Below are 71601 nucleotides of genomic sequence, written 5' to 3'. Positions count from 1 at the left end.
GAAAACTACCGGTTTAATTTTCAACCTGCAAGAGTGGAGCATGAGCCAAGGAAGAACGCTGCAGATCTAAATCACAGGGAAGATGATGACTCTCCGTCTTTCATTAACATTGTGAGATGGAACATTTGGGTGAATAAATGCAATACATGTTTATCGTGGATCTTGTGTGCCACATCTGATGCCCCGGTAAACGTATTGTGTCACTTCCTCTTTCTACTGCTCTGTGCTCTGCCGTTCACGCGTTCATCTCCGAGCTCATACATCTTATCTCACCAACACTACATCTCTTCGTGTAGTGGCTAATTTTGACGCTTGTTCGACGCAAGCAGCTGTGTTGCAAACTTTCTTGCTACTTTAACGTGCTACATCAAGTCCGCTACTTTAGCTGTTAGCGATGGACTCTCTCCCTCGGCTTCTCTTCGTCCGTTCTGCTAAGTGTGTCCCATGCTCAGTTTTTCCCCTTCCTCCTCTGGTGATAATGGTAGCTAGTTAGTTGGTAGAATCTAAATGAATCAAAATCTAAATTGACCATAGGACAACCATTCACGCTCAATGTGATGAACTGGTTCTCGGTGCAGGGGGTAAACTAGGCTCCAGAACAGGACAGAGAGCCTATGCAGGCTAGAGTGGGCATGGATAATGGATGGATAGATGGATGTAAGAGTAACACACTTGTGTTGTCATCTCTTATGTCATCAGTTCCCTCATCACGAATTGAGTTTCTAGTTTTATAACCACATTCTTCATAACAGATGTGGATGATTAACGACACTCACTCATGAAGAAAAAAAGAAAAGACCAGAGAATAATTGAGATAAATGTGCATACTAGAAAACAGGGTTTCTTTCATTTTTGCTTATTAGAAAATGTGGGTTCCCGCAATGCTTGAGAAAGGATAACAATGGACGAGGATTGTGACATGACTGTTTCATGTTTCCCAATTGCTCCTAATACTGACTCATACAAAGAACATCTTCATTAGTCATCATTTACTCTGACCTGCTGGATTACTGGTAATAGGGTAGCATATGGACTGATGTTAACAGAGAGACAGATAACTGTTACAACATATGGGAAACTCCAAAGTGCTATATACTGCAACAGGGTAAAGTGTGTGTAATTGTTTGAGTAGTATATAGATTTTCTTTACCTTATTTGTCCTCAGAGTGGTATGTGGGAAAATGCAGTGTCATACTGCAACAACATGTAATAGTGGACACATAACATACTATCCTGCAGATATTTATAGTCACATCAATTATACAAAATATATTGATTTATGTTATTTTCAGGTGGCATCATAACATCTACGGGCAGTGGATGAAAAATAACTTCTGCGTTTAGCGAGCTTTATGTTGAATTAATGAACAAAAAAATGCAACACCTCCTCTTCCGCAAAGCAGCGTTGTTTATAACACGACTTCAGCCGAAAGCCCTCTATTATTGTTTCTTTTAAATAAAGACCAGTTTCGTCAGATCAAATTACCCTCGTGGGCACATTTGCAGTGCAGTTTGTTCAGTGGATGATTTCCAAAGTCCAGTGTCTGTCAAATTATCCTACAAAGAAACATCCTTATCTGCTACATGGCATAAAGAATACAAGATAAAGACAGAGACAGTGTGTGCCTGCTATATACAGTCTCTGGAGAGGCAGGTACTTTCCCCAGTCATAATGTCAATACAGTCGGCTGATTTAAACCACTGACTCACTTTCACTCCTCCCTCCTCGTGCTCCATCTCTTTTTACCTTAATGAATCACCCATTGAAATCAGAGGCATGAGCAGCTTGGACTCATCATATTTCTGTGGAAGCCATATTACCTTTACAAAGTGACTCCACAGCTGTTGCTAAGTAACTGCTGAACCTGTGCCCAAGTATCACTTATTAGAGGCACAAGATGGTCAGACTGTATTTGTCAAGGTGAAACTAGGCCTGAGACAGAGGAATAAAGGAAATTAAAAACCAGGAGAACTAATCTTGGTAGATAACGGCTCTAAGATGAACAACCTACAGTGCAAAAAAAATATATATATAAGAAAAGCACATCTTTAAAAGAGTATTATTTTCTATCATCAGCATCAATTTCCTTTCAACATAATGGAAACCTCAGCAGCCTCTAAGCGTCTTCCTGTATTTTGACCTCACCTGCTTGTCATCATGAGCCAAATGACGATGACTTGGCAGTTTACAGCCATTAATGGTGACTCAAACTCCTAAAAAGTTCCTCTAAGTTTCCCTCCTGTTGGTGTACTTGTAGTGTTCCTGGAAAGGAATTGAGAGGGATGCAAAATATACCCGTGCAGTTTTGTCACAAAAGTCATGTACTTATAATAGTTCAGCTATGAGACTAGAAATTATAAGTTCTTTTGAAGAGCAGCACCGAAACAGAGCTGCATCTGCCTTTAATATTGTATATTATTGCATAGTACAAATTATAAAATGAACTATTCTGAACTTTCAACAAGCAGGTAAAAAGGTAACTTTTGAATTGTCATTACTACAGAGTCTAGTACACTGAGTACACTAATGATCTGAGGTGCTTGTGTTTCACCACACTATTTAAATTTTATGTTACTCCAGACTCTACTATTTAGAGGGATATTGCAGCACGTAATGTATATAGGTATAATGTACTTTTTTTTTCCAATATATTAATTTGGCAGTTAAAATGATAGGTTATAAAACATGAGAACATGAGTTGTATTGCTACACTGTAGAGTGTAAGTAGTTAATCTTACAAGCAAACTGATTGCCTTAAAAAAAAAAAAGTATGCTAATGCTAATTTGCTATAGTACACTTACACTTTTGATTACACTCAGAATTACTATTTCAAACAACTAAAGCTTTCGAGTGAAATACACTGTGTACTTTGACATAAGTAGAAGTATGAACATTTATTTCGACATCAATAACTTGAAAATTCTGCTAGTGACTAAATACAAATTTTAGTCAGTTTAATCCATCCGTGGGGCAATTAAAAAAAAAAAAAGAAGTGGCCAAGTTTGTCTAAAAGCAAAAAAGTGGAAATCGTACTGACTTTCTATTTATATTTTCAACTGATAGTCACTTAAAGCAGTTCAGTGTAAAAGCAGACGCTACATGGTTGCTGAAAGCCTGTTGATGATCCGTCGATACAGCTTAGTCAGACTGCAGTTATAGGAATATAAGGCTATATTTTGTATTACCTGCACACTTAGACAGCATATGACAGCAGTTGTCTTTATTTACTTGCCAATCTCTAGCAAACAAGAAGACTTTTGGCTTTTAGAATATAAAGTTGTTTCTCTCTAGTTTCATGCCAGAGGCAGAATTTTTCTTTCTGTTTTAAGTCATCACAACAAAACAAATGATTTCAAAAAAGTGTTTGATTTTGCTTAATGTTATAACAAGAATTTCATATTAATTGGGTTTCCTTACAACAGAAAATGTAATTAAGCATAGCAAATATATGCTCGTAAAGCCCTGGACGTCTGGGCTTTCGAGGAACAATCGCAGTGTCATTACTAAATGTTTAAATACCAAAATGCACTTAATTTATGATAGTTTTTAATAAAATAAGAGATTTTTGTTTAAGATTTCAAACACCAGAGCTAAACAGTTTTCAACTTTGTCTTACATTCTCGTGTTTTTTCTTTGTTTTGTTTTTGCTTTTATTTTCACATGGATCAGTCACAGCTTTAAAAACCCTTACCTGTCATTTCTCGTATTACAGATTTTCCCACAGTCAATTCATACATATACAGTCTCTTATAAAGGTTACTGACTCAGCAATTGTGATCATGTTCTAACATGTTACGAGGCTGAACCGTAAGTACATTGGCATGTCACTCCAGAAAAACCCCAGTGGAAAACTTGGCATTGAGCACTCACTCACTTAGTCACCAAGGGGAAAAAAAACAAAAAACGTACACAACAAGCCACCATCGGCAGGAATGTTCTTCAGAGCCTGTGTTTGTGTGAGCATGTGTGTTTGTGAGAGCCCCTCCCTGTTCGAATGACTCTCCGTACAGCTGAGGCGCAGCAGAAGCCAGTGACTGCAAACACAGAAACATACATGTCACTGCAGCCACCTTTCTTCCCGTATATTTCTGCCAACGTAAAGTACTTTCCTGCTGATGAGAAAAAGTGAGTAAGGCCACTTTTCCACACCCTGTGGACAGGCTCATAAGTATCTAATGCTGTCAGATTTATATTTAGGCAAGTTATTTATATCTAGCTGTGGTTATTATTAGCTGAACATGAGAGGCCTGTTTGGCTTTGGTCAGTCCGCCAGTGTGTCCATCTGTCTGCGTAAGAGGCCCGTGAGTGGTGATGGTGGAACTTGGCGGTGGGTGTAACTCTCATTGAAACCTTCTCACATTTATTAAGAATTTAATCAAACATCCAAGCGTAATTTAAAAAAAATGAAATACAAAAATATAATACAGTCATCAAAAATCAAAATAAATATATTTTCACCAACAAATACAACAGTGACATTACTCATAAAATCATGAAAAACAAACTACAATCAGAATACTTGAGCCTTTATGTCAGAAAACAGTATGTTCTATTTGAACTAATAAGATTCATATTGTCATGCACAGGGAGTAAAAAAAAAGTACGTGAGAGCGAGAAGAAGTTTCATATAGCAGTGAAAATATGTGGTTGTCGCACACCACAGTGTTTTTTGAAGCAGAAGCAGGAACTTTGTTTTAATTGTACTCCATTTCTATTCTGTCACATTTTGGTTTTATGAGCTTTAGTTATGAGTTCTTGAAGTTAATAGATATACAGAGCCACCCAAAACACCTACAAAATGAATGTGCTTCCTAGTGCATCATTAATTTTAGTTTGGCCATAACTTATTCTACCTGTAGTGGGAACATTTTACTTTACGATATTTTCTGTTGTGATTTTTCATTCCTGTTACTTTTAATGAAGTACTTCAATCCTTTTTTTAAAAGCCATTGCACACCAAACCATTCATTCTTTGGAAATAACTGTCAAATAACCTCATCATTGGCTCTACAGACAGGCTTGATCACATTTATAGGATTCTTACATTTTGATAAGACAAAGAGGAATATTTTTGTAATCCTTGTGTAATTGATGTTTTGGCTTCCGTTTCTGCCGTCCTTCTCCTTTTTACCATCACGCGTTACTCTTCTACACTTGCACAATATTTATTAGAACGTATGTGCTGTCATTGCCAGGACTGAATATGACTCATGTGAGTGGGTGACGCATGTAGCAGCAGATCAAAAAGATTTATGCAAACTACCAAGTAGCAGGTATGATGAAACGGAAATCGACAGATATGCTAATATACATTTGATAATGTGTATTATTTTCTGGTAATTTATGAAACTTCTACTGGGTCTTAGCGTTAAGTCATCTTGTTATCATTCTGAGTTCTCTGATATACGTATAGATAAGTCAATTCACACAATGCATTTTTTTCAACTAAATTGACAGCTGTGCTCAGCTAATAAAGCTATCAAAATTATGTGTAATTATTTAATGCTGCTATGTATATTTATAGGGTGCAAGAAGAGAATTTATGATGCTTTTAAAGATTTGAAATTCAGATGACACGGTGTAAAAACAGCCCATGCAATGTGTGATGTAACACACACACACACACACACACACATACTGTTAACATAACATGTTTTTTTTAGGGAGACAGCTGTCACACTCCTCTGAATTCCTTTGAGAAGGAAAAACGAAGAAAAAAAATAACCGCTGCAATGTTCACCATGGAAACCAATGGTTAAAGAAAACAAAACAAAAAAACAAGGCAGCCAGTTTTGTTTGTGAAGTTTATGTGACATTGAAGATGGATAGTGACAGCCTTGTTTCCGTTGTGAGCCGTAAAGTGAAATGTAGGACATGGGTGTAAATCTTCCATAAAGAACAGCTTCCGAAACTGTGTGACAGTATTTGACGAGAAGCAGTTTTTAGTAAACGTAAGTAAAAATGTAAGTGTTAATGAAAAAGAGTTGAGTAAAATAAATGTAAAGAAACATATACAATATGCATTAATGTAATAAGTCACAACAACAAGCCCACAGAAATAAAAAACAGAGTGAAGATTAAAAATGTGTTGTCCGAAATTCAAAATGCAGTTGAAAGTTCAGGCTTCAGCTTAAATCCATTTCGTTTATTTGTCATTGGTGTGTACTTTTACTCATTTCCTTAATGTTTGTAGCCCACAGGTTGGTGCCTTCTACTAATCGATACTTCTGTTGGCTGAGCTTTGGTAACAAAAGAAGAAGGGAAATGTATGTGTTCTGGTAAACAACACTGTACAGTAACTTATTCTCCCCACTCTGTGGGTGAAAACTTTCAGGAACTATACGGTATATGATCCGGGACATGATTTATATCACTTCCTGCAAACAGAGCATTAGTCATAGGAATGTATATACTGTAAATATATGGTTATGTGGCTGTGTATGTGTTTACTACAGAAAAGCTCTGCTCTTCTTGTTGACTAACAGTTAAAGTGATTTATTACTCTGCAGAAAATAATTCATAGGAATGAACATGTATAGAGTATTGTTAAATATAAGGGAAAAAGAAGTGTTGACTAGTTTAGGCCTATCCATGTATGGAGCCATGTAAATAAGCCACTTTGCTTTCCTATGTCCACGAAACTGAAAGATTTCACGCAGCTGGCTAAAAATACACAGTTTTCTTTCTTCTCTCTCCTTTTTTTTCTCTCTCGTTGTTGTTGTTTTACAACCCGCCCATTTCTGAGCTCACCATGAAACTTGAGGCAGAGGGCGGGTCATCCGGGAACATCTAGTGGAAACTCCTCCCAAAACCTGGGAGGGACTTTGAAGAAGGCAATAAAAACTCAAGCAGCAGAACACAGAGGCATCTCTGAAGTCTGGACACAGGTATTGAACAGTCTACAGTGGATCAGAGCTCAATCTTCCTCTTGTGGCCAAAAGGATACAGCATGTCCGAAATGCTTGACGACATCCTCACAAAGGTTTGTCAAGATCTATGCATTTTTTTTTATTTTATTTTGGAAAATTACAAAGGCTTCATGAAGTTGGAGTGGGTCAGCTCTCTGACTCCTCTCTCAAAGTGGCTTGAGTTTGTTTAGCTTGTTGATTCCTGCTCATTTTATTCCTCTGAGTCAAAGTTTAAGGATTAACTAAATTTAAACTGACGTTTCTTCACTTTAAAGAGGTAATCAGTTAATGCTGAGTTGTTTGTTTCTTGAAATCCAATCTTACAGTATCAGAAAATTCATGTAAAATAAAAGCATAAAAAAAACTGATGTTGCAAAACAATTTAAAAAAAAAATACTTTGGTACTGTGTGACTGCAAGTTCTGGCAAATTTAAGTCTATAATATACTTTTTTATAATTATCTTTCTTTGTTTTGACATTTCTTTGCGAGCAGTTATTCTCTGAACTTGTCATTTCTCTCTTGAAGAAATAAAAGACCTTAAATTTGAACCAATGCTTCAAATACGTTACCTATTTCATATAAAAGACTGTATCTTGAAATGCGTTTGTTGTGGAAATTCTGATTTGGAAAATAATCTGGAAATGATATTCAACATACATTGCTTTAAAAGAAGTCATATGGATTCTAACTATTTCAATCATCTGTTGCAGAACCTTCTGAACCTGGCCCTGAACGATGCCTTGCGCCCAACACAGCCTCAAGTCAAAGTCCCAGGGCAGAGTCGACTCAGCCGATCCACCTCCTTCTTCTCTCCCCCCTCCCCTCCTACTCCTTCAAGCCTCAGCTTGAGCACCGAGCATGTTAACAATGACGACAATGGAAGGTCTTTCTGGCCATCCAACATCTGGAGCCAGGCCCCTGTCTCCAAACAAAAACAGAGCCCCTTCCGGCCCGACCGCTCCATGAGCCTGACCGAGTCCAGCAGCAGCCTGCTCTCCTCCTTTGGACAGCTGAGGAACCTTGAGGCGTTTCCTTCAGGCCCTGTCACTACCGTGGCTCCCCCACCAGGCTTTGCTGCCTCATCTGCCCTCCCACCTCAGGTCCAACCACTGCTGTCCTCTAACCGTTACAAGACTGAGCTGTGTCGTGGCTTCCAGGAGACTGGCAGCTGCAAGTATGGCAGTAAGTGTCAGTTTGCCCATGGTGAGGCAGAGCTGCGTGGACTGTTCCGCCATCCCAAGTATAAGACAGAGCCCTGCAGAACCTTTTACAACTTTGGCTACTGCCCCTACGGCTCCCGCTGCCACTTCATCCATGAGGAGAAGATCAGCGACGGCCCCTTACCATCTCCCAAATTCCAGCGACAGCTAGCTCCCGGAGCAACCAGCGGTCACAATCCACGTCACCAGCTCCGCCAGAGTGTCAGCTTCGCTGGGTTCCTGGGCTCTTCTCGCAGCTCATCTCCTCCATCATTCCCTTCACCCTTCAATGAACCTAACCTGGGGTTCAGCCGTGCTCCTTCTGTTTCCCCTCCTCCTGCTGATCTCCTCTCCCCAGTGTTCAGCGATTCCGCGCAGCGGGAGGCAGCAGCATTCCAGTTTGGAAACCATCAGACCCGTGCCAGCGCTGGAGACATCCATAACATTCCTCTGATCCTGGAGCCAAAGGCCTCACGCTGTGTGTGTGGCCATGGAAATAACTTTAACAGCAACAACAGCAGAGTCTTCACCAGCATGGAGGATGAGCAGCACCAGGACAGCAATATGCTGTTTCCTGGTGCTGGAGGCCACGGAGGATTCACGAAGCCTACTGGACTCCAGCGTTTCTCCTCCGAGGACTCCCTGGAGGACAGCTACAGCAGCAGCAGCGGAGGCTCCAGTGGAACCGAGTCTCCAACGTTTGATGGATCGGCCACCAAGAGGCTCACTGTGTTTGAACGTCTGTCCCTGTCCGACTAAATGGATCCAAAGGGAAAGATGAGACACTTAATTAACTTAGTCTGTCTATCTGGACTTTCTTCAGAACCAGAACTGTTCAGAACAATTCAACAAGTTGACACAATAACACTTCAAGTTCTTAATTTATGTTTGTAAAAATGAAACTCATCTTCAACAAACTACACATAATTGAGATGATTTTAGTACCCAAATGTTATCAGACTCTATTTTTATACTTGCAAATATTGTGTAGCCTATTAGACCTTTGTATGTGGTCTTCCAATAAGAGTTAACTCCTCTGCAGGTCTGAACTCTACCAGCAAATATTCAGGTTTATACTTGCCACAGATCTGTGGTGATCAAAATGGCTTATCGATAGTGATAATCATTAACACCTCTGCCTTAAAAGACTTTCCCTGCCTCATAGGCTAATTACTATATGTGCCACAAACAGTATGTTTGATTCAGTAGCCTTAATCAGTGAGACCGGACATGTGTCTGTGATATGCACTTTACAGCAAATTCAAATGGGAGAAACTGTCAAATCTCCCAGTAGCATTCAACCAAAGCTTCATACGTCACTCTGCTCTGTGTGTGTATGTGTGTGTCTGTATAAATGCATGTGAGAGTGTATGTGTGTAACCATGTCATTTTTCTCAAGCAAGCATGCAAATTTACGAAAGATCAAAGTGTGCTAATAGAAAAAGGTATGTCAGTGAGTTTAGATCTGGACATCTGTATCCTGACACACTGGATGAGATTTGATTTTTTTTCGTTTTATTTGCTAGTTTGTAAACTGCACACCATCTGTTATTTTCCCCTGTTTGTTCGACAGCCTGGTTCAGGGAACACCGCAGTATTCCTTTTGGTTATTGGTTGCCTTATGTTGTTTAACTTAAACTAATATATTTATTATGATATTTATTTGTGTTTAAAGGAAATAAAAAATGTATTTTGTACTTTATTTATGGAAAAATATTTCAAGGTCTGTGAAATACCAATGTGATAAACAACGGTAAAAAAAAAAAGAGAATCTTATATTTTTAATTGCCTGAAATGGACAAAAAAATTTCTGAATAAAGAAATGATTGTAAGCCTTTGTTTTTGACTTATTATTAAGTGACAATTTTATATTTACACATCTTCCTGATTACATATCTATAATAATATAAAGATAATACATGAATTCTACTTTGAATCCTCACATGTAAATTTCAGAAACATATATCCTTTAGATGCAGACATTTTTCAAAGCAGGTCTTTTGACTTCTCACAGTAGTTTAATGATGGCTCGGTTCCATTAACCAGCAGGACCTCCTCTAAGTGAAATGCAGCCATCATCAATAGTACACGTATTACAGTCAAAATGTCTTAAGAGAAAACGATTAGTTGGAGGTACATTTTCCAAAAAAGGGGAAAGAAATCTGCCTCTTAAGGGATGTGTTTATTTTGGAGTCAAAATTCAACAGCATTTTTTGACTCAAAGATCATTACCACATTATTTGAACTAACCTGATTTCACCTGAAGTTTGTGATTCAGCTCAAGACTAGTCAGGACATCATCGCAGCTTCATGCTGGCAGTCACATGGTCCAGAGATGGAAACATTTTTACACTTTAGATGTGAGACTTTAAATGCAGTTGTATAACTATTTTATTGTATTACAAGTGCCTTATAAGGAATAACCTATATAAAACTTTGATCATCTGTACTCTGTTTCTCTCCCAGCTTTGTTTTGCGGCATACAGTGTCTTTGTTGTGTATACACTGTTGTATTTAGATCACCTCGTGTACGCACACCATCACACAACTTTTTATTTCCAGGTAGAAACTACAATAATTTGAGATCTTTTTGCAGCGATACTCCAAACTGGTTAACAAAATACTTATGGGCTTTCTAAAAAATTACCTGCTTCAGGTCTGGCAGGTTGGAAAGAGCAGGCATTTGTGCTGAAAGGTCACAAGCTCCAAGACTGAGAAGTCTAAAACATTATATGGAAATTCCTGCAACTTATTCACTGATCATTTCAAACGAATATAGTAGTTGAGCAAGATTGACTACCGTCTGAAGGCAGACCAACAACTAAAGGCCTGAATTACAGAATTTCAGAAATTAAGCTCTTACTTTGAGCATTACAATCAGTGCAGAACCTCAAAAGATTGGGCTTAATGTAAGAGATACCAAAACAAGCTGTTTCTGGACAAATAAGCACCTGGAAATCAGGTAGCAAGAGGAAAGATTTCAGCTGTTTTATCAGAAACTGGGTCCTTGCCGAGCGCCATTGGTGATCCAACTCATTTGCCAGAACTAGACTAAGACAACGGAGAAGAACCAGAAAAACCCCAAAGTGTATTTTAAGCTGAAGTTGTATAAAGACTTAAGTAACTCAGTGACCAAAGAGCAACCACAAAAGGCAATTCATTTCATTTGTAATAGTTTAAGAAATACTTTTAAAATACTTAAAACAACAGGTCTTCTGTCAGTGCATCCAGAAAGTATTCACAGTGCTTCACTTTTTCCACATTTTGTTATGATACAGCCTTATTCCAAAAAAGATTAAATTATTTCAGCCTTCCAGAAGGACAACCATCTCTGCAGCACTCCACCAAGCAGGCCTGTATGGTAGAGTGGCCAGACGGAAGACCACTCCTCAGTAAAAGGCTCATGATAGCCCACCTGGAGTTTACCAAAAGGCACCTGAAGGACTCTCAGACCATGAGAAACAAAATTCTCTGGTCTGATGAAACAAAGATTTAACTCTTTGGCCTGAATGCCAAGCGTCATGTCTAGGGAGGAAACTAGGCACCGCTCATCACCTGGCCAATACCATCCCTACAGTGAAGCATGGTGGTGGCAGCATCATGCTGTAGGGATGTTTTTCAGCAGCAGGAACTGGGAGACTGTCAGGATCGAGGGAAAGATGAATGCAGCAATGTACAGAGACATACTTGATGAAAACCTGCTCCAGAGCACTCTGGACCTCAGACCGGGGCGAAAGTTCATCTTCCAACAGGACAACGACCCGAAGCACACAGCCAAGATAACAAAGGAATGGCTTCAGGACAACTCTGTGAATGTCCTTGAGTGGCCCAGCCAGAGCCCAGACTTGAACCCAATTGAACATCTCTGGAGAGATCTGAAAATGGCTGTGCACTGATGCTCCCCATCCAACCTGATGGAGCTTGACAGGTCCTGCAAAGAAGAATGGGAGAAATTGCCCAAAAAGAGGTGTGCCGAGCTTATAGCATCATACTCAAAAAGACTTGAGGCTGTAATTGCTGCCAAAGGTGCTTCAACAAATTATTGCACAAAGGCTGTGAATACTTATGTAAAAAAAATTTTAAAAAAGTTAAACAAACTTTTTTCACTTTGTCATAATGGGGTATTGTGTGTAGAATGCTGAGGGAAAAAAATGAATTTAATCAATTTTGGGATAAGGCTGTAACAACAAAATGTGGAAAAAGTGAAGCGCTGTGAATACTTTCTGGATGCGTTGTATATTAAAACATGTAGGGTCATGGGGTTGAGATAATAGAACTGGAAGTGCTTGGCTGTTGTGTTCAGAGCCTAAATTAACTCTTGGGATTGTGTAAGACATATTTACAAGTTAAGCAGACGTTTATGAAAATACCCTGTTGAAATTTCCACTTTATATTCCCAGCGCGATTTTGTGTTGCACAAGCTGTCACCGCAGCCACTGCAGCCACCACCCTCATTCTACCAGAGCAGTGGATGTGCTGAGTAGCGAGGCAGCTATCTGGAAAAATAAATTATATAAAAAAAAAAAAAGACCCGGTTAGAGTAATGGCTCAGAGTGTCTGCAAAACTCCCACAAACGAAAGGCACTTAAAAATCTCGGAAACAATGTTGCATTAGTCTGAAAAAGCTTGCAACATTGTACAACAGTCACTAATCTTTGCTGGGGATGGTCCCAGTTCTGTTGTTTACTCTTTTCCTGACTAAAATTTTAAGTAGATGATTATTTGCAACAAAAAACTTCACATAACTCTGCCATGCCTGAGTGGTGCAGCTTGTGGAGATGATGCTTGAAGTCCGTCTGTGGGAGATCTTTGGAATCCGATTTCATGTGGTGCCGAATTTCTTTTTAGGAACTTAAGAGCCTTATAAGAAATCGGCAATAAAAGTAAAGTGACTCCTTTCTGGGGACTTGTGTTTCTCTCTCTTAGTTATTCTGCAAGATTGTAAATGTACTTGGTAGATCTGATCTTACACCTCATCTGTTTAGTTCAGTTCGAATAAATTATCGTAGTGTTGCCCACAGATTCTGGTTCATTTAGGCTGTTTCAACATTGTCACTGCTCTCGGTCCTCCACACAAAGTCTGCTGTGGTTTGTTTGTGGTCAGAATACGTGCCTATCCCAACCACAGCATTTTGTGATCATGGGTATGTAGCACTTGAGTGACTTGAAAAGCTATAAACATGGTAAACAAATACTTAGCTTTAAATTTAAGTCAATTTCAAAAATAAGAATAAAGTATCTGTGTAGCTTTTCAATGTGTTCTATGTTTGAACGACTCTAAATCTGGTCAAACAAGCTAAATTGAAAATATATGAGCAATACACTTGTTGAGGACTGTATTTTAGACTCCCAGTAAACCTCAGCTATAGCTTCTTCTGTGCATTGTGTCTTTACACATTGTTCTCCTTTGGACCAACAGCAGGATATGTTGCTATGGTGATGGACAATGACCACGGAGTGTAAACAGCAAAGCCAAAAAGAAGAGATCAGTGTGTGTTCAAAGTGTTCACAAACATTAACTTCCCTGCTTGTTCTATAGGACCAGACTGGTTAAAGTTCACCACAGCTCTTACAAGGCCAAATACTGTTGAACAATACAAAAGAAGAAGGCCAGAAGAGTTAGATTTATTATCAGCCTAACTGTAGGAGAAAGTATATACATAGAAAAAGGATTTCTTGTACAGAATTTTTAACATGGAATTGAGCTAAATTTAAAACAACCCTTTTTTGCTGTTGCTTACTTTAAATTTAATTCTTAGCATCAAAATTTGATTTTCCTGGGAGTAGTTTCAGTATTTATTTAATTATTTTTTTGTGTTCTTGTTTCATGTTTCCTTTTAAGCCTCTGATACAACCATTGAACCAGATCATTTTAAACTTACAACTCACATTAACACCAGCTTCTGTGTTACTGTTAATGATCAACCTCAAAGCTGCTGCTGTCAAAACTCGATTTACCCATGTCACCTGATCCTGAGCCCTGTGCACATAACACACGTACGCACTCACACACACACACACACACACACACACACACACACACACACACACACACACACACACACACACACACACACACACACACACGCACGCACGCACGCACACACACACACACACACACCTTCAGTTCAAACCTGGGTGGAGATCTATTAAAGCAGTTACATATTATGTAGTGTGAAGGTGAGAAAGGATATTAAGAGATACGCTTATCCAAAGACAGTGAAGCAACAGTTTCAAAAGGACATTTGTGTACGGCATAAATGCTAGCAGACTGTGATAGAAAGGTAAACGGCAGATCAACTCAGCTCTAAAGGCATACACGACTTGGGGTCTTATTAGATCTTTTTAAAACTTGAACTAATTTGGTGAAACCTAAATTGAAAATGAAACTTCAGAGACTCTGGTTGGAAAGTCTTTTTAAGTTGTAGACAGTTTAAATTAGTTCTTATCACCTGCTAGAAAAAATAGTTTCTGTCTGTAGCCTGCTTTTAAACTTGGCTGCTGGTCAGGCCAGTTCAGTTGGAACTTTTCATTCTGATGCAATCAGCAACCCATAATGGGCAGATCGTCCAGAAACAACACGCAGACACATTCCTCCCTGCAAACTGCTCTTGTGCGCTGCGTTGTGTTGTGTGTGTGCTTCCGTGTGTATGTTCAGGCACAGTCAGATTTCAGGCTTGATTTTTTTTTTCAGCTCCTAAAAACCACTCCTTCTCTGTCTGTCATAACGTGAGGATTAAGCATTACGATTGAGTAATCGTTCAACCCCCAACCTTCGTCAACCATTCAGAGTATGACGGAGTACGTTATGTAACTCTTCTTTGCTAAGTAGGTCATTAAACACTACCTTTTTTTCTAGGAAAAGATAAAAACCCAAGGGGTTAACACACCTTTAAAATACTTTGAAAATGGCCATTTGAAATAAGAGGGGCTGTTTAGGGGAATACTGGGACATAGCTCAGAGTTTCCTACAATTTAGCCTTGAAAAAGAGAGGTAAACTAACTTTACAACACCACTGGCAGAGATGTCAATCATGATCAGACAGCAGTAAAGGTGTGGCAGGACAAAGGATCTATAAAGATAAGTGATAAGTCTGAAGGTCACATTTTATTATTCTACTTCTGTTGCTGGCTGAGGAGGTAGTCCTGGTCCCTTTATTGTTGTATTGTTGTATTACTGCCCTCTACTGCTCAAGATATTACGCTCACTATGGTGGTGTTGGTTAATGTCCATAACCTTGAAGAGTGAAGTTTTGTTGAGTCATCGCTAGGATTCATGTTCTCATGCAATCAGATTCTAATTTAGATTCTAATTCTAATTGAATTGCTCTGATTCAGAAAGATAAGTTTTGTATTTGGGTTATTTACAGCACTCAAATATTTCAAGAAGAAATTTCCTCTTTTAACAGACTGATAAAGATACTTGTTTAACTTTTATTTATCATTACAAACTAGTTTTTACTATGAAGTTGCACTTGTGCTCAATTTGCTATATTACAAAAGTCTTATTTTGATGTAAATGCTAATTGTAAATTTCTCCCTCAAATATCAGTGTCACTTTTCCAAAGAATTTTACCAAAAACACACACACAAGCTATTAACAGAATCTATTTATCTTATCATGTTTTATTAATGTTTAGATTTTGGCACAAAAAACACTTGGTAAGGGGAGGGATCATGAATTTGGGTTAAAATGATGACTTAAAAATGCGTTACTACCTTCTTAAAATTATGCAACCTTTGTTGTTATGGCAACAGTCAACTAAGTTTTAGAAAAACTGTCCCGACCCGTGGTTGTAAAATCAAAAGTGATCAGGAGTCTCCAGCACTCAGGTCTACTGTTGTTTTAAATGGTCCACCCAACTCGCCTCTTCCTAACAAGGAAAAACTCACATTATTTAGACGTTATCTGAACTCTACGGCACATATTAGTGTGTCTATTTACCACAATGGAGAGTCCTAATTGACTTTTCTGTCTCCATAGTACCAGCAAGTAATTTTACACATTACTTGCGACCACAATGTAATGTGGTGTTAAGAGGTCGAGGTCATTTCATGTAAGGTCGTAATGTAATGACGAGACACTTGAGAAACGAGATGTTCCTTATTTATACAACCACTAGAAGTCCCTTAACTTTAAAATGCAACTGTAGGTTGTATTAAGCTTCTTGGACAAAAGAATATATTTTTTTTACTGTTGTTTTATTGCTTTCCTGTACCTATAATGCTGCTGTAGCGGAAAAAAAAAAAAAAAAGTATCCCCTTGTGGGATTAATAAAGTATCTATCTATCTATCTATCTATCTATCCATCCATCCATCCATCCATCCATCCATCCATCCATCCATCCATCCATCCATCCATCCATCCATCCATCCATCCATCCATCCATCCATCCATCCATCCATCCATCCATCCATCCATCCATCCATCCATCCATCCATCCATCCATCCATCCATCCATCCATCCATCCATCCATCCATCCATCCATCCATCCATCCATCCATCCATCCATCCATCCATCCATCCATCCATCCATCCATCCATCCATCCATCCATCCATCCATCCATCCATCCATCCATCCATCCATCCATCCATCCATCCATCCATCCATCCATCCATCCATCCATCCATCCATCCATCCATCCATCCATCCATCTATCTATCTATCTATCTATCTATCTATCCATCTATCTAGTCTCTGGATTACTGAAGACACAACATATGGGCCAAGACCTGCCTTGAATATGGAATAATCTATCCACGCAGCACCAAAACAAACCTTCTCATGCTGACCTACATAGTTACCTACTTATTGATCAAGAAGGGGAGCCGGAGACAGGAATCAAGGAGAAATAGCAATGTCAGTAAGTCAGACTTGGAAGGGAAGGAAGGAGGAAATATTTCAATAGTGACATCACAGCAGCACAGGGGAAGTGCAATCCTTTTATAGCCATGTTCTCTCTCTCTGCCACATTCCTCAGCTACAGTCCACTCCTCCCCCTGTCCTGCTTTCCTCACTTTACTTCTGTGACGCAAAACACAGGGAACTGGGGGAGGAGACTGAGGAGGAGGAGGAGGAGGAGGAAGGGGGAAAGGAGTGGGTAAACTGTGAGGGGGAAGGCAGAAAAATTCCCTGAACTCCCCCCTCCCATAGCCTTCCTGACCACTTCTCTTTTCCTTTCACTCCACTCTTGCTCTCTTAACTTTTACTTTCACTGGCAGGTCAGATTTGGCATGAGAAAGGTAGATTTGGAGGAATTCATGACAATGTGCTCTATTTACAATTCACAGGAAAACCATGTATTAGGTTTCAAAGGTGTCTTGAAAACCCCTCTTAGAAATGTCTCAGGACTGCTTTCCCCATTTTAATACTAAAACATTATTTTGATTTGAATTCAAAGACATTTAAGAATCCCAGTGCTTTGCACGTGGAGGAAGTCATGAATATGATGTAGTAAGCCATAAAAATACCTATTGCATACAGTGAAGGAAATATTTTCTTCACTATTTTAAAGAACAAGAAGTGATTCTAGATGAGTTTGTACGAACTTGTCTGAAAAGCAGAAACGACGCCCATGGTTCTCTGGCGTAGATATGAAAACTCAGAATTACAGCTTGGATGAAAGCCACCTGTTCTAAAATAAATTAGAGTTTGATAGAGGTGGTCTATCCACTAAGGGAAAGTGTGCCTATATATTATATATTATGGTATTCACGCAAATCAGTTCAGTAGACATTGATAGGAGTGTTTCTTTACATGCACTGATTTGTGTTCTTCAATATTTTGGAAGCAGAAAACAACTGCGTCCTTCACCGAAGTAATTCATTTTTATACATTTAATAATATCATGACAATTGGTCCAATTTAAATAATTTTTCTTAAATTATATTATCAAGAACACAAACAGGATGTTTTGTTTCTGTTACGTAAAATGACAACTACAAGTGAACTTTACCCAACCTCCTACACATTTTAAAGGGAAGCCTTCATTGCTTGGTAGCTTTACAAGCATCATTTGTTTTTCTTTTCTTTCCTGTCAAAAATCCATCGCAGCCTTTAAATGTGTTTTACATTTTATTTGACTGTAGATTTTAGTAATCTGACTCTTGATCAACTTGCTGGAGACAAAATACTGCTGTCTGTTTATTGTTCAGACATGATTATGATTCATTCTTTACACAAGATTTAGTCCACATTTTCCCCCTAGTCATTTGTACTGCCCCTGGAGGGCCTCTCCTCCCCCGCAGAGAGCCAGCTCTCAGTCTGAGAACCATTTCAAGGCCCACATCAGCTCCTACACACATGTGAATAAGTATAATAAATCAAATTTAGATATTAGCTTTTTGGCTTGGTGCAAAACTGTCAGACCCTTGTACAGACTGCGCAGCCTGTTCTGATCAGTTGCATCAGGGTGTTGAGCAGAAGAAGAAAGTCCCTCCAGACAGTTTCACATCTGTTTGTTTTATTAAAGCAGATCTTTCACAACAGGCTGGCCCATACATGTTCACTGCACACTTCCTGTTCATGCTCATGCTCAGCATGTGCTTCTCCTTTTAGACTTCACACTTCCTGTTTTCATGCCCTTTTCTTAATATGGTATGAAAATAAAATAGCACTGTGTCAAGGCATTTATTAACAACAGATGCTTGACCTGCACATGGGAAGAAAAACAGCTTCACGTGTTAAAGGCCATAGGACGTTTCAAACATCGACTGACAAGAGGCCCGTTTGTGTGGGATTTAAAGGCCTGTAATTTAACTAACATAATTAATCAGAGTTAGTGTGTTTGTATTCTTCACTTGGAAGACATATTTTTATAGATAAGCACTGGCAGTGTGACGTGTGGCCAAATACTAACAGCGTACAAACACTATTATTGTAGAATAGTCTTTTGTGAGTTTAAAACCAGTTTGGTAAGAGTTACACTATTGTCTTCAGGGTCTTGGCCCATTCAGATATAGCCATGTGATGACTCATTCAAATCCATACTTTGTCTCATCCTTTTATCTTAGTATTTTATGATTCTGTGGCAACACCACAAAGTAGTTCAGAATTTTGAGAAACTATTTTGTACTTACCGAAAGTCAAAGTATTTTGCTCACATTGGCCTACTTGCTTCTATACTTTGCGTGTAACTGGAGGACTGGACTAGAAGGCACGCCAGACAAGAAAATGATACCATAGAGCGTCCTGATTTGCCTGATGTAAACAATAAACATGGCAGCATTTGAGGGGTTCACTACTTTGTTGATTCTGAGCTCTATCCCAACTCAGTTATTCAATCATTTTTCACCGTGCATGGACACAACAGTTTCCACGTAGTTTTTGCAGATCCGTTACCCGTCACATCTACTGCCTCTACATTGCACTCACCTGTCATGTGTATATTGCATGTTGTGCATGCGTTGCGTTAATTTCTGAGGACGAGCACAACCAACGGTCAAAACAGACGCAGGATAAGCGAGGCAGCCAACATGTGCACACGATCATGTGGTTTAAAGCAAGGATGTTGTTCATCTCTGGCCTCAGTATCTCATTGTTTTGGTTTTACAGTCTGCTGCTTTGGTTCCCTCTGACCACTCTCATCCCTGTTGTTGAGAAATAGATCATAAGTGCTTCCTGAACATAGTGAACAAAGTTTAGGAGGCTCCTGCAAACCCACATAGTATTAGGGATGTGATAAGAACCACCTTATTATCTTCTCATAACAATAAAATCCAACATTCACAATAATGATCTCTACGTCAGACAATATTCTCATTTCCCACTTTATGACAATGTTGTCTGTGTGCCACCATTTTTAAGACATTGTGATTTACGTCCTGATCCTTAGAACCTCAAAGCCATGATGCTGAGGGAGCAGTATTATGGCTCAGCTGCTTCTTGTCAGTGGTCGTGTTATTTTAGATCCTGTGTTTTAGTTTTAAGCTAAAATCAGCAGTGGGCTTGTGGCTGCCGGGCCAATTCATGACACAGCACACACATCGTAGCCCGGAGGACAATAGGCCTCTTTGTGAGGAAACGCACACACGCATATGCTCATATACACACTGCTATGTTTAAACAGGTGGGCAGAAAATGAAGTGGTTAGCAAGGTGTGCGTGTGCACGATGAGTTTGGTTATTAAAAGGAAAGGAATGGATATGGCATATGTGTGTTTAGCCTTGGCTGCCCTCCTAGGAATACATACCACAGTGACACTAACAGTGCCGAAACCAGCAGAATTCCTTCTTATAAAAATAAGCATCATGGATACAGAGAGGAGAGGAGAGGAGAGGAGAGGAGAGGAGAGGAGAGGAGAGGAGAGGAGAGGAGAGGAGAGGAGAGGAGAGGAGAGGAGAGGAGAGGAGAGGAGAGGAGAGGAGAGGAGAGGAGAGGAGAGGAGAGGAGAGGAGAGGAGAGGAGAGGAGAGGAGAGGAGAGGAGAGGAGAGGAGAGGAGAGGAACAAAACATGAGATAAATAGAAAATATAGGAAACGGAAATGATACCATGCAGATGTACATCTATGCAAAAACATGAAAATAATGCCAAGTACATGAGAGTTTTCCATGAATGTGACCTAACTTTGGACCGTCAGCCATGACAACAAGATCACCACAATGGCCTCTATACATGGCCACAGATTTGCTGATGAAGACTAGATTTGGTTGAAAGCTCTACAAAAAGCTGGTTAAGTACCTTGTGAGTAAAAATGATTCTGTCACATACGGACCTCACAGTGAACTTCTGTATTGTTTTCCACTGTGAGGTGCAATCGAAAAGTTCAGACTGTAGGAATGCAACACAGTAATGCGGCTGGAGCAGAGGGGGAGAAATAACACCGGAGACCCCTTGAAATACTTCAGAAAGCTGATGGCAATGAAACATGAGCCAGGTGAGATGTTTTGAGTGCCATTAATGTTTCTTGAGGGGCCGAGTGTCACTGTCCAAGACTGAAGGTGTGTCTGCTTAGGAGCAACCGGGTGGGATTTCTTTTTACATTAGAAAAAATTGGTTTCTCACCAGCTACCACAGAATCAACGCTCCCCCAAACCCAAACTCATCTGATTGGGCTTCCTGTGACTTTTTTCTCTCCCTCAAAATGAAGTTTGAGCTGAAGGTTCACTGTTTTGACACTAAAGGAAATCCAGCATGAGTCGCAGATGGTCCTTGGTGCACATACAGAACAGCACTTCCGGGGAGCCTTCAAGCATGCCAAGAGCTCTGGAAGCAGTGTGCTGCTACACAAGGAGACTACTTTGAGGGGGGTGGCGGCCAGGGCAAACCCCGGAAAGGATTTTGTTTTTTAAAGATGTAGTCTCAGTACTTTTTGATCGCACTTCATTTATTAACTCTCCAATGATTATATTTTGTTGACATAAGAATGACCATCTCTCTGTCTTATCATACTGCTTTCACATTTGCACACCATCATCCTCCTCACCCTCTTCCCGTTCACCACCCGTTTCTCACTGGGATTTTTCAAACTCTACCTTCATAAGAAAGCTGTGGTAAAATGAAAAATCAAGAAATACAGTGGCATGCAAACAAAAGAGGCACATGGAAAAATACCATATGTGGTTCTCAACTGCTAGAGCTTAAACTGGGAACTGGATACGTCTACATGCATACGTAGAGATGTGCTGAGCTTTAGGGAAGTGACTTGGCGTGTGAGGTAGATTTCGAGATACTGACGGCTGAAAAAGAAGAAGCTGAGGGTTTGATGACGCTGAACAGAGTGCTTGGTTGGCAGCCTAACAAGTTAATGAGCAGTGGTGAACAACAAGATTAAACTGATGAGGCTAACAGGGGTTTTTAGTGATAAGTTTTCCCAGAGATGTGCTGTCTCCTCTTTATTTGCTCTCCAGAGAATTTAGTCTAGTTTCTAGGTATGCAGCCTTACACACACACATACCATTCACCATGACCTAATGTTTACATTATTACTCTAGTGAAAACACTCCTAAGGAGACAGATGATCACATCACCTGGAGATACTCCCAAACAACAAAAACAAAATACATTCTGTTTCATAGCTTCTGTCAATTCTGTGACTTTTCAGAATAAAATAAATGTGCATATTCCTAGAAATGTTACCAAGCATGCTATCATTACAGAGCAACAAATCATCTAACCTGAGTGATTAAGTTTTGGTTCTAAACAATAGACAAATAGTGGCCCTTCATTATGTTGATAAAAACCTCTAGTTAAGGTTGTGAAATAGTCATGGTTCAAATAAAAGGTGCCTTTTGGTTTGAAAGAGTCTTCTGTGTCCAAATCCAACATTTTGTAGACCCAAACAACCTCCTGACCTTTGACCCCACCAAATCTTTAGGTATTCCAAAACTAAGCTGTACAAAGGCGCTATCAGAGACAGAGCCAATACTAGTGCTGGTGTTGTTGTGTCGTTGTGGTTGAGTATTCTTCTTTGTCGTGTTAACTCGAGCTAGATTTAAATTACAGTATGTAATGCTTGAGTAAAGGCTTTGACTTAAGAGTCTTCTTAAAAGTTTTTAATAAAACAAAAAAAATGAGCGATACAAAAATATTTGATCTCTAATCATAAAATATAGATTTTCTTAATCAATCCAGGTAAAACTTTGAACATCACATGGTATACAGTACCGCAACCATGTGAGCCTATTATCTACACATTGAATTCAAAGATGACATTTCTCATAAAGACACGATTAAACAATTAGCAACCTCATTCCTGTGATTCAAAGACATATCACCAGACTTGCTGGTACTAAACATGGAAACTGGGGAAGTTGACACAGGAAAACAGTGAGACAGAAACACTTCCCATCGCACACACATAACCCGCGTACTGAAACAGCACACACAAACAAGAATGTACGGGCGAACTCTTAAACCAGTAATCAGAGAAAGGACAAGGAAGTGGAGCAAAACAACACCTAATAACCTCACACACATGAGGAACAGAAAAGTCTGTTTTTCTCAGTTTCCTGGATACCAACATGCAAATAAAAGAAAGTGTTACATCATTTGAGGATCCATCGATGTCCCTCTGATCAAACACACTCATCAATATTATGAGCTGTTGCCTGGATACAGTCGGGTGAGCACGAGTGTGTGAGAATATGCAGACCAGGAATCATCCTTTGCCACACATTTAGTTGCATGGAGACCCGCGCACACACTGACGCTTACATCCAGACCTAAGCTACTGCACCATTAATCTTAGTTGACGCGAGGCCTACAATATATTCACATAAGCTCCGACACCTGACATGAATAGAGATAATAGAATGAGTTGGGAGAGAAAAAAAAAAAAAAAACACAGGCGACTTACATCACTGCCTCCAGCCCCACTTCTGTCTGGACAGGAGTAAACATTAAAAAGCACACACAACTGTGCATGAACACACTAATAACAAACATGTGCCATTTCACCTTGAGGTGGCCTCATGATGACCATACCCCAGAAGCATCACAAAAATGTAACACCATGTAAACAAATCTAATTACTTCAAATCATGTTATAGATAAAAACACTAAGACTCATCCAATGACTTTTTTTATACATAGCAATGTTTTCCCGCTTCACAACTTTAAAAGGCTGTAAAAGGATCAGATATCAGTTACAGTAGTTTATGCTGAATGTTAATAATATATATTATTTGGCCTTCTACCACAAAGTATTTTATCTTCCTTACGTGCGGAGTTTTAACGGCATGAAATATTCAGACGAGAATAAAAAAAAACCTACCCAAGTGTGTGTGGGCAACTGTTGGGTATAAAATGTTAAGAGTTTTTCCTTTCAAAAGAGACCAAACTCATGCTTGTACTACAAATGGTTTGAGAACAGCTTTTATTTTACTTTGGGTATGCCTTGACGAGACGTTTTATGCAAATTTTACTGGAAGCATAAAAGGTTTCAAAGAAGCAAAAGGCAGTTTAGAGAAGACAGTTTACACTGTAAGGACCTCATTATCAGTGCAGAAATATCTCAGTGCAGCAGGAACATCCAGTACACAAAACTTTCTTTTTTTTTTGTTTGTAATGGAGCCCCCTTTTGTTTATTTTAAGTTTTAATATGAGGGTTGTACTAGCTTAGAAAATGATGCAGTCAGCAATTCAACACACATTCTTGAACTGCATATTTACCGACTGAATCAGCCACAGACACGTCCGTCATTACAAGTAACCTGATCGGGATTATGCACTCCCATCATCTCATCATTATCACAGTTTCATTCCAGCAAATTACCAAAGGAAGTGCCTGACATCTGATTGGATTCAACATCGTTTCCCCACAGTATTTCAAACACGGAACATCCCTGTTCTCTGTCGGTCGTCACAAAAACTACAAAATTGATAATGCGATTTGTGTTTCCTTTGTCTTTTCCAGTCCAAACACACAACCAGGGGTGAACCAAGGGTAAAACATCTTGGGGGATTTTACACACAAAATATGTCTGACACTGCAGAGTAACGGTATTTTTGTTCCACTTTAAATAGCATCCATAAATACAAAATGGCACAACTCGGCTCCTTATGACGCTCGTTCTGCATTCGACTGCACTTCAGTATCTAAACACCTGACATCACTCTGCACTCTTTGTATGTTAGTGATCTTGTTCCTCTCTCAGACACCTTAAAAAAAATCCTTCTCTCAGATTTGACTGGATTTTTCTGATTAGTTTCAATTATTTTTAACTTCACAATTAAGTCAAATAGTTTTTATTTTCAACACAGCGAGAACAAAACTTATTTTAAGGGGAAATAAGACTGTATTCACTTTTTCAAGAGCCCTGTCTCACTTTTCTCTCCTCTCTGCCCCGTCCTCCCCCCCCCATCTCCTTATTGATTTAAAACACCATTTAATTTGATATCAAAATGAATTTGTCATGAATTGTAGCTTTAGCTGTGTTCAAAGACAGTAAAACTGGAGCTTGAGCCATAAGATATTTCAGGACTTCCCCTGAAAGATCTTGTTGCTCAAGCTCCAGTTTACATCTATGCTTTCCTGTTTTCTGAAAGGAGCACAGTTAGTCTTTGTTTCCCCCTCTGGTCACACATGGGACTGTTAAATACACAAAATGATAAACCAGTCCTCTGTTTGTGAAACAAAGATTTGGCTGTTTGTTTTATTATGGGTTCAAGAGGATCTCCAGGAACTGTTGCTTAACAAACACTGCTTGCTTCCAGGGAACTGGGTTGTGCAAGTTCCCCCTATCTTTGTTCACTCGGCAGCTCTGGCTCGTTGCCATATGCCCGCTTTCCTTCTGTGTCTCAAAAAATGCACTTCTTTCATGTGTGAAATAGCATACACGCATACATGAAGAAGAAAAAAATACACATATACTGCTCAAGGATGCAAATGTTTTTTTTCCCCGTTACTTCTTACAGAGACTGATTTTGCCAAATGAATCAGTGGTGAGGGTCATCAAAACTAACAAGAAAATGGTGCAACACCTCCCCCTGCCGGTGAATCCTACTAACAAGATTGTACTACAGTGTTTTACATGTCTTTTTCGAAAGGAAATTATAAGTGCAGATTGACAACAAAATCGTTTTAGGACAAACATATGAATCACCAACCAAAGTATTTTACACTGAAAATGTTCCATTAGGGATCGGATCATCTTTGACATGCTGGATGTTTCACTGTAACCACCTAACAATACGATTGTTTAAATTACACGCCTATATCTCTTCTCCTTATTTTATCTTAACAAAAAAATAAATCTCAAAGTGGACAAATTTAAATCAAAAGTGTTGTGTGTGCAGACTCAACAGACTCAACAGACATTTCTGTGACACGTTGGGGTACTTGCGTATCCCATAAAATAAAATAAGCATTTTCGATTTACTAATTATTTATTAGTTCACTGTGTAAAAGGTGCTAACAGCTGTCAGTGGTCAAAGTACTGGTTTGTTACCACACCTTTACCCAGCAGTGGGCAGTAGCATGCAGTCAATACCAGCAAGATCTCAGCGCAATCCTCCCCACATGTAAATATTTAGCTCCTCTCCTGGCTCTCCCTCTAAGTCACCTGCAAACAACGTGAACTCATCTTACAATTTTATAGAATCTGTCCTCTGAATCAACTTATCAGTGGACTCGCGAATAATTTCACTGAGGCTGTAAATGTAAAAGAGTCTCACTTTGCAGTGAACGAGACTAACTGCACGATAACTCACCAAGATCTGCCTTGCAATCTTCTAACACGTGACCTTCATTGATAAATAAATAATACACTACATGGTCTAAAAGATGTAAAATTCTCAAGCAACAGCAAACATTTCAACCAAACATGATTGTGGAGCATTTCATTCCAAAACCAGGGACATTCATATTTTGCTAAAACAACTTGTCGCCCTCACGGGAAGGCTCTGATGTTGGGCATGAAGGCCAAGAAAAAGTGAATAAAATGAAACTCAATAAGGCACATAAAATAGTAGAGTAAGATTTGCAGTGCAGTAACAGTGTAGTGTAAAACATAAATATGAAAAGTTGTAGCATTCAGAGTTCCTTCAGCTGGAACTCAGGAACCTGGATGCATTAAAAAGAGCTCCAAAGCAAAAGTGGAAACAATACAGGATCCGTGTCCGCATACTTTTGCTCATAGTATCTCTGCTGCACACACAAATACAAGCAAAGCTAACTCTCTTTTTGTGCCAAATTCCCCAAAACAAATGAGTTGGAAGTACAGCTGTGTAGTGTCTAAACGCTCCACCATCCCTCTCTGCAAGTCATCTTTTTGCCCACATTTGTTACTGTTTTCTTCCTTTATAAAGACCTTCTTCTTCTTTTGCTTCCTAATTGAATCCACAGGAGTGAATTCCAGTGGGCAGGAGAGGAGTCAAGGGAGGAGGCGATGTCAGAGGTCAAAGGTTAGACTGTGACCTTTGCCCTGTGAGTAGAACCCCACTGTGTGGTGCTTCTGTCTGTGTGTGCGTGTTTGGGTGGGAGTGGGGTCATAATAAACAGAAACAAGAAAGTCATCGTTTTTTTATTTATTTAGACAATGAATATTCCAGTGCAGTGACACCGGTTACCATGTCTATTCATTAGGCCTTAAATAACTTGTCTGTTTTATTTATAGATATTTAACCCTTTTTGTCTCTGTTTTCAGTTTTGGCTTTGCAGAAAATCTTATTTTTTCTGAAAGAAAAATGATGGCTTTCGGGATGACATTTCTTCCTGAAAAACAGTTCATATTCATTTTTGAAACACTGTACCCCAAAAGAGAGGCTAGGATCGAATGAATTGTTGCTGTCAGTTTGTAAATGATTTAATATACTGCTTACATGGAGGATTAACAACTGTAGATCTGTGTAAGAATGTGCCGCACATGCAACAACCGTGCATTCACTGTTCACAGGGAAACTCTCGCCCCAATTCCACAGTCTCTCTGTGAAACACAAACCAAAAGGCTCTCTGTAATGACAAATACACACACACACACACACACACACACACACACACACACACACACACACACACACACACACACACACACACACACACAAGTGAGTGGCGCAGGGGGTACATTGTGAAAGAGGAAGGTGGTGAGGAGGGGGGCGAGGGGTGAAGAAAGGGGAGGAAAAGAGGAGCAGATGTTCATCAGGTCTACAAACCCCTCCTCCCCCCCCCTTTATTATTTCACTGGTAATAGTAGCCTCTTATCTAAAGAAGCCTGTGTGGGGCTGCAGAGGAATGACTTCACTTAATCATGAGCATTTCAATAGTGTGTGTGTGTGTGTGTGTGTGTAGCTCTCAGTAACTCCACGCACACACATACATACAGTACACACCAAATGCAATGCAGTTGTTTTATGAAGCAAATTGCCTGCAGATTTATACCCACACCCACACTGTTAACAATGTTGTGTTTATGGATCAGCCAGCTCTCCTGTCCTGCCTCATCACCTTTCCTGCTTTTGGATGAAAACACACTGCATTATTTCATCATCAAGACTTCTGTCAAATATTTCCAAGAAAACCTGCATCGTTTCATCCCATTTCTTCAAAACCGTCTTGGTACAATATTGAAACCCTGCAGTCGGATGTGTCGGGCAACCCCACAGTGCCGTGTCACCTCTGCAGATCTCCTCTAATATCAAGCAGATGTTGAATCACCACATGCTTTCCTAATGAATCTCGACTAATTATTTCACAGCAGGAAAATTATGTGACAAAGCAAAGGAATATGTCCCACGACACATGTTCATGCATCTGGTTGATTAATCTCTGGATGAACCTTGTTGCAGATCTTAACAAAACCAATTTTGGATTCCTCCAGCGTCAATCCTTCAGTGCCTCCCTCTCTCCCTCTCCTTTCCCCTGTTTCTTCTAAATAGCCCCCAATCCTGCCCCTTCATCCTTCTCCTCTCCCCCATCTCTTTTTCCTCCTAACAAGCCCTTCTATCCCCCACCTCCCACCCCCAATTCACTGTCCTCTGTTATTTCCACTTTGTGTGTGTGTGTGTGTGTGTGTGTGTGTGTGTGTGTGTGTGTGTGTGTGTGTGTGTGTGTGGGGTGCGCATAGGGCGGGCCATTAGTTTGTTAGTTGGTTCTGCAGCTCATTGAGCTCATTGTGCTCCAAAGGCCCTCTCGCCCAGCTGGACTCAACAAGAAGCAAGAACTCTCTTTCAAATCTCACCTCCTTTCTCCTCCCCTCCCCCTTCCCTCCCAACCCCCCTCACCCCACTCCCAGTAATCCCCAACTCACCCAGAAGATTTTTCTTTCACTGAAGTAAACTCAACTTGGTGACTCACACAGCCTGCTTATAGAACACACGTGTTTACTTAACCAAATTAACAGAGGGGACTGCTTAACTCAAGGTACTCATGTTGTTGACATCTTGCTAGTGAATTGCTTTTCACAATGACAGTGTCAGGGTAAACAAACAAACAAACAAACAAACAAACAAACAAACAAACAAACACACAAACACACAAACACCTAGAGCCAACCCCTTAAGACGATGAACTAATTAACGCTGCGTCTTATGTGTTTGTTACCAACCAAAGGTCAGTTGCAATATAATTAGGCCTTGTTCACACTTGGTTGCTGATCAGTATGGGACAGCTGTAAATGCATGAACACTATCAATGTGCACAGATACTGTGGGATTCTCAGACAGTATTTGAAAGTTTGTCCACCTACTTGAGGCATTGTGGTGGTCCGCTGGTTAACATTGTTCCCACTTCAACCTCTGGATAGAGAACCTGGGTTCTTGTCACCTAAAGTTCACGTTTAAAGAGCCAAATGCCACAAAAACCACTGTCGTGTAAAAACATCCCTGACTATGTTTTAATGTATAAAATCTCCAATAAATCCCTAAAAAAACTGTTGATTTACATATGCAGCGTAAAATGTAACAGAACAAAAGACGCAGCCACAGCAATGCAACTTACATGTCCTTTTTTACTGTCCACATAGGGTTTATTTTCCAACAAAGATGCATTTGAAGTGCATTTTGATGCTTGGTGAGAAATGCTGTCTATCTTAATCAGGCATGGAGACAATCTGATATATATCCTTATATTATAAAATGGTTGGATTAGTTTCAGAGACAGACACATGAGTTAAATGTCAGTAAGGCATCACAATAAAGATCCACTGCCAGATTGATATTTGGTTTTCATATACACATGGCACTAGTCCCAGATCACTGGACACCAAACTATCTCTTAGTCTTCTTTAACCTGAGACATGTGAGGAAGGACTCCAGCTCAGCTTCACCTACAAACCATGCGAATCAAAACACAGGTGTCTGACACACCTTCAGGCTGTATGGAGTGGACATCTACCATTACATAACACCCACTGTCAAACAGACACAAGCATGCATGCACTCACAGAAAACACACACACCTAATGGTGACCACTTGGCTGGAGAAAAACAAAGCTTTTTGGCAGGCTTTGTTCCCAGCTGCTCATCTTTCCAAAGGGGCTTAGAGCTATGAGAACATTCAGACTTTTTCTCAGAGGACGGGCTGCTAAGTGTTTGAAACAAGCATTTTTTTTTTTTTTTGCAACCTTTTCAACCTACTTTTGTGGCTCTATCACATCACAGGACATTGGTATCATTGCTGTTTATGATTTTAAGTGCTCTTCAGTCATAGCTCATTAAAACATATCAGACTAACTCAAAGTGGAGCAGTGATTCCCTTATTGATCCTCAAAGCTACAAAACATCCTCTGAAATATGTCTCTGGCAGTGACATTTCTTTTCTTTTTTAAAAGATACTGTTTCTAATGTTTGTAACCTACTTGGTGCTTTTGCGCTGCGCATTATGTGCTTAGCGGCAACTGCCTGAGTTGGAATCAAAAACCTTTACAGAACAAAGTGAAAGCAGGTCCCTGTGGTTGCAGACAACAGTTTGCTTGTTCATGGGGCTACTGGGCACGCTGTCACAATTCTTGATCTGTATGAGTCTGAGTGGTCCTGAAGTTCTATCTTTGTGAGGACCAACTGTCTTAGCAGTGATAGGAAAATGAGGCCTTTAAGGTTTTAGGCGATTTGAGCTTTGGGAAATATACATTTCTTTGAGATTTTGGGTCCTTGCAAAGATAGAAGCACAAAGCTGTGTTTGTGTGTGTGACAGTCAGATATTCTCATGGCTCTGCTCTGCAGAGGAATTTTTCACACATCTGCCTTTACCTTTGAAATCAAAGGCTTCGCTCCTCCTTGTCTGTCTCATAGGGTTAGGCTGTCTTCATACTGCTTCTCCTACCCATGTGTTCACTTCTCCTGCTCTCTCACCTTGTGTTTCTTCATTTTGTCCTTGTGGTTACCTTTTCTTGCTGGTGTTTGTCTCTGATTCTTGTGGCTTCCTATGTTTTTGTTATTTCATTTTTGAGCAAATTCAAAAAATAAACCTCCCATTTATCTTAAACAGCAAGGAACTACTGATATTGTAAAATCACATATCCACCTAGAAGAGAATATTATGCTGGCAGATGTTTGGTGCACTGTCGCTTGAATCATCGCCTTTATAGCTACACTCTAAAAACAACGATACAACAACGAGACATGACACCTAAGGTGAAAACAGGCTCTTATTTTTAACATCATACATGTACATCCTCATTAGTTAAAAAAAAAAACCACAACTGTACACAATCAGACACATGTTAACTGCCCTCTAGTGAATGATGAAGTAACAAGAGTAGCAATCCCAATTGTTATCAACATTGCAATGTGACTGCCTCAAATTTCTCAGATAACTGCTAACATTTTCATCGGAAGACATCATGTTTTATTTATTGAATTAAACCAGTTATACAGTGGGTACGGAAAGTATTCAGACCCCTTTAAATGTTTCACTCTTTGTTTCATTGCAGCCATTTGCTAAAATCAAAACAGTTCATTTTATTTCTCATTAATGTACACTCAGCACCCCATCTTCACAGAAAAAAACAGAAATGTAGAAATTTGTGCAAATTTATTAAAAAAGAAAAACTGAAATATCACATGGTCATAAATATTCAGACCCTTTGCTGTGACACTCATATTTAACTCACATGCTGTCCATTTCTTCTGATCCTCCTTGAGATGGTTCTAGTCCTTCATTGGAGTCCAGCTGTGTTTAATTAAACTGATTGGACTTGATTAGGAAAGGCACACACCTGTCTACATAAGACCTTACAGCTCACAGTGCATGTCAGAGCAAATGAGAATCATGAGGTCGAAGGAACTGTCCAAGGAGCTCAGAGACAGAATTGTGGCAAGGCACAGATCTGGCCAAGGTTACAAAATAATTTCTGCAGCACTCAAGGTTCCTAAGAGCACAGTGGCCTCCATAATCCTTAAATGGAAGAAGTTTGGGACGAACAGAACTCTTCCTAGACCTGGCCGTCCAGCCAAACTGAACAATCGTGGGAGAAGAGCCTTGGTGAGAGAGGTAAAGAAGAACCCAAAGATCACTGGCTGAGCTCCAGAGATGCAGTAGGGAGATGGGAGAAAGTTCCACAAAGTCAACTATCACTGCAGCCCTCCACCAGTCGGGGCTTTATGGCAGAGTGGCCCGACGGAAGCCTCTCCTCAGTGCAAGACATATGAAAGCCCGCATAGAGTTTGCCAAAAATCACATGAAGGACTCCCAGACTATGAGAAATAAGATTCTCCGGTCTGATGAGACCAAGATTGAACTTTTTGGCGTTAATTCTAAGCAGTATGTGTGGAGAAAACCAGGCACTGCTCATCACCTGCCCAATACAATCCCAACAGTGAAACGTGGTGGCAGCATCATGCTATGGGGGTGTTTTTCAGCTGCAGGGACAGGACGACTGGTTGCAATTGAAGGAAAGATGAATGCGGCCAAGTACAGAGATATCCTGGAAGAAAACCTCTTCCAGAGTGCTCTGGACCTCAGACTGGGCCGAAGGTTCACCTTCCAACAAGACAATGACCCTAAGCACACAGCTAAAATAACAAAGGAGTGGCTTCGGAACAACTCTGTGACCATTCTTGACTGGCCCAGCCAGAGCCCTGACCTAAACCCAATTGAGCATCTCTGGAGAGACCTGAAAATGGCTGTCCACCAACGTTCACCATCCAACCTGACGGAACTGGAGAGGATCTGCAAGGAAGAATGGCAGAGGATCCCCAAATCCAGGTGTGAAAAGCTTATTGCATCATTCCCAAGAAGACTCATGGCTGTACGAGCTCAAAAGGGTGCTTCTACTCAATACTGAGCAAAGGGTCTGAATACTTATGACCATGTGATATTTCAGTTTTTCTTTTTTAATAAATTTGCACAAATTTCTACATTTATGTTTTTTTCTGTCAAGATGGGATGCTGAGTGTACATTAATGAGAAATAAAATGAACGTTTTTGATTTTAGCAAATGGCTGCAATGAAACAAAGAGTGAAAAATGTAAAGGGGTCTGAATACTTTCCGTACCCACTGTAGTTTTACAACCTTGTCTATCATAGCTGATGCTGACAGCAGATTATGTAGTGGTGAGCACATGGCAAACTAAAAAGTAAAAAGTGGTGAAAAACTGAATTTGATTCTTTTGTTTATGATATACAACACATCTGATGTGTAGATGTTTTATATGCTCAATGAAATTGATGTTGTACAGTAGTATACTGAAGTGAAATGAGCTGCAATAAAATAACAGATCAATAATTGAATTTTTTTTTTTTTTTTAATAAACTGAATATTTTAATATATGCATGTAGAATGCATATATTACTGTTTAGATGTAGGTTATTAGATTTAAGTATTATGATTATTATTAGATATCAGGTCTTATTTGTATAATCTGTATTAGTACACTTGCACGTATACTGTTTATACTGTACATTTACACTAGTCCATATTCTTGTACTTATTCCTTATTGTGAAATTGTATTTATACAACACCTGGACTTTGTGTTGGTTGCATTTTTGCTCACTATTTCCAAACAAACTATATTTGTTTTCTTCCTTCTCAGATTTTGCTCACGTGTTGCCTCAAAATTTAATTCGGAAATGTAAAATATAAATAAACGCTAAACAAAATGTGACTGTTTTTTTTTTGTTTTTGTTTTTGGTGATAAACACAATGGAAACAAATATCCACGAATGCGTGGCACACGATATAAAACACACACACACAAAAAAAAATCACATGCATGCGAGGACTCCATTACAATTTAATACAATTTTTTTTCCAAAAGGTTCAGGAAACTACCGTTTTTTTTTTAATTTTTTATTATTTATTTATTTTTATCGCAAGGCCTAATTCTTATGTTTGTCTGGACAGGATTAAAAGTTTTCATCTGTCTGCAGCCCCCCCCCCCCTTCACGCAGCTTTGGGGCTGCTGCTGCTGAAAACAAGTTTTGTCGGGCCCGAGTGGGCGTGGCTAACAGCAGAGTGAGGTTTTAAATCCACACGTGGTCCTGGTCTTGGGCTTGTTTAGCACCGCGTTCACAACCAGAAACTTCTGAGCGACTCATGCCAGCGGACTGCCCACGTCTATCGCCGCCGGGGCAGACGGGATCGGACGAAAAAGCTTTTGATTAACTCAGCGAAATGCCATCTTACCCCCTGAACCAGTTCGCTGACCTGGAAGAAATGATGTGCAAGGTAAAAAAAAAAAAAAAAAAAAAAAAAAAAAAAAGCGCAAAGAAAGTTGAAGCGGGTGGAGGAGGGAGGGGAGGAGGGGAGGGTGGTGGTGGTGGTGGTGGGGGGTTAACGTTAGCTTGTTAGCAACACCGCTAACTTCACCGTCTCGGGTCGCGGATCATGTCATCGTGCTGCATCAACAGATGCTTGGTCGACCTCCGGACTGGTTGTTTTTTGTTGTTTTTGGGGGTGTGTGTGTGTGTGTGTGTGTGTGTGTGTGTGTGTGTGTGTGTGTGTGGAGGATTTGAAAGTTGACCTGAAACTTAACTTGGGTCTCAAAGCAGGAGCGTTGTGGCAGCTGCTGTTTTCAGCTCATCTCGACACACAAGGCCCATTCAACTCACTCACTTCACTTCATTTGGTCTTCGGTCCAACTTCAGTTGTTTAACGTAGTTAAAGACACTTTTTTTTCTTTTTTTTTTTCGGTTAACAGACGGGAGAGAGAAGAAGAAGAAAAAAAAAGTTTTAAATAACGTCAACAAGTTGAATCAAAACAAGTTGGGGAGAGTCGGACGTCGCCGGTTAAAAGTGAAAAGTTAAAGCCTCTGGTTGGAGGATGTTCAGCTCGCTGGAGGAGCAGGTTGTGTTTTTAAGAATCGGCATTAAAATGTGCTGTTTATGCTGAACACCGACCTGCTCCAGCACGTCTTAGTTTAAAAAAAAACCCGAATCACACTTTTATTGGTCCAGAAATACGATACCGTGAAGATTTACACTCGTAAAACACTTTATATTTAAAGGATGCTGCCTTTGATCCTGCATCATAAAACATTCATATCTATGTCTGAAATTTCTCCTTTTTTTTTTTTACTATTATTATTATTATTGTAGCTGCTTATTAGGGGAGGGAATCACCAGAGACCCCACAAGAAGATATGATTGTGATTTAAACCATGTTGCTGCATATTGAATGTAATAACTTAACTTTCCATATAACATTTTTTTCAATTCCAATATTTGTGTCTGAAGGGAAACTGGGTCCGCATCCGTTTGAACTAATACTAAAGTTTTCTGTTTATTTCCGTTCAATCCTTTTTTTTTTTTTTTTATTGTTGCTAAATGGGATTCAGTCAAGCAGACGGACCGACACTCTGATTAATGTTGCTGACGAATGTATTCATTTTACATACAGAATCAAATCGCAATCCGACAATCGCATCCTTTTGACTGTTAAATTAACAGCACGACCGCTTGAATCGTTCCCCAGTTTTTAAGCGACGTATCAACAGATGGCTGTTTTATAAAAGTGTACAATCCGCTGTTGTAAATTGTATCGTCTAATGTTGTTGTCGTTGTCGTTTTGTTTCTTAAACAGCATCTAGTGAATCTCGACCTGAGGGAGCTGAACAGACCGCTACCGTCCCTCAGCCTGGCAATGAGAACACCGGGTTACATTAGTGAGCCCTGTAGAAACAACTCGCTCTCTCTCTCCTGCCTCCCCACCGAGCCTTCAGACAGTGTATTTCTGACCTCCGGCCAGTGGGGGCAGCAGTCAGAAAATCCTCTGCCCTCCCAGCTTGGCAATTCCACTAATGGGGAGAAGCCGGGCTTCCCTTACCAGCGCTCTGTCAGCATGGTAGAGACCAGCAGCCCCACGGGAGCAGGTCTCGGCTGGCTCGGTGCCGACGTAAAGATCTCCCAAAGTGACATCAGCCCCACTGCACTGAGCGCCAGCTCCTCCTCGTCCATCTCATCGGTTTCCACCTCCTCCTCCTCTTCCCGCTATAAAACTGAACTGTGTCGATCTTTCACTGAGAACGGCTTGTGCAAGTACGGTGGGAAGTGCCAGTTCGCCCACGGGCCAGACGAGTTGCGCGATCTTAACAGACATCCGAAGTATAAAACGGAGCCGTGTCGTACGTTTCACACCATCGGCTTCTGCCCCTACGGGATCCGATGTCACTTTGTGCACAACAACGAGGAAGAAAAGAATCACTCCTTCTCTCGTTCCTCCTCCTCAAACATTCCTCACCAGCCTCCTTCCTCCTCGCGCTCGCACAGGCCTCCTCTCCTCAGACAGAGTTTCAGTTTTTCGGGCTTTCCCTCGGCTCCTCAGCAGGCCCTCCAGCCCGCCTTCGCCGGCCACGCCGCGCCCGCCGCCGCCGCCGCCTCCTTCGCCCGCGCGTCGTCAGCCTCGCCGCCTTCCTGCGCCGACATCACCGACCTTCTCTCCCACGCCTTCCTGGAGATGGACTCCGCCTTCGAGGCCTCCCCCGCCCACCAGTACCAGCCCCCCGCGGGCCAGGCCGCCGCGGCTGATCCCCGGTCTCCGTTCCTGCCCTCCAGCGACTCTGGCTACTCTCCGTGCGGGCCGTCTCCGACTGGCTCCCCTTCCCTGAGGCAGAGTCCCAGCGCCGCCGGGGTCCTCTCGGGGCCACTGGGTGCCCGATCCCTGTCCTACACCTCTCTGTCGGACCAGGACCAGGACCAGGACCAGGACGGAAGCAGCTCCGCTAGCTCGCTCAGTGGCTCCGATTCCTGCGGCGGCGACAGCAACGGCAGGCGTCTGGCGGTATTCAGTCAGCTCTCTGTTCCCGAGGACGCTACCGGGTTCTGCCTTTAGGCCGCGGCGCGCTGCAACACAAACCGACACGTTTGCATACGTTTAGGCGCAGTATACGCAAAAGTCACATACCCACACTCGAGCACACATCGTGCTCACACACACACACACACACACACACACACACACACACACACACGCGCGCGCGCGACACCTATAAATGCACACTCCTCCCTGTCACGTTCCTCACATGAGTGTGGCATCAAACGAAACCAAGAACTGTGTGATGGACTCAAATCACTGAGATCCCCCCCCCCCCTCCCCCCTCCGTTAGATTTATGTGTTTCATAAGTCAAGCTGCACAGATGCTGAAAATACAGCACGTGTCGCCACCAGAACGAGAGCACATATCAAGATAGATGTTTAATAGTGCTTTATTATTATAATAAGCAGGATGCCGAGATGGAGAATAGTGACAAAGATATTGTAATCACAGTGTGACCTGTTGTTAAAGCCAGCCACACCTTTTCATCTATTAACTAACGTTAGCGTCTTGCGAATGATCTAAAGAATGTGACAAAGCCAAAGACACCCGTTTGCATCCCAATCTGTTCGATTATGGCGGGACGAGGACACGATGCGTTTCGGAGTTGTCGTTCCTTCCATTGAGTGTACACCACATTGTTTATAAGCTTGTGAAGTTGTTTGTTCCTCACAACTGGGCAGTCCGCGATGGTGTTGGATCACCGGTCTCGAACCCGAACGTTAACGTTAACGTTTTTTTTTTTTTTTTTTTTTTTTTTTTTTTTAAGAATGTGCCTGTAGTGTTACTGAACAGGCCGTGCCGCATTGTTGAACAGAGATTTTCTGGTTTGTTTGGAGAGATGTGAACAAGGCAGGGGTGAGATTTTTTTTTTTTTTTTTCTGTGTCGTCGTTTTTTTTTTTTTTTTTTAAGAAGAGTAAAGCTCACGTGAGCAGTGGCGTTGTGCTGTTTGTAAGGTTGCTGCACGTGTTGTTGTTGTTGTTGTTCTGGTTCTCGTGCATTATTGACAAACTGCCACCAGTGAAATGCACAATTACCAAACCTGAACTGCTCTACGGGAGGATGACAAGGGTCCGTGTTGGAATTAACAGAAAGTCGAGACTGCTGAGTTCAGGATATCTCTGGGTTAACCGGGATTTGGGGAATTTCATGGGCTTCGTGTCAAAGATGGACAAAACCCCAAATGAGATTCCATCACATTATTTAGTGTAATCTGACATGAGGTGAGCACAGCTTGAGTTGCGAGGCACTTGGCTCTGAGGTCAAGTTTAAAGTCAAGAGAATCTTTTTGTTGTTGTTGTTGTTGTTGTTTTTTTAAGAGGCCCGTCTTCATTTGTGGAGCTAAAGCGTCTTCAAGATGCTCTTTAACACGGCAACTTTCCAGCAGTGGGATTTATTTCCTCCCTTGTCCACCGGAGCGTAGTTGTATTTTTGATGAATTTTCGTGTCTTAGTGCGTCTCGCCTCACCTCGTTGCATCTTTCCTGTCATTCAGTATTAATTCCTCCCGTTACGGCTTTGTACTGTTATGAATGTGCGGCGTCCTGACCACATCCACGTGCACTGTGCTCCCAGGTCTGTTGCCTCACTGAGCTAGATCCAGCGTACGGTAGGGTTAGGGTACGTGTGCGTAGTGTTTTAGAAATGTTACCTGGCTGTTTTGTGTGTTCATGATGTAGTTGATTTAGAAGAGCAGCCACACTGTGCTGTTCCTTCCTTGTCTATTTAAAATTGCCTTTTCATCAACATGTTTGAGGCCTGTTTAGTGGTAAAGATGATAATCTTTAGTAAATTAATTTCTTTAATTTATTTTAACGTATTTATAGAGGACTTTGAGTTGTTACTGCTTGTATCAAGTTTAATATATTTTGGTTTCTTTTGCTTCTTTTGTACTGGAAATAAAGTTTTTGGGTTGTTTTTTTTAAACTGACTTTTTGGTTTTGTTTAATCCTCCGTAGGAGAAATGTACACAAGCATGTTTGAAACATCTTTTTTTGTTTTGCTACCTTGCATTAAATAGTGCAGAAGTTACGATAGCCATAGGTGTGTGTGCGCGTGTGTGTGTATATATATTATGATGACTGGTATATTTGCAACTGTTTGAGATTTTAGATGCAGGGTGCAGGAAGGAAGGAAGCAAACAGGAAACCGGTGAACTGTCATTTCTGCTTGTCATTCGAGAGCGCATCCCCCACGATGACCCTGATCTGTTGCGGTTAACTGTACGGACGCTCAGTGTGTAAAATGATTTTGCAAAAATGTGTAAAATGTCAGCTTTTCAAAAATGATGTCCAGTTATTAAGCTTTGTGACAGTGTTTCTAAACACTTCAATTCAGTTTTGGGCTTTTAAGTGTAGTTTTTAAGGCTGCGACATGGTTGAATTTTTTTGAACACAATAAAGTAACATTTAATCCTTTAGTTTAAGCTTGTAATCGTCACAGAGTGGGAGATTGTTTTCACTGGACAGCTGCGGGTGCACATGGGGATTTAAACACTTAGAAACTTTGATTTTCACCCAAAAGTTTAATTAGACAAGTGTGTTTCCTTCATATATATGTCTATGATTAAATTGCACTAGGGAGCAGAAAATGAATCACACTGTTTGATCTCGAGGTCGAGGAAGAATGTGTAAGCACTGCTAATGATTGCCTCATTAGTCAGTAAAAATCTTGATACTTCAGCTTTTTTTTTTTCCTCCAAGTCTCCTGATTAAAAGCAGCAGGAAGCTGTATGAATAATTTGGTAAATGCAAACCATTAAAATGTCACTGCAGGCTGAAGTGAAGTCTTAAAGGTTAGAAATAAGAAATGCACTCAGTTCCACACTGTAAAAGTTCAGGTGCAATTTAGCATTTTCTGACTGTAAATTTGTGAATCAAACTGATTTAAGCAAGTTTGTCCCGTCATGCCCGTCCCAGCGACTGTGCTATAGGAGGGGTGTGTGTGTGTGTGTGTGTGTGTGTGTGTCACTAAGATTTCATGTAGAGATAAGAAGTCTTTTGTTTGGGGTTTAATCTTACCGATCCTGGGTACCCACTCTGTTCCTTTCTCCCTCACTGCCTTCGCTGATTCCATCCACCCTCCTTTTACTTTGCTCCTCGCCTTACAACCTAGTTTAGTTTACAAACTATATTTATTCAGTGAACATCTGTTATCTCTGATGCCACATTCAGCAAAACTTTTGTCTTCACCAAATCAAAAAAATCAAAAACAGGAAAACTGCCTGCCCTGAAAGACAAATGTGAATGATTAAAATGAGAGGGCAGGGCTTTCAAATGCATCCTCATGGCTGACCCTCCAGGGGACGGACCGCACGCACACACACACACACACACACACACACACACACACACACACACACACACACACACACGGCCTATTATCTTGTCACTGTTAACATGAGATGGGCTGGCTGTCTGGGAGTGATTAGTGGCCATGAAGCGGTTAAAGACAAGTGTGTGCTCGTACACTTTCTGTGTGTGTGTGTGTGTGTGTGTGTGTGTGTGTGTGTGTGTGTGTGTGTGCGCGCGCGCGCGTGCGCAGCATTGTGTCCTACAGACATTCTCCCACACCCTTGCCCTGTGGGACATAGGAAAGGCAGGCAGATGGCTGTATTCAGGTCCACTGCGGGTCAACATATGGCCCTGGGAGACGAGGTTTGTGCTTATGTGTGTGCGTGAGAGAGAGCATCTCACTTCCTATGCATGACTGGAGGAAGCTGAAGGAGTTTGCGAGAAGGGAAGAAAAAAAAAAAAAGAAAAGCTAACCACAGGAGAAGAAAACATGCGGTTAATAAGAAGTTGAGATAAAGGAGGACAGTTTGAGAAGGTGAAAGTGGGCGTCATCCTGCGAGATCATGAATATTAAGTATAGCAACCTGGTTGTATTGAGATTAGTCAGATTGCTCTGAAGCCTGCCTTTTGAGTCAGTCAGACTTAGTGCTTTAGTTTATTATTATTTATGTAGTGTTTACTGCAGTTAATTTTTGAATAAAACACACAAGTGCAAAGAAAAGCTGGTCAGTATTGGTTGAGTTTTGTCAAAGCTTTTAAGATCGAACAGGATAATTCAACACAACAACGTTAACTTCTGCTGCGTCCAAATGGAGCTCGTGAGCTGGTGGTTACATCATGGGAAGTCGTGTGCCCCCACAGACTGGATATAAAAGTGGACTTAGCTTTCGAGTCTGAAAAGTGAGGCCAATGCAGAAGTGCCTTAAGCTGCAATACCACCGGGTGCCACTAGAGGTTGGCTCCAAAAGGTCTCCGGCTCCATAGACTCCCATTCAACTCGTCTCATAGAGTTCTCAGTCAATAAAATGTCTCCACCAGTTATCTCGGTGTTGTTAGTTAAAGTCGCTCCTCCTTATTAGTTTTCTTATCGTCCATCTGAAAATAATCCCATCATAATTAGAAAATTAGCCTGTTTGATTGACAGGCCTGTGGTGCAGTCAGGTATCAGTGGACGGGACGGAAAGTCAGATCCCCCTTCCCCCCTCCCCCCAGCAAGATCGCCAAAATCCGAACTCCAGGCTTCATAACGGACATTCACAAACCGATGGGTGACGTCACTGCTGGTTGCCGCTTGTGTGCACCCCATGCTTGGCATTCACGTGGTTAAGGCATAAAAACTGTTGCTAGGCGATGGCAACGTGGACGGCGTCTAGAAGCCACACGGGCTAACAAAATTTAGCAACCTAACAGGAGGGGTCAAATAATGCAGGAAATGCACTTAGTTCACTTAGTGGCCACATGGCAGGCCCTCGACCACATGCTGCATTTCTGCTGTGAGACTACAGAAAAGAGATTCACAACCTCGGGAGATAAAGACGGCAAACAAACTAGGCAGGCTAGGCTAATCAAGATCTGGCTATTTCAAGTGACGTCAAACCCACTTCTCAGAGCTCTTAAAAACCTCTCACTTCCCTGCTAGTGCGACAGGCGTTCTCCCACTCAGAGGTTGGAATTTTCCTCGTTTCCGAGTTGTTCGAGAACGCATGATAAGCGACGAATGATAAATCTTTACTATTTAGGGTACTTTTAAACCTGATTTTAGTATTTGTTTGTAATTCAGTGATTAATAGCAAACTGTCAGGGTTCAAACAACGATGGCAACGAGTGATTTTAACGTGTTTCTGCCCGTTACGAACCGGTCAGTTGCTTTCGGGAAACCTAACCCACATCAATTGTCTCTCTCAACTTCTCACACTACAAAAGACTTCAGCCGGTGTGTGTGGACAGTGCTACTGAATTGTAGCAAGTCATCAATTTGAGAGAGTGAATGCTGGTTTTCACCCGCACACCCCCAACACCTCCTTTCTTCCCTCCTCTAGCCCTTGAACAACCCCCTCCTCGCCCTCCCCCTCCACCCTCCCTCCCGCCCGCCCGCCATTCACCGCTCCCCTTTGTGAGTGGATTGGGTGACATTGTGATGCAGGGTAGAGCAGGAGGAAGGGGAGCGATGCCGTGTAGAGCAGCTCAAAACAGCTGTTGCTGAACTCTCACCTTCATCCGTCCTTGTTTTTTTTTTTTCTTGTTGTTTTTTTTTTACTGTGCAGAACCGGACGCCAGATTCCCTCCCTTCATACCATTTGAGGCATTTAGGTACACGTACAAAGAACTTCTCTCAACCTCAGTCTTTCCTCTCCTCACCACATCCTCTTCATTTGTCCTATTTCCGTACACTGCTACCCCTCTTTGCGCCCCCCCCCCCCCGACTCCTCCCAACCTCTAATAAACTTCTCTTTTCTACCTTTCATGTCCCTCCAGCCTCCTGTAGAGGCTCTTCATTCTCCACATCTCATTTTCCTCTCTCTCAATCTCCTCCTCCACCAACTTTCTACAATTCTACCCCCCTCCTGCTCTTTCTCTCTAATCCCACCTGATTCCCCCCCCCCCACCCTTCTTTCCAGAGAGGATTTGGCCTAAGTGTTTAATGGGTTGCAACAAATGGGCCAAAAGTGTGGGCTATAGTCAGGTGCTGCACATTTATGAGACGCCTAACTCAGTTTCTCTGACTGTTTTCTTCTTTCACAGCATTCCTACAATTGTATAAAAGGCCCAAACCACACATCTTGCTGTCACCTACGATGCACTATGCATATCAGCAGGGGTAGAGAGGCGGTGGCCCTATAAACAGGGATCTTATTTAACTTTTCTTGAACTCTTAAGCTCAAGTACTCTTGTCTTAGGGGGCCTCTATAAAGTAACAACATAACCCAGTTCCAGTTGAGTGCCTACTCAAAATTTAAGCCAATAGAGTTAAGAATATATTAAAAGGGTACTCCAGAAAAGTAGTATTGTAATTCCATGAAGTTTTGGGACTTTTTGAATTGTCAAAAAGTGATGCAACAGAAGTTGAGGTATCCTGAATTTTAGTCCCTCGAAAGGCTACAAAAACGCTTCCCCTCGTGCAACCAACAACAACTCTTTTATAGAACCCTCACGAACTCCATGCGACCAGTATGTGACGTACGCTCTTTGTAAATAATATGTCGTCTTCAAATGCAAACAAATATAACCCCAATGACATCCCCTGTGGGACTTTAGAAAGCCGCAGGAAGTCATTTTTATAAACATTTTTACAGGTCCATTAGAGCTTTCCATAATAAACCCTTAATGTGTAAAACTGCTGTGTAAAAGATGCAGTCCGTGTCATTCTCTTTAACTTCTTCCAGTTTCATCAGCCATTTAAGTTTATTTAAGAACATCTGCCTGTGTATCATCCGCTGTGTTGTAACAAGAAAGGACGTGTAGATTTACTTTAGTGTTACCTCAACTTTATGCGTGTAAGAGGAGATCTACGTTAGTTGGCTAGTCAGCAGATTTTTGTCCCAGACTGCCCTTTTATAAATAAATTCCACCCTCATTTTGTCATTAATGGTAAAAGCTGTCATATCAAATATTCAATGAAATACTGAGGCTTGAATTTCTCCTTGTACAGTGAAATGAAAACCATGTTGTATGACAGTAATGACTGTTGTCACAGCAGTAAGAGCAATTATGGAAATTAGCATCAACACCACCCCCAGGCCTGAGCCAGAGGCACGCTGAATGGATAATGTTTTATGTAAAGACCATTATTGTGTAAAACATTTACACCGGTGGCAGTGAAATACTGGGACACAGTAAGAGGGTACTTTATTGGAGCGGAGACAGAAATAAAACCAGAATGAGCTCTATAATCTATCAACTACTGCAATAATGTCAGTGTGGTGCCAGAACAAATATGGGAGCAAATCTGATGATGGTTTTCACTGACCTTGGCTGAACCTATTGTAAAAACTAGTTACAGTTTAGCTTGCTGGGACAAAAGCTTTGACACTGAACATCTCCGAAAAACACATAAAGAGGAGACCCTCTTAATACCGAGCTCATGATATGGATCAAAAAATAGAAAGCAATGTCAGTGATCTAAGCAGGAATGATGGGAGATGGAACATTGGGTTCTAGTGGACATTGGTTGTTATATACAAGAGTGAGAAAAAAGAGGAAAAAAGCAAAGTAGTTATAACTTAAGATTTCTATTCAATGTGCATTCTGTTCTTCGCTGTGATGGGAAAGTGTTGATTTAGTTTGTGTTACATGAGAATCTGGATTATTTTGTTAGAAAGGTAAGAAATGTGAAAACAGATTTTTTTTTTTAAGTATTTATTCAAACACTATAAATGGAAAATGGTGTGCAAAAGATATGCACACATCTTGTGTTTTCACAAATTATTACAAATAAAATTGGCTTTAAAGATGATTTAATTTACAAAACATCACTCGGGGTGTTTTATTTTTTATGGCACAGTAAACACAGATTTGTTCAGCTACAGGACCAAAGTGCTGCCAGATAAACACACACGGTAATTGCGGAGGATCAGTTTACTATGTTACTACAGAGACTTGAGAGAAAAAAGGTAGAACAGTCGCGGAGAGGCCGGATGAGTAATGATAGCTTTATGTCGCCCTCTAGTGGCAGAAGGAGGCAAAAGCTTTTACCAGAGAAGTACGTTTATGTTGTTGTGTTTTTTTCTTGCTCAGCCAACCTTGTTGGTTTTGTGTTCTTATTATTTCACTCAGAGAAATGTTTGGTTGAATAAATAACGCAAACAGCACATATTTACATCCTCACAGTTTTAAGACTCATTTTTTGTACATAGAAAGATGTCATTAATTAATGTAACCCAGAAATCCATATGAAATATTTTACAACACAGCTTGCAGCATACTGTATGCTGGGAAATCCCAATACTATATGTTTACATACAAATGCTGTACAAAGGAGAGAAAATTTACATCACGTGCAAAAAAATTCAAACCTGCGAACCCAGTTTTAGGGGTTGACTCTGAAATGTGTGATACCACCACAGGGAAACAGAGTCATGCACCAAGTCGGTATTATTCCACCTCACGTTTGGACAAAAAGCATTTGCATAACTTTGTTAAACTTAAATTCCTACACCGACGATTCCTCCTAGATTTGCATTTGGCCTTAAAATGAAATTCAACCACCATACAGGAAACACTCAAGCTCCTAAAGGCAATCTGCTCGAAGGCAGAGTTCAGCACCGGGAGCTGGATACAACTTCTCTGTGTCTGCAGAGAAATATGTAATGAATCTGATGTGCCAGCTGTTGCGTAGGCTCACTATTCGTCATCTGGAGCAGGTGATAGTCCTGAAATATCATCCAAAATGATGTCTTCTCCTCGATTTTAATGATCATCCTGCCTTTTGTTTTTACTTTTTTTTTTTTTTTTTCAATTATTTCCTTTTTAGCACTCAGTCCTATCATCTTGCAGACTAAACATTGCAACACATTACAAAGATGACACTGCATTGTGATTTACTATACATTCACATTACTGTATGCACAGCCACTGACAGTCAATACTTCGTCTCTAAGGCCAGGCCCGGTGAGGTCGCTCAGGGCCGCCCACTAATTATTCTGCTCAAATTAAAGTTGAAAATTTCATACATTATTCAGCTCAAATGAGCAGTGACCTCTTGAGTTCAAAATCAAGATGCAAAAGGAGGGAAAGAAATCGTATTTCTATTTTAGAACACTAAAAGTAAAAGGTGAGCTCTGCCGAACCCGTTTTTTTTTTGTTGTTGTTGTTTGCCCTGTCAGGCGTACCTGGTGCTCAGCAGACTCGGTGCACTTCTGTGTTCGAGTGCCTCTGTGGTTGCGACGCTCAGTGGGAGAGCGGGAAACTGCTCTTCTCTCTTTTGGCACTGTTCATCAGCACCGAGGCGGAAAAGACGATCAGGTCACAACTTCTGGATGACCACCTGAAACTTACCTGGCAGAAGAGAAAATGTAAGAAGAGGCGAACTGTTTAGCCCTGAACAAATGCGTCCAAAACGTAAATAATTACGAGGGTAACTTGTTCCACACGACCTTTCTGACACCTCACAAGTAACAATGGTTTGGCTGCTATCTGTAGCCCACCAGCATGCTACGCCACCTCACTCGTTCTCGTAGTCAAGAGGTTCATGGGTTGGTATTCTGATGACACTTACAGGATGGCATGATGGACACCTCCGCTGTCACCACACTTTCCAGACCGAGGTTACACAGAGCTCCTCTCACCACACCGCACGAAAAAGCAAGGTACTGAGAGAAAACACACACACACACACACAGAAGAATTAGCCTCCACTGCAATAAGAGGGGAGTTCGGGTTTTCTTTTGGCTGTGGCAAGATTTAAATCTCTTGAGCGCCTACTTCTATTCGATTTCCATGTAAAAGCAGCAGAAGTGCCCGTTAGTGTGTGTGAAACTGCGTTCTAAACCTTAGGAGCCTGATCCAGGTACTGTTTTCCACTGGAGAGCTGAGTCAGCAGAACAAACTTGTTGTCCTGCAGAACGTAGGTACCCTGCGGTGGGAAAGAAACGTGCATTTGTAACACGAGTAACAAACAACGATAACACATTGTAACCAGCGCCGGACGCGAGTTTATTTTCAGTACTTAAAATCACACTGGAGCTTTCCTACAATCGAAAGGGTCTTTGGACCTCGGGGACCACCAGGCACGTTTGATGTGCCTTAGAAATGAGATTGCCTGGCATTTTGTCGCTCTGCACTTTTTTTTTTATTTGTACCTGATGATTTGTCCTGAGGTTGTCGACCTGCCTCCGGAAAACCTTCGTCCAGAAGTCTTTACAGACAAACTTCATGATATCGAGCTCATCCTTAAAGCTGGGGGAGTCCTTGGTCAACCTGGAAAGGAGCAAACATCAGCCCAAACACTCACCATACCCGAGAGTGTGTGTGTGTGTGTGTGTGTGTGTGTGTGTGTGTGTGAGATCTACCTCTCAATGAGTCCTTGTCCTACCCTGAAGCCCATGCTCTCCAGGACAGAAATACAGATAGCTCTGTCCTGAAAAGAAGAGATGCAAGTCGTTAATTTAAACCAGTGAACACGAGTCTGCGTCGATGCTTCACTATTATAACGTAACGACGAGCTCAATGCTGGACCCTAAAACTTTTACTGGGAACCACAAAAGAAGAGCACAATAACAACATCGGCGGTTGCGTGGACGAACCTTGTTGTCCATTTCTCCTTTACTGGACTGCTGCTCCTTGTAAACGTGCGACACCATCTCCATGTGGAGGAATTCAAACAGAGCCTCGTCAGCCATTCCTGACAAAACACACAGAGAGGAGACATGAAGGCCAATTGCAACACCAAAACAAAAGCAGCGTCGACGAACCTGGTTCTCTGAGCCTCAAAATACGAAACCAGCAGGACGCGTGAAAACCGTGTTTAGCGTTAGCCGGCGACATCTTTAGCGCGTTTGTGTTGTTTGCTAAGCAACACGATTGAAGCCGTGACAGCTGGTTTGTCCTATTTCAGTATACGAAGGGAAGGGAGGAGGAGGAGGAGGGGAACAACGCATGTACGTCAACGATAGGCATCTTTAATGTGAATAAATCCAACGGAGTGAACCGTGAAATTGACCGTACCTGTCAAATGTTCAGCGCTCTGAAGCAGCCTGCCTCTGCGGGGACGCTGGATATCTACACCGGCGCGTTCTTTGAAGGGAAAAAAAACTACGCAGGCGGCGTTAGCGGGAGTTACCCACCTAAACCAGCTAACGCGGGGAGCCTGCCCGGATTGGCTTTTCGCCACGACAAACAAAGACATGCATGGACGTTATACGTTCAGCACCAACAACAAGGCTCTTGGCCGCCACCCTCCCTGAAACCTACCACACAAATTGCGCTAAACTTTGGCGTACGCCGACGGCAAGATACAAACACACTCCTGCTCGGGTGTCTTCCAATCGCGTAAGGAAACGTCATGTGTCACATGACATGATAGCTGAGATCGGATTGGCTGTTGGAGAGCACGCTATTTCCTTATTGCTCATGTGATTTGTATTTTGACACTACAGGGCAGGTTTGGCTCTTTTTGCGTCTATTTCGTTGCGTAAAACCACTATAAAGATTATGTTGTATGATATTCTCTCCCTAAATAAGATCAGTGTGACAGCAAAGCAGTTACTAATGTGTACTGTTATTTAAACAATATGAACTATCCAGTCGGTGAGTGAGTGTGGCTGACGACGTTTGGTTTTGCTTGGCTGTATGTGTTTGTGCAGGCATGTCGAGCAGATACCAGATCGTGGTGCAGGGCGAAGCGTCTGAAACGGACTCTGATGATGAAGTCTACATCACATCACTGTCTGCTCCCCAAATATCCTCGACCGGAGCTAAGGTAGTGTTGTAAGTCATGATGCTCTGTGTGTGTGTGTGTGTGTGTGTGTGTGTGTGTGTGTGTGTGTGTGTGTGTGTGTGTGTGTGTGTGTGTTTGAGAGTGATCTGGAAAGGAAGGGGTGTGTGTATAAACGTCAACCAATATCTCCACACTTGAATTTGTCCGTGGATGCTCTCAGGTTGCAGGGGAGGCGTCGGAAACAGACAGCGAGGGGGAGCCGCAGCCGGAGCCGGCTGGCCGAGCCTCTGCGGCGGGCCAGGAGAGCACTCCGATACTGAAGAGAGACCTGCCTCCTCTTATTGTTGTCAGAGACCACCCGGATATGCAGTCCATAGTGGAAGACAGGCCAAGCCCCTCACACAGGCCACACGGTGAGGACTGCTGGCAGTACTCGTTCAATAAGGAGAGGTCATTGGGAGCGAACATCCATTTATTGGAGTAATGACAGATGTATTACACATTTTTGGCAATTACGCATCACTGATGAGAGGCCATTTAGATAGACTGATTTCCCTAATGGATGTTGGAGATGGGGGGAGGACAACCCAGAAAACCAGACGGAGCAGGAGGAGTTTCCCATGGTATTAAAGGGAGAATATTGATGATATTTTAAGAACAGGGAGGAGAAATTGATTGCCTCAAAATCAAGGGCAGAAAGATCATAAGAAAAACATCGCGGTGACGAGATTATGGACGAGTGATTTGACAGCGAGGGAAAGCAGAAATGGCAAGGAAAAACAGAGCAGCAGGAAAAGCACATGTTCACCCACAGAGGAATGATTATAAAACGTGAGCGAAGAGATGAACTTGCGCGTAAGCTTCATTAATAGTTGATATTATTATTAGCCTACTGTAAACTCAAAGGTCCACCGACTTAGTTTGTTCTTACCTGCACTCAATTGCATGTCACAGTCTTTATCAGAGAGGATTATCTTATTCTTTGAATGAATGAAGCCGCCTCCATCGAGATTGCCACGCGGTCGACAGTTTTCAGAGAGCTTCTGAGTGACTCTTCGGTTCTGACTATTTCGTCACGCATGAAGGTCCGTAATGCGTCCACGGTTCAACAAAAATATAGTTGGCTGCTTTTTATCAAATGGGAATCTAAACAATGAAGTCACTCAACGTTCAGTATGTGTATCTGTGTGCAGGTGACACCCTCTTACAGCAGAAGCTGCAGGAGTCTAACAGCCGGCTGTATTCCGACGTGGGACAGACGCTACGGCAGGTTTACGGCAGCGCCAGCAGGGAGGTACGTTGGTGCGTTTTGACTCGGGGCGCTAAAACTAAACAAACTAATTGCGTCACAGCACGAGTGGTTTATTCTTTCTGGCACGACAACGAGGCCCCAGTATGCCTGTTGCTGGGAGTTTCGTACATCTGTATTTCATTGATAATGGCCCGCCGAGAAGAGTAATATGACAGAGATGACGACTAATAACAGCCATTGTTGGAGCTGATAACATTCGAAGCAGGTGTTCCGTCAGTAGGCTTTTGTTTCAATTGTGTGAATTTGTTTTTCTGAAAGGTGCGCAGTGCAACATCTCAGCTGAACGCGTCACAGAGTGCCATCATCAACGCGTCCCACAGCATCAGATTAATCCTGGACGACCTGAAGGCTGTGTCCGAGAAGATTGACATCATCACCAGCTGTCAAATACTGCCTGATATATGCATCGATAATCCAAATAATTGTACCGCTCCTGCACCTTAAATAAATACATTGATACACTTTAGACAGGACATGTTATGATGTTTTAACATCTGTGTGGGTATATTTTCATTGAGAGCAGGACTCACGCTGGACAAAATAGATTGTGAGCTTAACTTCTATATTTACAAACAATACCTATGCATGTAAATAGATGCGTATATTTAACAGTCACATACTAAATATGTATTTATCTGTCAGGTAATGCCTCTAAAGGAGTCAAGGAAAAACATGCACACTCTTCCTTCTCGTGTTTTGCAGTTTCCTCTCAGAGTTACACTTTTGCTTTACATTCTATATAGAAATTTACATTATCTATGTTTACTTGCAGTTCTTTGTAAATATTAACTCAGTATTGTCTGGACTGATTTTTATAAGGCATATCCTGTTCTATCTCTGCTTTCTTTGATCATCTGTGAAAGATCAAGGGTGTACTAGTTGTATAGCTTTCACATGCTATAATTCCAATTTTGGTTCATTTTGTTCCGTCTGTTAAAACTGTAAAATATATTAAATCTAATGATGTAAAGTGCCAAATATCTCTTACGGCTGATTCCTGTTCTAATCACATTTTTTTTTCTCCTCTCTTGACAGTCAGGAAGCTGTTGTGTTTTTTTTTTTTATGTCTCCAACAATGTAACTCCTAGAAGCCAAATGCCATGGTAGCTGCCCTGATGGCTCCCTGATGCTTTTAATGGAAGTAAATGTGGAGATAACCGAAACAGGTCTGAAGATTTTTTTTTATTATTATTATTTATTATAAATATAGATTTATTTTAACAAAATACTACACAAAACTGCATCAAACAAATGAGAACCATACATGCAGTATGAACATAATGGTCTGTCATTCTGTTGGTTTTTCAATTTTCAATACAATACAAGTGTAAACATACAAAACTGACTTAATCTGTAATCTGATACTAATATAGACACAATTTGCAAAAATGTTGTCATGTTTTTGAATTCACAGAAAATTAACAAACATACAGATCTGCTCAACATTGGTTAAATTTTGCCATCTCATAGAAAAGGACTTTAGCTTTAAGGTAATCTAATCACAGGTACAAACACAACTACAAACGTGATCTGTATAAGACTGAATAAAAAGCAACAATAACAATATCAGTAAATTCCACTCATATAACGGGTTATTAATCCTTCCATATGAATGGTTTGTAGAGATGTCAGACAGGGGTGGAGAGATACACCAACACCACTACCAGCAGGTTAAGAACTGCGGCAACAATTCCCACAAGGCCAAACATGTCCTCGGGGTCAACCTTGTATCTTGCCGATTTAGGAGGCACACTTACAGAGTCAGCTGCCTGAAAGAGACAAGTGTACAGTGTGTAGTCAGAATTACCTGCGCTTAAAGCAAGTTAGACTCACGACACAGTTCAGCCACCCGATGGCGCCATTGATTCAGATATTAAACCACTTACAAAACTTTCCTGTTTTTTTTTCTCTCCTATTCTATTCTATTCTATTCTATTCTATTCTATTCTATTCTATTCTATTCTATTCTATTCTATATTCTATAGCCACATATGCCAATACAAGGCATGCGGAATATATGAGGTAATATATGGGTTACATTTACTTCTGTTATATTAATCAATTCATGTGAAGGGTGTATTATACTGTATTTCTGATGTCTAATGTAATACAAAGTACAAGTTATATAATTCATAGACACATGATAGTAAGTTATTCTGTACTATTCTTTTCTATTCTATTCCATCATTTGCTGTAAGAGGCACATCTCCTCACATTTATGTTCCACATAGAGTAAGTATATGTAAAATAGAGTATGTGTGATTACTACTATAATCTATGTTATGCTTAGTTCATTTTTAATTACATCAATATGATCTATTCTATTCTGCCATTTGCACTTAAGGTGAAAATCTGCATACATTCTATTCATTCATTCTCTCTCTCACACACACACACACAACTACAAATCATCTTTGTAGTTTGGAGATTTGTACATTAAAGAAGAGGGATGTTTCCTCAGAAAAAAGTTTTTGTTAGATTTGTATAGCCTACTTTAATTTACCTCCGTGGAGTTTCTCTTTCGTCTGTCATCCCTCGGTTCCAGTGTTGGCTCCATTTGCCACCTTTCAAACTCAAAGAGAAATCAAAACTACTTCAATTCCGTTCAGTTCTAAAGCAAATAGATCCAAATATCCACAGTGGTGATGACTGGCAGGACTGTGTGCAACACTGGTTGCTTTTGGAGTAAAAGTCCTCTGTCTGTATCCTCTTCCTCCCCGGGCTCCGGAGACTCACAGCAGGTCTGTAATAAAAGACAGAATAAAGGGCAGCAGTTTTCTTTTGTTGTGCATCTAACTGTACAGACCTATTGAGTCACGTAAGGCCAAGAAGCCGCTCAGCTGCCCAGACACAATTTTCGGTGTCAGGCATGGCCGTAAGCAGCCGCGGGACTTACTGGTGTTGCGACACCCGCACTTTCACGGTACACTTAATTCCTCCCTACTTTTATATTTTCACCACTTATCATACAGGCTATGTTCCACCCCCCCCCTCCCCTCCCCTCTCCCACACGTTTCCCGTTGTAGTCAGCAAACAAAACTCAGTTCACTCAACATTAAAACCTATTGGTCAAGTAACTTTGATTGAACAGCCATTCAGCCAATCACAGCCATTTGACCAACCCACCGGGCCAAGGTAGCGTATACAGCTGACGTATGGAGACGTTACCTGCGTATGTTCTGGAGCGGTGCTCGTGTCACACGCTGCCAGCTGTGGTGCCACATTAGGGATTAACAGAGTAGAGGTACGACACTTTTCTTTTTAACTAGTTAGTAATGCAGAAGTTTCTTCTGTAATTTTGTCTTCGTATGTGATGTGTGAGCTAACATCAGTCATTGAACATAAATTGAAATTGGCTATCCAGGTCATTGTGCCAGCTAGCTACCCCAGTCGTTCCAAATACAACACTGACTCAAACGTCTCCAGGTTTGGACCGATGATACCTCTGGCCTTGTGAATGAGTTTGTTAAACCTGCTGGCATCTTCTTGGACTCATGCCGCTCTCCCTGCAGACGGCAGTGGCTATCAGAAACCAGGAGAAGATCTCCAGCATCCTGCGCAAGTGTTCGTTTGCTTGCAACATTCATTAAGTTTGACATTATTAAGCATATTTATGTTTTGCTTTGTTCTGCAAAATACAAGGAGATGCACAAAAGGAAAAGGGAGAAGAAGACTGACTCCTTTTTCAGGTCAAGTAGTGATTGAAATGGAGTTGCAGTGACATTGGCTTGCCAGAGCTCTGCTTTGGGAGGAAACAAAAGCGAGCTCGCAATCTGTGATGACAGACATTCAATTTTATAACTGTTTGTGTTAGCTTAAAACCTATGGACTCATCCCGTTACTCATCCCTGTTACGGCTGTGTTCTGCTTGTTTAGGACCGGCATCAACCTCACTGAGAGAGTATAACCTGAACTTCACACAGGCGTCAAATGACATTAGTCAGCCATGAAGAAAATGAAGAAAGGCATGAGGTTTGCTTTTATTTGACGTGTGGAGATTGGAGCTGGGGCTCAAGGTGGGGTTGTTGTGGTGCTCATGTCCCACTCCTGAAGCACCCCCACACCTTTTAAAATCACTGCTCCACCCCTGGTGTCGGGAAAGCTATCGTTGGCCTGTGTGTTTGTGTGGTGTGAGTTAACGTTAAAGAGGAAGTGAAGAGGTCTCAAATACTTTGCGGTGACATCACTAATGCCCTCTGATTTATGTATGATTATTGCTGTCTTTTAGTGTGATGGATTAGATTCGCCACTTTGTATTTGATGCTGTGTGTGTGCTTAAGGAGAATATTAGAGAACCCTTTATGGGGACAAAGTTGTTTTTAAAACTACTAGCCCCTGTCATGTCAAATTACTCTACTTTTCCAGTCTAAGAAATTGCTTCCTTTTTACATCAGTGTTCATTAAAAATGATCAAGCTTAAAAGAGCAGATACACACACACACACACACACACACACACACCACACACACACACACACACTGCAGTGCAATGCAGTGCCCTGATTAGCCTGTATAATATTTAGAAAAACATCAGCTTTAGGTTTGAGTGAAAATATTTCATAATCACAAGAGATAATGTCTGATTAGTTCCGCTTCATCAGCATTTGGATGATGTATTTATATGCTGTATGTGTGCTTCTAAAAATGTAATTATGACAAATCTATGCAGCTATTATAGAAACTGGATGGATGGTCGTATCATTCATGCAGACCCCAAGTAAGAAGCAGTAAGTCTACCGATAAGCAGTTTCTTAGCTGCACCTCATACTAATGCAGTCTGATATAACAATCCAACAATAAATCCATGCACACAAAGGTTCATATTCTCACTGAGGGTAAACGACAAAAACACCCTTCCAAATATTGCAAAACAGTCCAACAGTACCTCTAACTGCATCCTCTTAAATGATCACACGGTTGAGTCAACCCCCATTTAAAACAGGTTCAACAAAAACAAGCAAGGGAAACAAGCAATAAATCAATTGATCAGGAACTCTGGTGAGTAGAAGATAACGTGAGTATAATGAGACCCGAGACATGAAAAGCTGCGACCCTCATTTGAGGATCCAGTTTTACAGCTGAAGAAGCGTTTCGTGCATCCCCAGATATCTGTTATCTCTCTCTCTGCTGTTTATGTGTTTATGTGTGAGCACCCATCAGTCCCAGCTGTGCTGACTGAGCTGCAGGCTTTAAAGGCTTCACGAGTGATAAGTAATTTGGAATGAGGGCAAACACTGAAAACACCATTAAGACTGCAACATCAAAATAAGCAGGGAGAAAAACAATAGCACCATCCCAGTGATGATGATGATAATGTTGACTGCCACATCCTTCCCTCACTCCTATGGCTCCTTACTGTATTATTAAAGAAATATGCTGATACAGCATTAGAAATTAGAAACATGCCGTTCTTTTTCCTTGAAGGAAAAATGTTACTGTTTTTGATACTACATTGTAAAGTAGATGTGTCAACTTAAAAAAAAAAAAAAAAAAAAAAACTGTCATGTAAGTGATATGAATAACTCTGTCAATCTGTATCGCAGTTTTTATAATCACATCATCTGGGGACATCACAAGTTCAAAGATAAAATCAGGTAAGAAAGGGAAATGAGGTAAAAATCAACAGAAACAGACAAATGAGAAAGTAGAGGCAAGCAGGCTTTAGCTATGCAGAATGGTAAAAATGGGTTTTAAAAAGAAGAAAGTGACTCGGTAAGTCTGTATTACTTAGGTAGATTGTTTGAGAGCCCCGTAACTGATGGCAAAAGCAAAGTAATCTCTGGTCTTTAGGGTGCACGAGGGCTTGTAAAGATGTGGAGGCTCCTCAGTGTAGCTGGAGGCATGAACTGCTTTCAAAGCAATCAATAAATACATTTAAAGTCAATTCTAAAAGCTACATGCAGCCAGCAGCCCGGGACGAAGTAATAAGTTTGAATTTTGTAGTTTTATTCAAAAAACGCGAAATGTTATGACGCTGCCACCCTGTCTTTCTTTTTCCTGGTAGTGTTTCAGATACATTTTCTGACTTGTTCCCTATATTTGAATCGTCATTTGATAAATTAATTTTACACACCTATGGGAAAATGAAATTCCCTTTTTATTCATTATTGTTATTGTTTCAACATACATTACATACATGTAACACATGCATACATTAAACAAGGTGCTTATTTGGCATGAATGGTATTAGAGATTTTTAGTTTGAGTTTGACAAGTGAACATATTAGTTAACAATTTTGTTCCTTGCTATAATCTGTGGTGAATGGTCTTCAGTTTGAAAGTGAAATGTGATGTAAATGACTTGGATCTTCGCAGACACACTGTAGCCCATGAATGAAACCGCAACTTCGGTGCATCCAAAGTAGATTAGAAACATTGAACATGAGCAAACAAAAAGTCAATGACTCATTGGGTATGTTACCTTCAAGGACAGGTGAACTTCCAAGAGAATTGTTACACTCAACAGGCAAGTAGGACGTTACATTACTGTTTACATAAAACATCTTTTCTTGTTCCAGTGACAGTGGCTTCAGGCTCACAGTCAGGGATGGGGTTCATGCTTGAGCTAGCAAACTAACTAAAGACTAAAATAGGAACACAGCAAACAATGGGCGAAGGCACCGAGGAGAGAGCTTAAATGTTTGTGGTACAGTGAGCGCAGGGGACAAGATAGAACAGGAAGAGATGAAAGAGACACTAGATTATTAGACTTTACTAGATTATACTGTACATTTGAGCTAGTCAGACCTATGCTGGAGACCACGTGCTGGTGTGTATGAGTGTATTTGTGTGCATAAATGCATTTGTGTGTGTGTGTGTGCGTGCGTGCGTGCGCACAGAGGGCAGCACCCATATTAGCCAGGTCAGTGATTGTTTCATGGGCCGCCTGAGGACACGCTGTTAGTTTATATGGCTGGCTGAACATGGCTGCACACGACGACACAGGTCTGCCAAAGCCACTACTTTAAAAGAGCTGTGCTGCTCTCTGGGTGATAACCTTGTTTTGTGGCTGCTAGTGCATTCAAGATGAGATGGAATTAGGATGCATCCCACCCACAAACCAGAAGAATAAACACAAGGAAAGAAAACACGGAGGAGCTAAAGGGAACAACAGTACCAAGCAATCAAGTTGGATCTGGTTGATAAAAAGTGAAAATGTACACAAATAGACTAGATTTTAGTCTTGAGATCCTCCTTTTATAGGAAAAGAGTCTGGAGGAGTTACAATGGCCCCTGATTATCTTGTCAGCTGGAAAGACGTACTTTCATACTATCTGAAATTGCTTTGAGGCAAGAGTCACGAGGGCAGCGATTCCCAGTGAAGTATGAAGACGAAAACTGGAAATGTGTTTCATCTGCACATTCTAATTCACGACAAAAATTAAAATGTTGATAATAACAGCGAGACAACTAACTATATAAATTATTACATAAGCCCCCTTTTTAATTTTTAAATCTGTGTACATAAACGATACCACACTAGCTACAACACAAATTCCTCAAAACAAACCTCAGATTTGATATTTACATTAGTTTTGACACTTGAAGGTTAAAATTGGAATCAAAACCAAAAGAAAAATCCAGGTGCTTTTTAATTAAATCTTTTTTCACCAGATCTTATTCCACTTATCCAGACTACAACCCTGGGTGGTGCCAACTAGAAAAACTACATTAGATCAGGGAATATAGGACTCAAAAGATTAAATTACAGATATAAAGATCATACTTGTATTCTATCCTGCATTTCTTTTGCATTTAAATTGTTTTTGCAGTCTTTCCCTTTTAGATCAATCTTTTTGATTAATTCTGAACCCCATACATGGACCTTTTTTGTGTAATGTGTGGTGCCTCGTCCCCTTTAGTTTTCATCAGAGAGGAATGCACTGTAGAGATATTACCGTGTTATCAAATCTAATTCGAGAGGTCGGAGGTCTAAAATCATATCACATCAAAGCCGTAGGCTACATAGAGCTGGAGAATGAAACTCTTTGAAAGTCGCATTTTACATTTTTATTTACATTTTCATAACTATACATAAAATATACTGCATACATAAACATTACATTAAAGAACAACAGATCTCAAAACATATTTTCAATGTTAACTCTCAAATGCTATATCAAACCTTTTCTTCATCAGCTTCATCAGAAATTAGCATAACATTGTGAATTCTTGGGGACACAGTTTATTTCATTTGACAATATGACTGTTATCACTTGCTGATGGAAGAAAACATGAACAGTGGGGTATTTATTCTTGATATCTCCCTTCTTTGAAGTTTCTTGACCAGCAGCTACTGTCAGTAAATCACCATGTCACACAAATTGTGGCTGATGGATCATTTCTCAGTCTATCCTGACACCTGTTGTGTGAATCACTGGTCCTGTCAGCTCAGGTAATAATTAGCAGTTAAATGAAAAGTAAACTTTGAAACAAACGAACATTTTTCATGCATGCCTTTCTCAGCCTTTTTCTCTGGGTCGAGTTGTGCTCGCGCTAATGCAGAAAAACTGGAATGCGTTTTGTCCAAATGGCCAGAACCATCCAATCTTCCTGCACAAATCAGCTGGTTTTTCAGGCACTTATTTTTGCCAAATTCTAATATAACTCCATACCTCTCAGCTGGGTTGCTCTGTAGTAACGTTAAAAGCCATCTCGGGGATCCTTCACATTAGTTTCTCGTGTGAAGTGTCAGGCGGCCCGTGTCCAGTGTGCTCTAACAAATGTGCTCATGCATCATGGAAAAACATGAGAATCGGTCTTTGCTTTGGCTTAACAGTCGTTGACTGGCTCCGACTCATTTACCCATCTGAACATGGCTTTTAGTGTTTTGTAATAAAAATCTGCCAGGGTCACTGGTCAGGAGTTCCACTTGTTTTTCTCTACCACTGAAGGCTATTTCTATAATATGATATGATACTTAGTAAGAGTTTGAATAGCACTAGTAAAAAAAACAAATAGAGCGCTTGTCGTGTGTGTGTGTGTGTGTGTGTACGTACGTACATTGAGGAGGTCGCTGGGTGTCTGTTGGGACAGCAGATGGCCGTGATTCACCCTCTAGGCTCTTTCCTTACATTGGTCCACTTAGCAATGAGTCTGTCATGTTTAAACTGGTTGCAACTGCAAACTTGACCATACATGGTGAAAGAACTATTCAAGTACCAATACAGCAAAGTCAAAACACTCCGTTATGAGTAGAAGTCCTGCATTCAAAAAAAAAAACTACTTAAGTACAAGTATTAGAAGCAAAATGTAGTTAAAGTAGATAAGTTTGAACTATTTATTATCCACTTTTAAATCCAGGGACACCAAATAAATCTGACGGGTCATTAGATGATTACTAGGAGAGGAAAAAACTTCACAAACCTGTTTTTTTATTTTCTCTATTCTTTGCTTTCTGTAGAAATATTGGATCATTTGAATATTTATTCAAATGACACAATGTGAGAAGTCTGGACTACACACTGAATTTTGTAAGATGTCAGATGCCACAAAGGTTTGAAGCCAATGGTTTTATTTTTAACTATGTGTTGCATTTTAAAAGTTTGTTATATTATCCATTGTGTCAAATCCTCATCTGAAAAGTAACTAAAGCTTACAAATATATCTAGTGGGGAGAGTGTACAATTTTACCATCTAAAATGTTGTGTAGAGGAAATAAAAAGTAGGATGGAATGGAAATACTCAAGTGAAAAACTAATAAAACTACTCTGGGGTACTCATTTAAATATTTTTTTGCATTAAAAGATTAAATATTGGCAGAAAACAAATGTCTTTCACTTGTTTCATTCTAAAATGTTTTTCCTTTTAACACTTATGAAAACTCAGACGGGTAAAATTAGTGCAACTTTCAATTAGGCACTCTTTAAAAGGGGTCAATAAGTAGTGACCTATGGCTGTATTTATTGTTAATACATTATTTACAAATGTTTTGTTGCTCAATTATTTTTAAAAACACATCGTTCATAATTATGGCTGCCGCTTTGTGTGAAATCCCTATTGTTGCTATTTGGTAAAAAAAAATGCCATTATAAATGTTGGTCATCATTTTATAAATAGTATTGGGTTAATGATTTAAGCCAATAGAATAGGATGTGTAACTATTACAAAGGTGCGCCTTCCTACAAAGTGATACTAATGGATAAACACCAGGTAAACCAAAAATGAGAGAGTATTAATACCTTCTAACTGATCTCGAAAGCATTATAAATGATATCATTGACCATTAATAAAGCCTGTAGTTACAATCTATAAGCCCTTTGAAAAGGGTGCTTAATTAGAAAGCACTACTGTAAAACCTTTGCTTTTACCCAAAAAAGGTAACAGCGTAGTTGTTGGTGTTGTTTGTCTGGGAGCATCCTGTGACCGTTTCAAGGCAGCGCAGTTCAAAAATAGCCCCAGCACTTTTAGGTATTTCAAAGAATATTCAGATATTCTGCATCGCTGTTGCCTGAACTGTCACAGTCTGGAAGCAGATGTCTGGCAAACCAAAGGTGGCTTGTACTGCGCTTTGGTGCACTCTTAAAAATGGATTTTGCTCAACAAACTGTGCTGTAAAGATATTGGATGTGACAGGTAGTAAATGGGCAAGTCACATCAATCTCAGTATGCTAACAGTCAAATCTGATGATCTGTGTTGAATATATATATATATACATACATAAATAATCAAAGTCTTGAAGGGAGGTACATGCAGCTAGTGTGTGCGCTTTTATATTTCTATCTTTGTGAGGACCAATTTTAGTTTCTATACAAGGACTTTTTTTTTTAAAGTGAGCACTTTCTGGCTTGTTCTCAATTTTCTACGGGGTTTATGACTTAAATGTAGGGTTGAAGAAAAAATGTGGTTCACTACAGTTTAGGTTTTTGTTATCGTAGCTGGGCCATAAATTCCATTGATTGCATATTGGAGAGGAAAACAAACAATACCAGGTAATTAAACAAGCCTCCAATTTAGCCAGATTAAGGCTATATAAAGATTTGGGTTAGACATGGTGGCTAAGGTGTGTGAGTGTACATGTGTGAGTTAGAAGGTGAGAACGAGGAAGTCCCTTTGCAAGTTACTTAAGCATTACAGGTAATGGAAATATGTCATCTTTAGAGGCCTCTTCTTTACTTTTTTTTTTTTAAACCAACCATTAGTAAATGGAAATTATTTGAACAGGCAAGTGGTAGTCACCTGTTACTTATCTGGATCGTATACAGTTTCTTAAAATAGACCGTGGTTACCAGAACCAAACATTTAACTATCATCCGCAACATTTTCCAAACAAAACACTTGATAAATTGGCACTAAAACTAAGAGCATTCATACACAGTGTAACAAGGAATCATATGCAATAATTGTCAAAATGTCAACACTTTTTCACACAAGCCAACATGTAAAATTGCTGAAGGATAAGTGAGCAGTCAGACCTGCTGGTCATTCATTTTGCAAAACAAACTGTCCCTGTGCTTTGTGAAACGACAGCAGAGACCTCGGTGCTACTATGTCTTCTCTGGCGTTAGCTTGTTGGTGGAGAAGAGAATGATGAGGATGAAGTGCAGATTCAGGCCAGTCCTTCCCGCTCGCTTGTCAGCAGCAGTTAGGTTTGCTTCTCTGTTACAGACACAGTGCTTAAACCTAAAATCGTATCCATAGTGACATGCAGCTCCAGTGGATGTGTCGTAACCAAATCCCATGGAGTTTTTTGTGCCTTTATGAGTTTCGAGACAGATGGCGAGGCCTTGTAGAGAGCTTGTATGCCCTCTTTTTTCCGACAACCCACTCGGGTTCTCCCTGATGTCTTTGTCACTCCTGTGGTCCTTTGGGTTGCACTGCAAACGCGCACTGTTTGGATTTATCTGACGTTGTCTCGGTTTCCTGCTCTGCTCTCTTTGAGGCTGCTCTGTCACTAGCTTCCACATCCAATCACAGAAACATGACCCTAGAAAATACACCCTCATTCTGCGGCACCAAGCACACACAGAGCCGATGTGCAGAGCTTCTGCACAGACGGAATCATCCAGTTTCATGTCTCTGTGTTTTCAGTATTACAAAGCATGTAGAGTAAACACAATTACTTCAAAGATGGCAGTCTTTACATCAGTTATTTTGGTCAAAGCGTGATAGAGAGTATTTCATTATAGCAATATAAGCGTAAGTAAACATTTCATGATCCAGATGTATGAGAGTAATGTCTTATAAAAACACCAACCGTAGGGCACAAATGATCACATAAAAAGTGTTATCATAAAGCAGTCTGTGATGAAATGTCTTTTTCTCTTGGCTCGGCATATCGCTGCTTTTACATTTAAATTCTATCGGCATCTTCTGCTCACCATGTTCCCACTATTGTTAGAGTATAAGCCCGCCCAGAATAGCATTTAACCTTCATATGAGCTATGAACCAAGGTGTGCTCAGGTTACAGTATGTGGTTGCTCTTTGCACGATGCGCTCGCTGGCACGCTGGGCTGTTCGGTGCATGTGCTGTTGGGTGTGGGAGGTTATCTCATAACTGATGGGAGTACATGGAGAAGAAGATGCTGTGTCCGGACACACCCCATCAGATGGAGGTGTATATGTAGACGAAGACGAGCAGCAGGAGGTTTAGCACGATGCCGATGACTCCGAGCACAGCCAGGAATCTCTCCTCTGGTGTGCTCAGGTATGGACAAGTGAGGTCCATGTAAAACGTTTTTAGGGATTCAACTACCTAAAGAAATCGATTTTTAGAAATGGTAGCGGTTAATTATGTGAACATTTGTACCGATGTTCTATTCAAGTAGATTTACGGGCGCTCAAGACCAGATAGGCGCAAAGGTCCCACTGTTAATTGTGATAATTCACTTGGCAGTTTTGGTCCCTATTGATAACCCCCCCTCCCCCATTATCTAATAATTTGGTCAAGTTAACCCAAAGGTGTCTTGTTTGTTTTACCTCTTGGATAAGTTTAACTGGCAGTGATCTTAAATCTCACAAAAACAGAAACCACACAATTTGACAGAGATTTGTGACAAACTGGAAGATGCAGTACAGTCAAGTATGACCACTATCACATCAAAGACACTTTAGAACTCCAATCCAGCTGTCTGCAGAGTCATATGTTACTCCAGAGTGATGCCTCAGTATACATACAAATGCATGACAGGAAACGCTGTCAGCAGTCATCTGATATGTGGACATTAGAAGCTGTGTTGCAAAATGGGAAGATGCATGACTCTACTCGTAGCTCCTGGTCCGTCATTGGCAGCATTCTTTAAGTAACAGAGCAGAGCTGTCTTAAGGGATAAGCAATGATGCAGGTGTAGATAAATATGGCTACCATCCAGCTGAACCCACTGTCAGTGATCCTCACATCTTAGAGCTTACTTTGAATAATCAAACCCTCTTAAAGACGAAGGTGGCAGTGTGGGGGAAAGTTGGCTACAGTGCAAATGTCTCGTGTTTCAAGTCTTGCAGAAGAGTTTATGTGACGGAGGTGTAAATGTAGACAAATATGACCACTAAAAGATTGAGGATGGTTCCGATAATGCCCAGCACGGCTAGAATTCGCTCCTCGCGGTCATTCGTGGAGTCTTCCTCTCTGGCGTGAGCGCTGCAAACATAGCGGCTGCCGGGGACCATGGTTACCATCACAGAACCCCACCTCCACGGGGCGCGACGCCTGCGAAGGGAGTCGGTGGTGAAAGGGAGGACAAAGTTGAAATTAAAGAGAGGAGAGAGGCAGATGGAAAAAGGAGGAAGAAGGAAAAAGAAAACAGGTTAGTTATTTCTGATTCAGACAAGCATCTTCTCTTTCACAAACACACCCACATCAACTTTTCCAGCATGTATTTGGGCCTTTAATATGAATCACAGAAGTGTGTAAAGTAAAAAAAAAAATCATTGGACAATGAATTGACTTTTTGACTTTGTTCCATGTCTTCCATTTTGCTCTTTTTCTCCTGTCCCCTCATGTTTGTTTTTTTCCCTCTTTTCTTTACCTCTTTCATGTCTCCCACTTCTCATGGTCCCACCTCTTTTCACCACCTGTTCCTTTACCTTCCTCCTTATATTTTGTCACCTTGTTCACATCCTATTGACTGGAAGGCGAGTTCCACTCAACAAGACAACATCCAACACAATGCCAACATCGTCCAGTTTATTTGAGGACTTGTGTGATGGCCAATTTATCAATCTTCCCCTTTCCCTTCATTTGTCCTCTCAAATAACATCCATCTCTTCCTTTATCTTCTTCTTCCTCTTTTCTTCAAACTCCTGCAACACCTCTGTTGTTGGTAAATCGACGTCATGTCATATTTTTTCGTTTGAGTTTTTAGAGCTTGTGTTAAAATTCCTCAAAATCCACAGAAATTCATCAGACTCCTCTTCCCTCTGTCTCTTCATGCATTTGTTCCTTCTTATTCCCTCTCAGAAAGCATTAACGGCGATGTGGGATCAACAGTGAATGAGGTCAGCACCGATGAGGGAATTATCTGCACTCCTCTGAGACAGTTTGGGAGCACACAGAGAAAGAGAGGTCAGGATGAGGACATTGTAACTGTGTATATATATATATATCTTTGTGCAAAGGCTTATGTGTGTGTGTGTGACTGTTTTCACAAAGGATGTAAGATGTCCAACTGCCCATAATTGAGTCCACAGGTGGATTACCTTGCACAATTTCGTCAATGATTCGCTTCTTTTCAATTGAAGACAAAAATAGGACATAGAAAAGCTGTTTCATGATATATTATTATGGACATGAAATCAGTGACTCAGTCTCATACATATTCCACACTAAATCAATTAATCCTCAAAAGCCCTTCTCCCGTATGCCTTTTCTTTTCTTTTCTTTACTCTCCACTTGTTGTTCTTTTCATTTTGTTGGTGCGCTGGGTAAACATTTCAACATCTACCAGCTGTTGTAGCAGCCCAGGGGTGTGTGTGTGTGTGTGTGTGTGTGTGTGTGTGTGTGTGTGTGTGTGTGTGTGTGTGCGTGTGTCTGTGTGTGTGCACGCAGACACAGCGAGAGACGTAGCACAGTCTTTTGTTGCAGCTTATCCATTCAGCGGTGTAACACGATTATTTCCAGCCCACTTGGAGGCAATGTATGGCACACCTCAAAAATCACAGCCGTAAAGCATAGAGACAGAAGAGGGAAAGGGAAGTAGTATAATAGATACACAAGAACACACACTAGAGTTTATCTGCAGCTATTCGCCACGAACCGATCTGAAGTGTTTACCACGAGTTTAAATCATGAAACAGCATTTTAAGAAATAGAGACAAATTTGGATATGTATCTGCTTCATGGAGCTCTAGGAGAAAACAGCTGGCCACTTGTTAGAGTGTATCCCATTTTATTCACTTAGAGCCTGATTTGCTAAGATCTCAAATAAAAGGTACTAAATTGCGTGTTCCTTCCAAAAGTTTCCACATTTATTTTGCGGGTGATTTACTAAAAGTAATTGCGTCTTGAAATGAAGCGTAAATCGTTGTTTTTAAATGAGGGGTTTGCGTGTGTTAAAGTGATTCCAACGTTGGAAAACAGAGCGACCGCAAAAGGAAAAGGAAATATGATCCCATTGAAATTAAGAAATATAAATATGACAAGAACAAAACATTATATAGGAGAGTATCAGCAAGAAAGTTAATACTGTGGGAAAAACAAAAAGGCGAAAAAAAGGCTTAATAATAAAGCGTCTGCAAATAAAACAGGAGGGACGGTGGATGAGATCCTCAAACAAACACTGTGATCAGCAGGTCCAGCTCTTTCTGTGATGAGCAGGTGACTTTTCACTCAGTGCAGTGTGAACATGCATGCGTATGCATATATATGTTGACAGGGACAGTGAGTCAGTGCAGCCCCTTACAGATAAAGAATGCAAGCATTCAAACTGTATAATGAGCCTCTATCGTGATTTCAGTGTTCTACCATCCAGTCAGGAGCTACGACATCCGACCGCTGTTGCTTCAAATATGTTTCAAGATATTAGAAGAACCCACTGTCTTTCCCTTTAACTTTCTCCCCCTCCCCCCTCCCACCTCTCCGTCCCTTTCAAGAACACGCAACACAATGATATGCAGCAGCTCAATTCTAATGAATCCCACTGTATATTTCAGTCATCCAAACTACACATCCCCATTACTGTAACAAAAAACAGGAGCAATCAGATGTGATTGTCTTTCAATAATTTACCTTAATTGTTTTTTTTTTACCATCAATGAAGTCTACCATAACACACTAAATTATCTGTGACTTTAAAGTTTTTGGGTTTTTTATGAATTGACTTTTGTAGCAGGTAAAACGTATTAGTAGCTTAACATTTTAATGAAATCTCATATTTGCATATATTGTATTTTAACCTGACGAATGAGTAAAAAATATCAGCTTGCACTATATGACTACAATATATAACTGAAAATACAAAGAAGTTCTATGTCCCTAATTAAAAGTGTTCAACCTTTTCATCGAAGGTAAGACATTACTTTAGCAAAACGTAAAAATACTCATAAGTGGAATCTTCTGCTGGATAGTACTGCCAGTATTTTACAAATTGCAATTATTCTAAACCTGTTTTGAACCAAACAAGGAGGACACTGCACTGGAGATTTGGCTTCCCCACTGACTGAGCAATGCACTCTATCCCCGTGAATCTCATGCATAATATTCATTATAATTGGTGCAGATAGCTACTCTGCTTATTTCACTGTCAGATTAATTTATTTAGGATGTGATATGAATTCCCTACAGATAGTCTATCTGCAGTGCAGTGTGCATTACTGTGGGAGTCTGAGGTCACATTCACTACCAAGGCAATCTCATGGAAATATCTTTGATTAAAATGGAAGCCTGTGTGATGCAAATTCTAAACTATCATATAGTTTAAGTAAAAGGATCTTTTTAAAAATGATTATAACTTCATTATAGGTTAGTTTGAACAGTTGCAGGTTAGTTGCAGTCAAAACAAGACATGTAATGTTCTTAAAGGACTATTTTGAAGGTAGTGCTTCTTCTAAGGCTGTAAAATGATCTCGACAAGCTTCCCAAGCAGACACGTTGGTTTTATATATTAATAGTGACGGTTTGCTGAGATTTCAGTCTGTAGAGTTTGTTGAAGGACGATGCTGTAGTAAGCAAGGTCTGTGGAGGCTACCTCAGGGGGAAGAATCTACACACATTACTGTAGTAATGAAGCTGTTTGTTGGGGAAGAGGTTTGATTTTAGCTGACATTGGATTACTACTAGAGGTTTGAATTGGATTATTAATTGCAGCATTGTAAACACTGGACACATTTAAATGTTTTGCAAAGTGTGGGGATTGGTGGAATCACTGAATAGCAGATTTGCGGAGGGACTGATAAAATTAGTTTTGCCTGTAGCCATTATACAGAGCTTAATTACTGCTTTTGTTGGCGTAAATATTTCCATAAGCCTCCATATTTTAGACAGAATAGTGTCTGTTCCAAATAGCCTGCTGCGCATTAGTACCCATGTACTAAACAGTGGTGCTAACACTCTTATTAATGTTTCTTAAAATGCATCAAATTAAAGATACAAACATAGTCATACAGTAAAAATATGCAGACCTTCCTCATCTGTTAGCCCCAAACAATCTGCTTAAAAATGCATTGACTACGTATATAGCAGTTATAGATATAGCAAAATAAGTAAATATAATCCAAGCAGAAAACAAAAACGAAAGAGAGGACACTGAAATGGATTGGCAGGGGACCAAAGAAGAAGTGAAGGGATTAAAGACTTTTGAGGACAGTGTGTGTGCGTGCGCGCGGGGGAAAGGGGAGGAATTAAATGGCAGCAATATTCCCCCGGGAGATGTTTAAATGATCTTATTCTGATCTTAATCTGACACCTTAGCAAAAGGTAGACTGGCCTGTCGCAGTTTCATGTGTACTCTAATATGTACTTCTAATCTGCATACCTAGCTCATTAAAAAACATTTTTAGCAGAAGATAACTCCTTATTTATAATGCACATAATTTCATGCCATGTTTGTCTCGACACCGGCGTGCCCACTCCTGCAGTGTGGCGGGAGTGGATCCACCACTGAACGTCACGAAAGTTTTCGCTGAAACTGACTGACGCTGAAACCAATGCTGTTAATGAGAAACTGACAATGGATGAAGAGGTCTGTCTACTTCATCATCCTAAGTGGCTATAAATTCACATGGGATACTAACAATTAGCAATAAGTAATGCATGTTTATGTAAATACGCTGACAGTTTATAAAACAAACTGGCTTCTTAAGGTGACCTCTACATGATGAAGATGTCGTATCTAGCCTCACACAAATATAAATGCCAACCACAGCTATCTGTTACGTGGATCTGCCTGTTGTCTGCTGATCCAAAACCGCCTCACCCACAACCAAACTTCTCAGTTCACTCTTTTTCGTCATGGAATCTCACACTGTCATCCTCATATCTTTGCCTATCCTTGATTGGAGCTTTGGCCTCAGTACCTGTGCACTCCTGGCATTAACATGTGTCATGTGATCCAATCACAAATAAACAGCTCTAAGCACAGGCGTGCCTGATCCGATCACTCTGACCACATTAGGAGGTGTTTTGGGCCACATTTGGCCGTGCTTTTCTAATATTGTATATGTGAATGTGTCTAGGGCCTCACTGAAGGGCCCCCAACTCAACTGACATCCTCTGTGCAAGTACATACTTATTCACACCAACGGAGTCATAATAAAGTGTGAAACTAAGGCTCTGGTGTTGGTTTGAATTATTGTTTTAATTTTCAGCCGACGAAGCACAGGAAGGCCATGCTGCCTCCCGCTGGTTAAAAACAACAACGCATTTGGTCTGAATGTATTTATAATGTTTAGTTTTGTCTTTCTATGCTGTTCTTTTCTCTCTCCGCTCTCTCTCTGGTCAGAGCAGATGACCACTCACCTCTGAGCCTGGTTCTGTTGGAGGTTTTCTTCCTAAAGTCGCTCATATGGGAATTGCATATTTTTTGGGTTGCTGTGAGATCTGATCACAAGTGAAGACGGGAGAGGCATTTTAATGCTAGATCTCAGCTGACATAGTTAAAGCTGTCCTCATGTGACCATATCACCCAAGACGCATATTATGTCATGGGTGAAGAGACTTTTCTCAAAATACAGCTGTTTCAGAATTCAGGATTCCTTGCAAGCTCATATTTTCCCAGTCTGCCCTTCAACGCCAGTTAATCTGTAGTGAGATGTCCTGGGAGCCTAAGAGTTTATGATGCTGACTCTCTTATAACAATTTTCAATAGACCGCAGATGCATAGAAGTCATTAACCATCTCTGTCATGCTCACATGTAGATGCCATCTAATACACACCCTTGTCTGTCTCATCCTTGCCATATAATTTATAGTCAGGCTCATAAATCTACGAGCACCCACCAAAACTCTTGACATATTGCAATAATCAAAAATGATCAAATCTTGTAAAGACAGTTTATGTTTACTAAAGTGTAGCTAAAACTTGGGTTTTCTGATTCTAATTAATTTAAGAGCACTGTGAGTAACTTCTAACTTAGAATACAACCCTAACTAGTTTTAGAATTCTAACCTTGACCTCCAATCATGCTCCAAGCTATTCAATGCAATTATCATTAAGCAAGACACACATACTAAAAATGTCAAATACAATATAAACAAATCGAGTCTTACGGTGGAGCGCTGTGCTCGAAGTATTGGCTTTACAGCCAGTAGTGATCAGGGGAAGGAGGAATTGCAAGTATTGGGTGGAGCTATTGATTTATTGATTGGTCGTGTTAACGACTTCACACAAAGTCTCAATCATTGATCGTACAGCTTTTGTGTTTGCTACACTACACCGACACTCTGTCTAGGCTTTGTATAGAGCAGGCCTGGCCAACCCGCGGCTCCCGAGCCGCATGCGGCTCTTTGCCTGGTTTCATGCGGCTCTTATGTTCATATCGAAGTTTGTGTTTGTGTTGTTGTTTTTTTTAAATGTTTTTATTGATTTTGCAAATACTTTAGACAGAGAGGTAGGACAGGATTACCCCTCCAAAAAAAATTGGGATATACAGAATAGTACATTCAGTTGTAAGTCTCTTGGAGGTAGTGTTTGTGTTTTTTTTTAATGTGCATGTTCGCTTCGCTTGAGTTCAATACGGTATTTTTGTCAAACGCGCATGTGCGTGAGATGAAAATACCGCAAAGTTTCCCAGTAGGGGCAAGATCATTTGAGTAAACAATTTGTGTCCAGTTCGCTCTCAAAATGGCAGGAAAAAATGCACAGCAAAACGAAAATATGAAGATGAACACAGGACGTTTTTAACAGAGTGGGAGAGTTTATATTTTTTTGTTGAACGTAATGGCAAGCCATTCTGCCTGATATGTCAGGCGTCATTAGCGCATTTCAAAGCTCCAAATCTTCAGCGCCACTACAGCTCACTCCATGCTAACATCGACCAGGAATTTCCAAAAGGGACTGAACTTCGCAAGCACAAGTTGGTCACTTTGAAAAGTCAGGCAGAAAAGCAAATACAGTTTCTCGGACCTCGAGTGGATTATGGATCTGGCCTTTTTGGTCGACATGCTGTGTCACTTGGACAGACTGAACCTGACCCTGCAGGGTAAGTTAAAAATGCTGCCTGACCTGGTGCAAAGTGTGTTTGCGTTTGTCAACAAACTGAAGCTGTTCAAGGCGCATATTCAAAAGGGAGATTTAACGCATTTTCCCACTCTGCTAAAAGCCAGCGGGTAAGTCACCAGCGCCGCCCTGAATAAGCAAAGAGCCAGATATGCAACACTGATTGAAAACCTGCATGAAAACTTTGTGACCCGGTTCCACGATCTACAACTGAAAAGGCCACAGATTACGTTCCTCGTCGACCCATTTAATGCGGAGACGGACTGTTTGAAAGCCCCGCTAGTCACAGATGAGGCCGCGGCTGAGTTGGAGATGATCGATCTTTGTGAGGAGGACCAGCTGAAACCTGCTTTAAGGGAAGGGACCATTGAGTTCTGGAAAAGTGTGCCAATGGAAAAATACCCCAATGTCAAACGGGCTGCGCTTAAGATACTGTCAATGTTTGGGTCAACATACGTCTGCGAGTCTGTGTTTTCTACCCTGAAACACGTGAAATCAAAGCATCGATCTGTTCTGACTGACACCCGTGTGAAAGAATTGCTTCGAGTGGCAACAACGGAATACAAGCCAGATTTGAAGAGGATTGTTCAAGGCAAGGAATCCCAGAAGTCCCACTAAGCAACATGCATAGTAAAAGAAAAACGCTATTGTAAATTATTATATTTTTGTTTGTGGACTTGGTTGAACTGAGAGTTTGTGTGTGTGAGACAGTGCACACAATGTTCATTGTTGAAAATGACTGGCCTGTGGTCTTAGTACTGTAGGAGTCCATTTCTGTCATTATCATGTTGGTGTGTCACATTTACAATAAATCTGGCTGAGCAGAGGTCTGTGTGTGTGTGTGTGTGTGTGTGTGTGTGTGTGTGTGTGTGTGTGTGTGTGTGTGTGTGTGTGTGTGTGTGTGTGTGTGTGTGTGTGTGTGTGTGTGTGTGTGAGGAAAGGATGGGGTGATGTTCATGTGTGCCCATGTGTATGATGTGGCTCTTTGCGGTAACACAGTAAAAAATGTGGCTCTTAGTCTCTGACTGGTTGGCCACCCCTGGTATAGAGCAATGACCTGCACACCTACTATGCATACTGTCGTGATAGAGAGAGCATAGAAGATCATGTCCAAGCTGCAAAGACGTTAGAAAAATATAGTGCAGGGTGGCAGTTTGTTGGGGAAAAAAATATCTATTTGTATGTTTAACAGTTTACTACCATATTGAGAAATAATTTCGGTAAAGCCAAGAAATGAAAACTTTTACTTAAATTCATAGTCTCTTGTTGTCGCTCTCTCTCACACACAC

The 71601-nt window shown here is 40.8% G+C and overlaps 4 protein-coding genes across 6 annotated transcripts; 3 read left to right on the top strand and 1 right to left on the bottom strand.

Moving 5' to 3' along the window:
• Window positions 1-6884: 6884 nt before the first annotated feature.
• Window positions 6885-9942, top strand: LOC138615632 (mRNA decay activator protein ZFP36L1). Its single transcript, XM_069689387.1, has 2 exons — window positions 6885-6984; window positions 7622-9942. The coding sequence occupies exons 1-2, from the start codon at window positions 6952-6954 to the stop codon at window positions 8867-8869; spliced, it is 1281 nt and encodes a 426-aa protein (XP_069545488.1). The 5' UTR covers window positions 6885-6951; the 3' UTR covers window positions 8870-9942.
• A 24079-nt stretch (window positions 9943-34021) lies between these two features.
• LOC138615608 (mRNA decay activator protein ZFP36L1) lies at window positions 34022-37024 on the top strand. The gene is made up of 2 exons (XM_069689356.1): window positions 34022-34159; window positions 35514-37024. Exons 1-2 carry the CDS (start codon window positions 34106-34108, stop codon window positions 36759-36761), a joined length of 1302 nt encoding a protein of 433 aa, XP_069545457.1. The 5' UTR covers window positions 34022-34105; the 3' UTR covers window positions 36762-37024.
• Window positions 37025-43866: 6842 nt separating this feature from the next.
• Window positions 43867-47932, bottom strand: trappc6bl (trafficking protein particle complex subunit 6B, like). 2 transcript variants are annotated; one of them, XM_069689196.1, is made up of 7 exons: window positions 47700-47929; window positions 47279-47376; window positions 47045-47112; window positions 46835-46952; window positions 46525-46608; window positions 46252-46345; window positions 43867-46031 (listed from the first exon to the last, which is right to left on the bottom strand). In XM_069689196.1, the coding sequence occupies exons 1-7, from the start codon at window positions 47878-47880 to the stop codon at window positions 46000-46002; spliced, it is 675 nt and encodes a 224-aa protein (XP_069545297.1). In that variant the 5' UTR covers window positions 47881-47929; the 3' UTR covers window positions 43867-45999. The 2 variants fall into 2 exon arrangements, 1 of the variants encoding a protein (XP_069545297.1); XR_011310545.1 differs by lacking the exon at window positions 43867-46031 and having other exon boundaries at window positions 46257-46345; window positions 46458-46608; window positions 47700-47932.
• Window positions 47933-48005: 73 nt separating this feature from the next.
• Window positions 48006-51102, top strand: bloc1s3 (biogenesis of lysosomal organelles complex-1, subunit 3). Of its 2 annotated transcripts, none has more exons than XM_069689222.1 (5): window positions 48006-48023; window positions 48338-48453; window positions 48632-48824; window positions 49605-49705; window positions 49982-51102. In XM_069689222.1, exons 2-5 carry the CDS (start codon window positions 48340-48342, stop codon window positions 50165-50167), a joined length of 594 nt encoding a protein of 197 aa, XP_069545323.1. In that variant the 5' UTR covers window positions 48006-48023; window positions 48338-48339; the 3' UTR covers window positions 50168-51102. The 2 variants fall into 2 exon arrangements, with proteins under 2 accessions (XP_069545323.1, XP_069545314.1); XM_069689213.1 differs by lacking the exon at window positions 48006-48023 and adding an exon at window positions 48075-48135.
• The last annotated feature ends 20499 nt before the right edge of the window (window positions 51103-71601 follow it).

The sequence above is a fragment of the Brachyistius frenatus genome, unplaced genomic scaffold (assembly GCF_029030835.1).
Source record: "Brachyistius frenatus isolate BFR_SWC_R1_liver_20210118 unplaced genomic scaffold, ASM2903083v1 Contig_1, whole genome shotgun sequence".
NCBI lineage: Eukaryota > Metazoa > Chordata > Actinopteri > Embiotocidae > Brachyistius > Brachyistius frenatus.
This window is presented reverse-complemented; position numbering and strand designations above follow the sequence as displayed.

Excerpts from the sequence above, each read along its gene's own strand:
- LOC138615632 (XM_069689387.1), top strand. The coding sequence starts at position 6,952 with ATGTCCGAAATGCTTGACGACATCCTCACAAAG. Across the intron at positions 6,985-7,621 it reads TTGACGACATCCTCACAAAG|AACCTTCTGAACCTGGCCCT; the intron begins GTTTGTCAAGAT and ends CATCTGTTGCAG.
- LOC138615608 (XM_069689356.1), top strand. The coding sequence starts at position 34,106 with ATGCCATCTTACCCCCTGAACCAGTTCGCTGACCTGGAAGAAATGATG. Across the intron at positions 34,160-35,513 it reads TGGAAGAAATGATGTGCAAG|CATCTAGTGAATCTCGACCT; the intron begins GTAAAAAAAAAA and ends TTTCTTAAACAG.
- trappc6bl (XM_069689196.1), bottom strand. The coding sequence starts at position 47,880 with ATGTCTTTGTTTGTCGTGGCGAAAAGCCAATCCGGGCAGGCTCCCCGC. Across the intron at positions 47,377-47,699 it reads GAGCGCTGAACATTTGACAG|GAATGGCTGACGAGGCTCTG; the intron begins GTACGGTCAATT and ends GTGTTTTGTCAG. Across the intron at positions 46,609-46,834 it reads ACCTCAGGACAAATCATCAG|GGTACCTACGTTCTGCAGGA; the intron begins GTACAAATAAAA and ends TTCCCACCGCAG.
- bloc1s3 (XM_069689222.1), top strand. The coding sequence starts at position 48,340 with ATGTCGAGCAGATACCAGATCGTGGTGCAGGGCGAAGCGTCTGAAACG. Across the intron at positions 48,454-48,631 it reads TATCCTCGACCGGAGCTAAG|GTTGCAGGGGAGGCGTCGGA; the intron begins GTAGTGTTGTAA and ends GGATGCTCTCAG. Across the intron at positions 48,825-49,604 it reads CCCCTCACACAGGCCACACG|GTGACACCCTCTTACAGCAG; the intron begins GTGAGGACTGCT and ends ATCTGTGTGCAG.